Source organism: Dermochelys coriacea, chromosome 10 (genome assembly GCF_009764565.3).
Source record: "Dermochelys coriacea isolate rDerCor1 chromosome 10, rDerCor1.pri.v4, whole genome shotgun sequence".
Classification (NCBI taxonomy): Eukaryota; Metazoa; Chordata; order Testudines; family Dermochelyidae; genus Dermochelys; species Dermochelys coriacea.
In genome coordinates this window covers 19,756,503-19,810,337 of record NC_050077.1, presented here as the reverse complement: position 1 = coordinate 19,810,337, position 53,835 = coordinate 19,756,503, and the positions used below count along the sequence as shown (strand labels likewise).

General features: G+C 43.5%; 1 protein-coding gene across 4 annotated transcripts; it reads right to left on the bottom strand.

Annotated features, from left to right (window-relative positions):
• Positions 1-5,373: 5,373 nt before the first annotated feature.
• LOC119862008 (ATP-binding cassette sub-family C member 6-like) lies at positions 5,374-52,959 on the bottom strand. Of its 4 annotated transcripts, XM_038417822.2 has the most exons (31): positions 52,775-52,959; positions 46,353-46,529; positions 45,538-45,663; positions 44,870-45,007; positions 43,056-43,181; positions 40,829-40,890; positions 39,732-39,863; positions 38,742-38,954; positions 35,465-35,642; positions 34,782-34,943; positions 30,811-30,903; positions 30,084-30,287; positions 29,350-29,496; positions 27,408-27,495; positions 26,725-26,794; positions 25,305-25,431; positions 24,583-24,759; positions 24,003-24,170; positions 22,612-22,795; positions 22,126-22,189; positions 20,949-21,060; positions 19,572-19,779; positions 17,936-18,246; positions 16,273-16,472; positions 12,717-12,843; positions 11,619-11,720; positions 10,729-10,875; positions 8,031-8,189; positions 7,595-7,761; positions 6,829-7,023; positions 5,374-6,260 (listed from the first exon to the last, which is right to left on the bottom strand). In XM_038417822.2, the coding sequence occupies exons 1-31, from the start codon at positions 52,826-52,828 to the stop codon at positions 6,152-6,154; spliced, it is 4,527 nt and encodes a 1,508-aa protein (XP_038273750.1). In that variant the 5' UTR covers positions 52,829-52,959; the 3' UTR covers positions 5,374-6,151. The 4 variants fall into 4 exon arrangements, with proteins under 4 accessions (XP_038273750.1, XP_043349189.1, XP_043349188.1 ...); XM_043493254.1 differs by lacking the exon at positions 30,084-30,287 and having other exon boundaries at positions 52,775-52,909; XM_043493253.1 differs by lacking the exon at positions 43,056-43,181 and having other exon boundaries at positions 52,775-52,909.
• Between the last annotated feature and the right edge of the window lie 876 nt (positions 52,960-53,835).

Genomic DNA, 53,835 nt, shown 5'->3' with positions numbered 1-53,835 from the left:
GTCATTCCAGTCAGAAAAACTCATATTTCAGAAATAAGCTGAACAGGTTGAATTCTAGTTGCAGATCAATACTTGGACAGCTCTGCTAAACTTAATGCAGCCATTTAGCACAGGATTTAAATGGTCGTATAGCTGAGATTGGAATTAATCTCATTCTCTCCGAGTAGTAACCTATAGCCAGTAGAAACCCACAGCCAGCTGAAAGATCAACCTCTATATTTTAAACCCCCTACCTAACAGCCCCTAAAAACTCAATTCCCATGGAGGCAGGATGAAAATATCTGCACACAAATCAGGCCACCACCAATAGTCTCAGCATCTTGAAAAAGGACATTGATTGTCCTCACCTGCTGGAGCATCTATATTGCCACAGCTCTGATTGGAGGCCTGGACCAAGAAGGCACCACAAGAATTCATTAGTTTCTGTACATCAGAGGAGATCGGATTTATAGTCTCTGCAGAAGGTGAAGTCTGTCTTGCTGTTTTTATAATGACCAAGGACTTCAGGAAAATAACTTGAGGTAAAGTTTAAAAAAACAAAGCAGCAACCCTAAATGCATTCTTCATACCTCAATCTAATGCTTTTGTGCACAGGCTACATAGCTATCCAATGGCTATCCAGGGTCCTTCCTTACCCTGAAGGATGAAGGAAGTGTCAGCTAGCTATGCCACTGCCAATTGTTCTTCCCTGACCCCCTTACACACTTCATTAACCAGACCAAGAGCACAGTGGGCTAAGAGGGGGCAAAGGCCAAGCTATTACCTGCTGCTGAATTTTTCTTTGTGAACACATTGCTCTCGCTGTGTTTGGAGTGCACGTCTATAGCAGAGAACAGCATATTAGATACAGAGACAACCTTCGTTACCCTATTGTTAGTCCCTCATGCACTTGGCTGCTGTTGACCAAAAGTTTTGTACGTGTACAGTGGGTGCTCGCAATGCTACAAATCCCTGTTTTCTTTTTATTTTTTTGGTTTCTATAATGTAACTTGCTGGCACAATTTTTGTCCCCTCTTCAAGTCATTTGTCTCCCCGAAATGTCTGGCTGAATTTTTCTTGCAAGATTAATTTAATACTGGATGCGGTGGATAAAGGCTTTGATGTGGACCATGGGTATCAGAGTTAAATAGGAGGGAAGCTGCTCTGTTCAACTGATCTCAATGGCCCCAGTCCAGCAAAGCATTTACACTCCTGCTTAACTTTAAACCTGTCGACTTGGAGCCTGTGAGTAGTTCCACTGAACTTAAACACGTGCTCTGGAGCTTTGTATCCAAATCTTTGAAAACCTATTTCAGCAGCACAAAGATTTGGGGACAAATATCTGAGGAAACAACTGGATGGCACAAAAGGGTGTCTGAATTCCGTGCAGTTGACATGGACAGATGTGGGATCTTTCAAAAGACATCTTAAAACAGGTGTGATGTCTACTTTTGCATGACTGTATGTATGATTTTTTGGAAGAATATGCTTTCAGCCTAGCACCCTCATTTTAAAAACAAACAAAATAACTTTCCCTGCCCTGGTTTTGAGCTGATGTTCTGACAGGCTGCCCTCATTTATGCCAAATCTGGTTGTATGCTTATTTAGTGCCCAGTCTGGTTTCCAACTGGCAATCAATAGGCATTTTTACTTTGAGGTAATAGTTTGTAAGGTACTTTAGGATCCTGTGCGGGTAAAAGGCATTGTATATTAATGTAAAAGCCTATTGTTACTGTAAAAACCCTGTTCTCCATGCTGTGCTTTTATTTTCCTCTTTGACTGTTTTCGTTTGAACAGGTGAGTGCTATAGAAGATGGGACATTCTCTTGGTCTTTGTTGGATTTTCCGTGTCTCAGAAGGTACTTACGTGCTGTCACTTAAGGAGATCTGTCTCCATTTAGTTACAGGCAAAGAACAGCTCCTAGCAATCATGGAAGTTATGCACCTACATATAAATGATTTTCAGCCTAGCCAATGGTCAGGCAGAAGTCAGACTTCCTTGGTAAGATTAAGAATAATAACTAGGACCCGACTAAATTCACAGTCCATTTTGGTCAATTTAATGGTCATAGGATTTTTAAAATCGTACATTTCATTATTTTGGATATTTAAATCTGAAATTTCATGGGTGTTGTAATTGTAGGGGTCCTGACCCAAAAAGGAGTTGTGGGGGATCACAAGATTATTGTAGAGTTTGGGGGTTGTGGTACTGCTATCCTTCTGTGCTGCTGCTGGCAGGGCCCTAGCTTCAGAGCTGGGCCCCCGGAAAACAGCCACTGCTCTCCAGCCACCCAGCTCTGAAGGCAGTGCAGAAGTAAGGGTGGCAATACTGTGACCCTCCCCCGCAAAATAACCTTGCGACCCCTCCCCCCCACTGCAACTTCCTTTTGGGTCAGGACCCCCAATTTGAGAAACGCTAGTCTCCCCCATGAAATCTGTATAGTACAGTAACTCCTTGCTTAACATTGTAGTTATGTTTCAGAGTAGCAGCCGTGTTAGTCTGTATTCGCAAAAAGAAAAGGAGTACTTGTGGCACCTTAGAGCATAAGCTTTCGTGAGCTACAGCTCACTTCATCGGATGCATTTGTATGTAGTTATGTATGTAGATGTAGTTATGTACCTGAAAAATGCGACTTAAGCGAAATGATGTTAAGTGAATCCAATTTCCCCATAAGAATTAACCCCCCCCATTTACATTAAGTTCCAGGGAAATTTTTTTCACCAGACACGCACACTTTTTTAAACAAACCATGTAATACTGTACACAGCAATGATAACTGTCAAGCTTTGTTGAGGTGGTGGAGTCAGAGGGTGGGATATTTCCTGGAGAATGCCTTGCTGCTAAATGATGAACTAGCAATTGGCTGAGCCCTCAAGGGTTAACACATCGTTGTTAATGTAGCCTCACACTCTACAATGCAGCACTAATGGAGGGGGGGAGTCAGCATGGCAGACACACACACCCTGTGTGTGTGAGAGAGATGCGCATTGCTCCTTTAAGTATGCTGACCCCACTCTTAAGTACATTGTCTTTTTAAGTAGATCAGTGATCTCCCTCTGTCCTGAGCCCTGTCCTGTGTTCCTCCCTGCTCTATGGAGATGGGGTAAGTAGAGTGCAGGAGTAGTGGGGAGGGGGCCACCCTGACATTAGGCCCTCCCCACCCACACACAGCAAGCAGGAGGCTCCTGGGAGCAGCTCTAAGGCAGAGGGCAGGAGCAGCACATGGCAGGGGCGGGAGGGACAGCTGAACTGCTGGCAATTGATAGCCTGCTGGGGAGCTGATAGGGGGGCTGCTGGTGTTCCAAGCCCCCCCAGCTAGCTCCACCGGCTGCTCTTTCTGCAAGCAGTGGACAAAGCAGGCGGCTGCCAAATGTTAGAAGGGAGCCTTCTGCAACTTCAGACGAGCATGTTCCCTAATTGATCAGCAATGAAACAATGTTAACCGGGACAATCTGATGTGAGGAGTTACTGTATAGGATTAAAGCACACACAAGACCAGATTTTATGGGGGGAGACCAGATTCCACCGTCCGTGACGCGTTTTTCATGGCCGTGAATTTGGTAGGGTCCTTATAACTGACCGCAGCCTCTGTTCCAAACCACTCTGCCTCGCTTGCAGTAGCATTGGAGAAGAGAAAGGGCTCTGATTCAGGAGACAAGTAAAAGAATAATAAACTGAGTGCAGGCTGAAGGGACCTGGGCTGCTGCTAAGTCAAGTCAAATTAAATCTTCCTTGAATATCAGCTGTTTTCTTAGGAGTAGTAATAATATAATAGCAAGCTCTTAGTGCCTTTTACATATCAGTGGATCTCAAAATGCTTTACAAAGGTCAGTATTTTACAGATGAGGAAACTGAAGTACAGGGAGGTGAAAGAGATGTGCTCAGTCACCCAGCAGGCCAGGGGCAGAGCCAGGAATATAAACCAGGTTTCCTGAATTCTAATCCAGTATTTTAGCAAGTAGGCAAACCTGCCTCCAATTTAACTGGGTTTGGCTAGCTTGCTACAAAACCCTAAAACACAAAGTGGAATTCCCCCCCCCCTCCCCAACTGTAGAAATATTTTGTTGTTTAATGGGAAATGTTGCTTGGAAATTGTTAGTATTTGTGTTGAGTGGCATGTATTTTATGAAAGAATTTGAACCTATGGTTTTGACAAATTATTGGGCTGGATGATTTCTTGATGCCACTCCTCTGCCCATGGGGGGGGGGGGGGAAGGGACTAAATTTCAGTTGAAATGCAATGTCATAACTTTGCGCTGTATCAGTCTTACAAATAAAAACAATTTGACAAAGCCACCAAAGTTAATTTCCTTAGGATTATACTTTTTGTTACAAGACTATCTCTTTACTAGAATCTACATATTCATGAATATACTTCCCTGAATTTCCTATTTCAAAATACTCCTTATTGCTGTATTTTTGATTGAAGGGATTATACCCATTTCATTCTTGCTAGAAATGAGAATAATATATCATCTTGATTTCTTCACTGGGATTAAAGAAAATGACTCTGAAAAGCTACTTTGTAATCAGAGGAAATGTAACAATTCAGCCGTATCTCCAGAGCAATAAATATTCAGTACAATAATTCAAGCTGAAATGGTAAATTGAGGTTGTGCTCACAAAGTATAGTGATAGTCACGCTGCAAGGATCTGAAAGAGCTTTATTAACTTGTAAGGAAGATTAGTCTAAAATGTCATTGTTTGTTAAATGTTAAGCAAAAATAAGCAATACATGGAATCCAGATTTTTGTGCTCCTGTTAATTAGGCTGTTCTGGGGTTCATCACAGGAATACACTCTACTTAACCTTTTCATTTCTTTTAAATAAACGTTCCATTTGCTAATTTCTGGGTCACTGAAGCTGTTCTAGTTAGTGCACAGCACAGAAATCTGTTCTGAAGCTGGAAAACAAAACTGAAAAAAGAATAACTCTCTCTCTCAGGTATTTGCCTGAGACATCTTTCTTAGGAAAAGGACATGAACATCACCCAACAACCCTGTCCTCTTAAACTTTCCTTCCTGCTTTTTCACCCAACCTTCAAGCCATAATCAAATTTCAGTAGTACATAAACTGCTTTATACACTGTTTAACTTTTGTGTGCAATAGGTTTAAGTTCCTTATTTATGCCTGGGGGGGCGGGGGGTGTTCACATTATCAGTAGGGTCATAAAATCAGGCACTTGTATTTATTTAAAAAATGGTGTTTCATCACCATGATCAATCCTTCTCCAAAGTCCCTTCTTTTTCAACCTTTCTTTTCCTAGACTTTTGAGACCTAGTGGTATTTTGTCCTGCTGCATACAGACCAATTTAGAATATCTGTTCTGCTTTCAAAAGCCTGGTCGCCGCTGTGATTCACTGGGCTACAAACCTGCACAGATCAAAAAATTGTGAAAGATTAGTTTTTATTTCATATGGGAGATAGTTAGGTGAGCAGCTGAATCCACATTACAGACATTTTTAAAATGATTAACATTCATTAAAATGTGCATGGAATTGAAAACTCGTGTAGTCATTTGTTACCAATAAAAATGCTATTTGTCCATTAGAACATTACCTGTCTAGTATGATTTCTTTGGCATTCCTAGAAATAGCCACAGCACTCCCATAAATGTTGCAATGTGTATTTTACCATTATTTATATTCTAAACAGAGCCGATTGGAAAGCTCAGTTATTTTGCCATAAATGTGTAAGATGTGAGTCCATATTTTTTATGCCTACTCTAGAATTCTAATGGGCTCATCTGATTAATTGGCTTAGTTTTCAAAATGAAATATCAAACACTCAATTATGTCCAATTAATTTGGAGCCGCATAAAACATTATACAGTGTTCGTCGCTCCCTCAGGAGAGTGATGACAGACTTGGTAACTAACATTCAGTTGCAACCATAATTTAATATACTCCAATGACTGAACGTGAAAACAGGACTCTTTCTTCATAGCCACCATATCAGCTATAGCCTGTGCTATACACAGGCATACGGGTATTATTTTTCAAATATACCAAGGCAGTTTCCCTTCACATATCCAGTGTAATTTGGGGCTCAGTTTCAAATAAGATTTGGTTACGTATCAGGCATATTCTAGCCAAACTGATGTAGCTGAATTAAGAACAGATCTGTTCTCTCAAATGGTGCTGGTAGTATGGTGTCTTCCTTGGGTGACAATCAGACAAGGCCTGATTCTTCAACCAGTCTGTAGAACAGTCCCTTCTGAGCTATTAATTTCTCTGGAGAATCAAATTCAGCAACCTGACCATTTTCCAAGACACAAATCCTGTGAATATTAAAAACAATGTAAGCACTAGGATACACAACAGTCACACTGAACTCAATATCTAAGCTACCATTATTCGAGCATGCCTCAGTTCCGCCCCTATACCCCCCCAGGGTTGTTTCTTGGAACCATTTGCAGGATAGTGGGCTTCTGAAGAGAGCTACTACTGATGGGATACTCCCTTGGAGAGACTAGGAATGGAGTAAATCTGGTCTTTGGTTTCACTCCAAACCACAGAGTTGTAACCGAGCAGGGAGAGGAGCTCCAGTGAGGAGACATTCAGCAGTTATGATTTATCTGTGAGTGGGCAAAAAAGGACTATGTAGAGCATGAAATGGACACAGATCTCACTTTCCTTCTGATTAACCCATGGCTAATGGCAAGAAGGCCCATCCTAAGCAGAGCCTTGAATGAGGTAAACAAAAAAGACAGAAATGAGACCTAAGTGGCTCCAAGGAAATGTCTCTCTCTAAAATGCTATGGGGTCTGTCCAGTTTAAAAAGCCTGCCTCTGTCTTTCTCTATCCTTGTGAAAATGAATGTGAACAAATATGCCAGTGAAAGGTTACCTGTCATAATCTAGAATGGTGTTTATACGGTGAGCTATTGTTAACACAGTCCACTCTTTGAACTGAGTCCTTATGGTCGATTGAATCTGAAGATCAGTTTCCAGATCCACCGCTGCAGTGGCCTCATCTAGCACCAGGATTTGGGCTTTCCGCAGGAGTGCCCTGGCCAGACAAATGAGCTGCTTCTGACCAACACTGAAAGCAAGAAGGACAGGTGGTGAACTAACAGGCTGTTTCTTTTCCTCAGGTTTAATCATAGAAGATTAGGGTTGGAAAAGACTTCAGGAGGTCATCTAGTGCAAGCCCCTGCGCAAAGCAATGATGAGTCTGAAAACAGCATAGCAGCTGATGGCTGCCTTTCTCCAGTGAGGCAGGCGCTGGGAATGTTAGCAGTGCAACTGATCTGGTTCTGGGGAGAAGACCGAGGGGCCACATATGCAACACTTGGTGCTGGTAGCACTACAGATAGCAGCATGAAGCAAGCCAAAGAAATGAGGGGATTATTTGTATTGCAGTAGCATCCAGGAGCCTACAGTGCTAGGTGTTGTACAAACACAGAACAGACTACCCCCCACCCCCAAGAGAATGTACAATCTAAGCAATTCCACAGTGCTAAAGGATTATACTGCTACAGCAAGTTTGCTCTGTGTTGACTATTGCTTTGTTTTACTAAATTAGATTTTTCTGTTTACATTTATTTACTTAATTTAGGAACTTTTACTAATTTGTGCACCCTCAGACACAATGTGCACTGCATTTATGGTACCTCAGGTTTTCCCCTCGCTCAGAGCACTCATGGTTCAATTGATCAGGCAGATCCAATACAAAGTTCTTGAGCTGAATCTGTTCCAAAACTGTCCAAATGGCTTCATCCGAGTGCTGGTTTAAAGGATCGAGGTTCATTCGTAGAGAACCAGCAAACAAAACTGGATCCTGAGTACAGACAGCACAAAAGATTCCTGAAATGATTGTTACAAAACAACATAGCTCCTTACCTTCCTTCCACTGCAGGAATCCTAGGGCAAAATGCTACAGCCAGTGTTATGTGGAAGATCACACAATGTGGTTACAGTGGTTACTTTTACCTTTTAAAAGCAATGAATTTACCTCTCTGTGACCTGCTTAAGCCTTCCTGCGGGTCATGGACATTAATGGAAATACCCTGTAGAATTGATAAATGCCTTTAGAAATTAACTTCATACCTGGGGGATAATAGTTATTTTGGCTCTAAGATCCTGGAGGCCTATTTGGGCAATGTTCACTCCATCAATTAAGATCTTGCCTTCTGCAGCTTCCATTAATCTCAAAAGACCCATGGCAAGAGTTGATTTCCCAGCTCCTGTTCTTCCAGCTATACCAATCTAAAAAAAAAATACAATGAAAGTTAGAATCATAGAATATCAGGGTTGGGAGGGACCTCAGGAGGTCATCTAGTCCAACCCCCTGCTCAAAGCAGGACCAATCCCCAACTAAATCATCCCAGCCAGGGCTTTGTCAAGCCTGACCTTTAAAACTTCTAAAGAAGGAGATTCCACCACCTCCCTAGGTAACGCATTCCAGCGCTTCACCACCCTCCTAGTGAAAAAGGTTTTCCTAATATCCAACCTAAACCTCCCCCACTGCAACTTGAGACCATTACTCCTCGTTCTGTCATCTGTTACCACTGAAAACAGTCTAGATCCATCCTCTTTGGAACCCCATTTCAGGTAGTTGAAAGCAGCTATCAAATCCCTGCTCACTCTTCTCTTCCGCAGACTAAACAATCCCTGTTCCCTCAGCCTCTCCTCATAAGTCATGTGTTCCAGTCCTCTAATCATTTTTGTTGCCCTCCGCTGGACGTTTTCCAATTTTTCCACATCCTTGTAGTGTGGGGCCCAAAACTGGACACAGTACTCCAGATGAGGCCTCACCAATGTTGAATAGAGGGGAACCATCACGTCCCTCGATCTGCTAGCAATGCCCCTATTTATACATCCCAAAATGCCGTTGGCCTTCTTGGCAACAACAGCACATTGTTGACTCTCATCCAGCTTCTCATCCACTGTAACCCCTAGGTCCTTTTCTGCAGAACTGCTGCCTAGCCATTTGGTCCCTAGTCTATAGCGGTGCATGGGATTCTTCCGTCCTAAGTGCAGGACTCTGCACTAGTCCTTGTTGAACCTCATCAGATTTCTTTTGGCCCAATCCTCTAATTTGTCTAGGGTTCTCTGTATCCTATCCCTACCCTCCAGCGTAACTACCTCTCCTCCCAGTTTAGTGTCATCTGCAAACTTGCTGAGGCTGCAATCCACATCATCCTCCAGATCCTTAATGAAGATATTGAACAAAACCGGCCCGAGAACCGACCCTTGGGGCACTCCATTTGATACTGGCTGTCAACTAGTCATGGAGCCATTGATCGCTACCCGTTGAGCCTGACAATCTAGCCAGCTTTCTATCCACCTTATAGTCCATTCATCCAGCCCATACTTCTTTAACTTGCTGGCAAGAATACTGTGGGAGACCGTGTCAAAATATTTGCTAAAGTCAAGGAACAACACGTCCACGGCTTTCCCCTCATCCACAGAGCCAGTTATCTCGTCATAGAAGGCAATTTAGATTAGTCAGGTGACTTGCCCTTGGTGAATCCATGCTGACTGTTCCTGATCACTTTCCTCTCCTCTAAGTGCTTCAGAATTGATTCCTTGAGGACTGGCTCCATGATTTTTCCAGGGACTGAGGTGAGGCTGACTGGCCTGCAGTTCCCAGGATCCTCCTCCTTCCCTTTTTTAAAGATGGGCACTACATTAGCCTTTTTCCAGTCGTCTGGGACCTCCTGTGATTGCCATGAGTTTTCAAAGATAATGGCCAAGGTTTAGGATGTATGTTTTACACCATTTGGCTCATAGCCATAGTTAAATTTTAGGACCATGGAATTGCCAGGTAACAAACCACTGGTTAAATTTGTCCAGCCTTTAACCATATCAGTCAGAGAAAAACATCTCATTAAGCACTTATTCCTTCAGTTCCATGCCCTGGATACAATGGTGGTGCTGACATATGGACTTTTCCTTTGTATTTTTCAACTACAAGCTATTCTCCCTTCATCTGCTGCTCTCCTTGCGCCTCTTTGAAAGCCATCCAATATCTTTCATCGGATTACAAAGTAAAGGCACTATTCCTTTGCTTAATGGTGGAGAAGACAAGTGGATCTGTGACTAACAGCCTATCCTATGTAGATCCTAGGTGTAATATCTGCCAGTCTTTCCTGTTCCAGGCCAGGAATTTAATTCCTTTTCAATGCAGCCTCATGGAATAGCTGTTGAGGACTGGCATGAATTGGCATCACTTTTGGTTACAGTTTGGTGGTACACATGAGCAGCCATGTGGATTCCAGCATAAATGCAACACACAGTCATTAGGACCAGGACACATGTGACTTGAAGGAATCTGACCATTTCTCCAAGAACCTTTGGCCTCACATTGTCAAAATATTCACCTAACATTCTTACAGTTGAGTAGCAACCCATAGGGAACTTTCCAATTGTTTTTTATTGGAGAGGGAAATCATTAAAAACCTTAGATGGAAAAAAACCAGAATAGCTGCCAAATATAAAGGAGCTTTGATGTTATACTAGATTAAAATAAACATCAAATTCCTTTAGAGCTGCTCTGCCAACTTCGTATAAAATAACAGGATCTGACTCACTAGAATTCCTAACACACAGCATCAAAACTGAAAACTAAGCCTATATTAAGAAGGGGTTCCCCAGTGCGCTAGGAGACTCTGAAGGCCAAACGTCCTGTGTGTTCAAGCCTTAAACTCTTTGAGACAGGGACTGTTTTCAGTTTTGTAGCAGCTGCCTATTGTAAAGCACTGTGCACACTTGCAGCTCCAGAGAAATAAATGGCCTTGCTTACCTTCTCTTGCCCATTTATTTTTATATTGATGTTTTTCAGTGCGAACGCTAAATTTGGCCTGTATTGCACACTATAGTTTCTAAATTCAATTGCTGCTTCAGTTGGCCAAGCCTGACTTGCAGAATTACTGCCCAGAGTCCAGGGAGCCTGTGTAAAAGAGAAACAAACAGCACCTTTGTAAGCTGTTTTAAGTCTTCAAGTAATATGGCTATAACCAAAATGGAAAACTTCTCAAAGCATGCGTGCAAAAATTCTTTCTGGATCTCTTTAAAAACTTCTTTAGAGGCAGCATTTATTCTTCATAAAAATTGTTGAAGTTAAAATTAGTTTTTTTATGCAAAAATCCAGATTACTTTATTAACTGAAGTTTGGGTATAAGCATTTTATATGCACATCAGATTAATTACATTATCAGAAAACCATACTGACTGTTCTAACTATACTCAGATTAATGGATCCTCACAAATGTCCCTTTGTGAAAATCGGCTCTGACACACTCAGTTCAATCTATGTTGATATGATAACCATGAAGAGATAGTACCTGTTCATTTTTAATGATTGTTGAGATTCTCAGTCAACCCTTATAACATCAGATCTGAGATGCCACAATTAGTCCCTATTCTAAGCATGGAGAAAACCCTACAGTGCATTCCATAGATGTGATAACAGTTAACAAATTATACTTTTTTTAAAATGCCAACTACAGCTTCACTGGTTTAAGGAAATAAATTGAGCAGAGGTTATTAAGAACACCTAGTTATTTTAAAGTAACCTAACCGGGTCTCTGGGAATTAAAATGGGGAGGTGTTGATCCTTCAAACAGAAAAATTGCTGATCTGGTTTGTGACAAATTCCAATTCAAAGGGTGGGAACAATGGTTGGTTAGTTACCTCTTTTGGAGTTTTTGAATACTCTCTCACTCTCTCCACGGAAACAATATTGTTTTCTATTTCTGTCCAGGAGCGCACCATCCAGTTCAAAACGCCCGTTATCTACAAAAGGAAAGAGGACTGGCTAGAAATGAAATACAGACTTTGACCCTGTTCTTACAAAGTCCTTGGCACTTTGTAGGATCAGGGCCAGTGTTTGCACAGGGGACCTCCCTGGATAAGCTATTAAGAGATTGTCTGTCTGCAAATTTGTTTTGCAAGTCAAAATAAAATAAATCCTGATGACACCAGGCCTTTCTGGAAAAGGGAACATGAAATTTTGCCAGGCCACGTTGGAGGAGCTTTGCCAGCTCACCCTGAGGCTACCTCAGTGCCAATTTACCAAGAATTAGATGTTACTGCCTGTCTTATGTCTTCCAGCTCTTAAAAGTAAGATGAAAACAGTTCAAGATAATCTGCAACTAGTCACATGAACATGAAAATAGACACTGAAAAAAACCATTTGGTGTTTAAACTCCAGTGACTTTACAGCGAATTTAAGCTTAAATTCAAATGAACAAGATGGATGTTGCAAGTATTTGAGACTCGTTCTCTGTAAGGTCCTATATTCTATAAATAATAGTGACAGGGTTCTGAGACTAAAAAAATAAGGGAGTCTATAAAAACTAGCTTAATGTCTGGAAAGGAATAGAAATATTTCCAAGCTTTTTTTTCCAAAAGTCAATGGAAGCATCTTGTTTAAAATAATAAATTCCCTTCCAGTATTTGCAACTCAAATTGTACTTGAGAGTTTGCTATTGCTTAAGAAATCTTAAGAATAGGAGGCTGGCTAATCTATTCTCATTGTCCAAGCTGAGAAATGTCCAACATAAACAGTACAACTAGTGGAAAGGAAATTAGGGTCTTAAAAATTCTTCCAGTTTTAATTCTCTAGAGCCTGTTGCTAGCAATCTATGTGCTAATCAAATGACTAAGGGCTGCGGGATTGGATCCTTACAGAGCTATTTGTGATAGAGGTAAGGATTTTAAAAAATGATTTGTAACCTGACAGTCCCTTCTGATGAAATAGCAAAATCATGCACTGCTGCTTTGAATTACCTGAAGAGCACACGAAATGGAAAAGCCAACAGTCCCTGGACTAAGATGTGTTTTGCTAATCACAGCAAACAGGGCTGCAAACAACACGATACCATTACCTAGAAACTCTAGGTTTGTAGCAAGCCACCTGCAAGCAAAGAGGAGAGGATTTAGCCCACCTCCATTCTCTTTACATTCTCGTTTCCTCTCAATTTCATATACCACCTGCAACTATTTTTGTAAAATGTTTGTGGAGCCTTCTCAGGAAAGGGTGTTAAATAAGATCATTATGATCATGGGGTTGGCTTTTTCCATAACCACTAGCAAGCCTCTGGAATTGACAGCAGTGCTGGTCTGTAAATGGCCCATGCGCTGTGCCACAGCTTTTCCACTATAGCCTGAGTCTATCATTTCCACCAGGTGAGCAGCTTTGGTTCAGAGCCTGGAATTGTTGCTCTGAGCCTGGCACCAGCATTGAATGGCTCATCCCTTGGCATTAGTTCTGATGTAAGCTGGGTCTGAAGTCCCCCCCCCCCCCGACATCTAATGATGCACTGGGGGGAGGGGGAGACTTCAAGATCAGAGCTTGTTTGCATAGACATGCCTGCTCTATCTTAGTGCCCAGCATGATGGAGCTGCTTTGCCAAAGTGATCAATTTTGACTGGTTTGGGTTACAAATCACTCTAGTATTCAAATGCAGGGATAACGAAATGTTATCCATATTGCATGAGTAAAGGGCAGCAGAACTGTGCTTAGCATGCCCTGATTGAGGGGATCACCCTAAATTGATGCCAAATTCCAGTGATGAGTGGATGAGGACAAGTGTTCCTAATTGGTAGCGTGGACACTGTCTAAAGAGTCCTAGACACTTTTTGACCTTCCCCTCTGCAGTGTTTAATGACAGAGCTGCTTAGACTCAATTAAGAGGCCTTGTTTCCAAGTGGTGATTCCTAAAGCTTGTCCTCACTGCTGAGCAAGTGTAAGGCTAAGCCCTGGATCTTGTGTGGGAACAGGTAAAGGCAACACAGAAACTGTCCTGGCAGTGAGGTTCCCTGCTACCTGCTGAAATCACTGAGAGCTGGGTGAAGTGGTGGAACCTCAGAATGTGACATTGCAGAAGCTCAGCAGCACAGAGATGGCAGACAGTGGGAGTGATGGCAGAGAGACAGAGGTAGCAGTGAGAGGCGACTAGCTGCAGCAGAGAGTAGTGAACCCCACTCCCGCATGAATGCACCTCTGAATTCTGGGTCTTTGCTAACCAAGGACCATCAACTGTGAGTGGGGCGCCAGGGAGGGAAATGGGAGTGGTGTATTAAGGGACATTTCTTCATTGGATTTTGTGACATTATCTGATTAAAATATGACCATGCAAAATCACGGTTGCTACCACTGTTATATAATTGCAACGAATCTTATACCAAATATGACACGTGGCCAGATAGGGTTAAGCAGCTTGCAGGATAAATGACCCAAAGTCAACCATTAGAGCCATGTTAAAAAAGTATGTGAAAGGTAATTAGGGCCACTCCGTGCTAGATAAGCTAGAACTTTGAAATGCAAACCTGTATTGTTAGAGAATTGGAGGTGATACTAAATGTGTGTGTGTGTGTGTGTGTGTACTTAAATCTTGTAGGATGTTAGCCATGTAAACAGACAGTTCCTGGCTGTCACTATAGCTATTGATTTAGAGATCAAAAGGACATATTAACATTTAAATGAACTGTAAACACAGTAACATCACTGTATTCATCTCTCTTTGAAAAGTATATCAAATCATCTGTTAATCAGTGAAGCTAATTATTGGCAATGTTTAAGAAACAGGTCTACTTCAAAATCCCCATGATTGCCTATTATTGGCTGAAGGACTCTGACCTGTCAAAGAGAGCCTGAAACGGTATAAAGATGCCTTGGGTCCCAGTCCTTTGGATCTCAGATCTGCTTGATGCTTCATGCAGGGGAAGTTTAAGCCCAAAATTGAGATCTCCAATCCTAATCTGGAATCACCCTGAATATGAATATTGGACTATAACCTATGGAATATTTCTGAAAGAACTCTTTGTAACTACAAAGCTCACCATGAATTTGATCTCAAGAATGGTACTCTCATTTGTATGTATACTGATCTTTTAACCATACTCTTTTTTTTCTTTTTTAATAAATTTTAGTTTAGTTAATAAGAATTGGCTGTAAGCGTGTATTTGGGTAAGACCTGAAATATTCATTAACCTGGGAGGTAACGTGTCCGATCATTTGGGATTGGTAGAACTTTTTTATATGATTTAAGATTTTCAGTAATCTAAATAAAATACGATGAGGTACCTGGGTGGAGGCCTAAGGCTGTGGTGTTGGCTTCTGGGTAACCAGCGAGGTATCATAAAAGATGTTTCTGTGCTGGCTTGATGAATCTAAGCATTGGAAATCCACCAGCTTTAAGGATTGTCTGCCCCATTCTTTGCCGTTCATCCTAATTGAGTGACCTCAGTTGGTTCCGCTGGGACTCCGGTCACAGACTTTCACACCACAAGGGGAGAAACTGAGGCAAAGGATGCTGCCCAACATACTTTGGGGGGAGTGTTTGCATATGGTCACATGCTTTTGTATTGAGGTTGTGGTGTTTTCCCAAATTAATGTCGGACTCTCTTTTCCCTTTTAATCAAAGTTTGTATTTTATTGTACACAGACTCAATGCTGGTGTGACAGGGCGACGACTCATGGCTGTGGCGCCTCCTGCTGGTTGTCCAAGGAATTAGCTTTTTTCAGCCAAGAGCGCCCTCTGTCCGTATCTCGCCTGCCGCTGGCCCCGTGCCCCTCCCGGACCCCGGTGCCCTTCTAGATTAGGGTTCTGCCCCCTAGCAGTACCCCCTCAGTCTGGGTCTCCCCTCCCCAGGAAACCCCCCAACCCCCATCCCTCCCTTGCCTCAGTGGTTACTGTAAGTTATCATCTAGCCCCCGCTCCCTGGGTCAGACTGCAGACTGTACCACTCATCATCGGCAAGGGGGGTCGGACCAGCTGCCTCTGTCTAGGTCTGGGCTGCTTCTCTGCAGCTTTAGTACCCTTTCGTGGGCCTTTCCCACAGCTTGCAGCCTGGGGCTTTGCTAGGCTGGAGCTCCCCAGCTCCTTCTGCCCTTCCCCAGCACTAGGTACCCTCCTTAGCTTCCCAGGCAGCCAGGCCCTCCTCTCTCCATGTAGCTAGAGAGTCTCCCTCAGCTCCTGGCTAATAGCCCTCTTATAGGGCCAGCTATGGCTACTTCCCCAAATCAGCTTAGCTTTCCTCCAGCTACAGCCCTCTCTTACGGCTGTTTTAAGCCCTTTGAGGCATGGTGGGATGATCACCCCGCCACAGCTGGTGAGAAGGGAAGTACTGCCACTTAGAGACACCAAGGGGGAGTGGTGTTTAGCTTGCCCAGATTACTGAGTGGGACTCAAGCTGGTTCTGTTCTCTTTTTGTTAAGAGAAACCCTGAGATACTGAACCCAGCCCTTGTTGCTGTCGACTCCATCTGGCAGACGGGGTGCACTAATCTCTAGTTTCATGAGAATAACATAATTGTGTCCCCTACCTTTGCAGCTCCATACCTGTCAGCGATGACCCCAGGGAAGTATGTTCTCTGGTTCTCATCCACTCTGGAATCATTCTGTAAAATAAACCTCGGTTGCTCCTTGTAAGCACGAATCACGCTGCTCCCTTGGAATGTCTCTGAAATGTGGGAATAGATGGGCGAGCGACTCGCAGATTCCAGGCGTCTCAGCTGGCAGGAGGTGGCAACGTAGAAGTTCTGAGTCAGAGGGAAATGGAAAGGATATGTGATTACCAGTATGTTTCCCCTACTAGGCTAATTCATGAGGGGAACTGATCATGTTCAGAAAATTAGAAATGATGCAAAAATACAGCAGTGCACGTTAACCTGATGTTATAAAACCTAATGTGCGGGCAGCATGTGTTTATTGGGTGAGATAATGTGCCTTTAAGAGGCATGGCGTAGAACTTGTAGCCTGGGTGAATGGGGTATAAGGAGGCCTTTGTGTCCTTGGGGGCACTGTCTAAGTTCAGGCAGCCTCTCCAGGTTGCCCTATGGGCTGCAGCATTACCTGGAATCTCCACAGTGCTGCATGCTGCAATCCTATCCCTGGCATGCCCCCATGCCAAGATTTGTGAAAGAGTCCTCGGAGAGTAGCTGTAGGGCTGTGCTCGACATACCTGCATCAGGGGAATCTCTGGGTCCTAAAAGCCCTGGTTCTGGCTGTTTTAAGCAGGAGCAGGGGGTCAGGATCTCACCCATCATTTCTATACTTCCTCCATTTTAAAATCTTTCCTGACCTCTCAAACTTTGCCTCTAGTTCAAGACTGTAGATTGGTTCTCCTAAGCTGTAGGTTGCTATTCACCCAGTACAACAGGCTATGCCCGAGAGCAGGGTGTCTTGCTGTAGACTGAGTGTACCAGGTCAAGCAGATCTCTCCAGAAAGAATAGAATCTGTTGAAGTGCTGCATGGCACTGTGACAGGCCAGATTATTTCCTGCCCATTTCATTATGTCCTGTGTAACTGGTACACCGATAGCAGAATTCCATGGCGTGAATGGAACTGCAGAGTGGTACTGACTGCTTCAATCCCATCCTTCCCTGCTCAGGTGGGATTTCATGATGAATCCCTTGTTGTTTACCTGCCTTAGTCATTAAAGTAGCAAAGCAGACTGATCTCAATTTTCTGTAACAAGTAAAAGTACTCAAGACTTCTGATATTCCCCCGACAAACCCCCTCCTCTGCCCCCAGTCCTCCCTGGCAAAGTTATTTGACATTTCAGAGAACCAGACTGGGAGAATAAATGGGTGCATTGAAAAGCATCTGCCTCTCTGGCACACGTTTTATGTTAAAGGTGGCACAGAAAGACTGAAGAAGAGGAAAAACACTTTGGGCCTTAGTCTGATCTCCTTTACACTGATGTCAATCAGGAATCTCCACAGACATTCCACCTAAAACCATCATGATATCTCAGGCCTTCTAGTAAGGCTTTGGAGACAGATACTGAGAGCCTGGATTCTGTGGGAAGACTCTCTTTCTAAGATTAGTCACTGGTGGTTTTGGTTCTGGCATGAAATCAGAGGTGAAAAAACACTGACTGAAAATTTAAGCCCCTCAGAACAGTCTGGGTCTAGTTCAGGTTAGTCTAAACAATGGGAGCAGGTTCCTGTAGGAAAGGGCGTAGGTGGTTTAGATCAGCCATGTATCTCAAAATCCTACCTGGAACATGGCATACAGCACTGTCAGTGGCATTATTGCCACCACCGCTATTGGCGTGGCCACTATAACAACTATGTAGATCTCCAGTAAACTGAACAAGAATCCCAACAGGGACTTCAGTTTCTCGGGGATAACGGAATCAATGGCATCGGTTTCTTTGAAGAATCGGTTCAGCAAGTTTCCGATGGGCGTCTGCTCAAAGAACATCATCGGGGATCTGGCAACGTTCTCCAGTAACTGCTGAAAGAGCTTGTGTGATGCAATCACTCCTCCTAGCAGGACGGCTGCAGTCGATCCGAATTTGCCAATGGCTGCAATGGAAGGGAAGGGAAGTCATGCAACCTAGTCTCTGATTTCTCAGCTGAAAGCACGTTAAAGGGAGTTTTTCTTGAATGTGACTTTGGTGCTGGTGAAAGGTGCTGGTCTATTTTTACTGCTATTTTTTATTTATATTGAGTTGGTGTCTCGGAGCCCCATTCATGAACCAGGAGCTCATTGTGATTGGCAGTGTATAAACACAGAACAAACAGACAATCCCTGCACCAAGGGGTTTACAGTCTAACAGTCACTCCAGAGCCCAAGGGCTTGTATCTGCAGAATAGCCATAGAATGGGCATCAGCATGTGTAAATTTGATTGAACAGTTAGTTCTGTCTCTTACCAAACAGCCCTGAAGATAGAAGCCCTATGTTCTCCAGTGAATGTGCACATAACTGGGATTATGCTGAATTAAATTAACTCTCATGAGTTGGGTAGACTCCCATGTATCCAGTTAGATTCACTATTACAGCAGGAACAGTGCTATAGTTAAGTTGCCTAAAGCTTCTATTCTAATCCCGTTTTAACTAGTTCAAAACTTTCATCATTTGGGCTTACATTTTTCAGATTTTGTTTTTGCCCTAAACTGATTTTTTTTTTTTGTTGAGAGTTTCAGCAAAACATTTTAGCTATTTTTGATTAGGAGAAGAATTAAACAATGTACACATTTCAAATAATACAAATTTTTGCAGCCTTTTTCTAACAGCTTTTTAGATCTAAAAGGCCTAGGGCTGTAAAAAGATTAAATCTGGCCCTCATTGAGAAATGAGATTTGAATTTGGCTAAATTATGATTTGAGTGAAGAGAGGATAGGAAGGGGGTAAGAGGAAGAGAGGGGAGGGGAGATAAAGGGGGAGTAGTGAATGAAATTGGGAGAGATGGAAAAGTGAAACTGACATCATAGTCTCCCCCAACATGTGGATTTTTCATTGGTACCAGATCATTCAGTTCTGACAAAGAGAGGTAGTCTGGCTAAAGATGGGGGAACCACCCATCATGCTCAGTTGCAATGCACACTAGAGAGAAGAACTCAGTGCACACACAAGCAAGCCAGAGTTTTATGCGGTGACACTGGGAATATTGTTCAAATACCGTAACCAAAAAAAAACCCACCAAAAAAATCAGTTCACACTATGCAAATGTGTGTCAGAACTTGTTTTTTTAGGTCCTGTGCCAAGTCTTTTCATTTGTTGCCAAAAGCCCAGCAGACTAGCACCTCTAGGACATGCCGAAGTTTGTATGATGGGAAAATTTCCTGGAAATGGGAAAGAGGGAGGCAAATGATATGCAGAAGAATTAGGTGACCGGGTCAAGCAAACCTTGAAGGACTCCAAGAACACCGAAGACTCCAACTCGCAGCTCTGTGTGCTGCTGCGTTCTGTTATGAACAGGGTCATCTGCCCACATGCTGAGCCAGTAACCACGACAAAATGAGGCAGCTTGCTGACACACGAACAAGAGCACAATGTACAAACAGATCAGAGGCCCTGTGGTCCTCAGGTAGTCTAGATAAATGGAACTATTGACCTGGAGTGAAGCAATCAAAAAAGGAGGAGGGAAGGAAGAGTCAGGCTTATTAAGCAGTCTGTTCCTGAGCGAAGAAATGCTGTATGGTGTATGTTCTCTGTTACGCATCACATGCCATGACAGCCTCATTAATCTTTGTCCTATCAATGCAGGATGAATAATTTGAAGCCATGTTGACCAAGCTCAAGGCTTTAACCAGTGATTGCAAACAATGTACAAATGCTTATTGGGTTGAAAGTATCATTATTTGCAGTAATGAATGTTGCTATCTCTTTGAGCCATACTATGATCCACTTTATTCCCATTGGTGAGTGATTACTTGACAAGACCCATTAACTACTCATGTGGGTAACTGATCACCTGCAGGAGTTCAGGGATTGCTATCTGGCCCTTAAGGTGAAAGCAACATCTTTTGAATGTGCTTCCCTCAGACACGACTCTCCTTAAACACAACTCCATCCCCCTTTGGGACTAAGACCTCCCATTTGCATCTGTTCTCTGTAACTGGGTTTAAACCTTTGACCCTGACTATTCTTTTCCCTCCCACATCTCCTCATCACCCCTCCACGGCCCGCATATACTGTGCTCTGGACTCCACTTCTGCTGAAATCTTCATCCATGCCTACATTCTCTCACCTGGGTTTTAACCTCTACAAGACGCATCTCTACCTTCACCCGCAGCCATGGAAGAGCAACATCATCACTTCTAACCATACATTTCAGGACATGGTTCAACTGCCCTCCATGAACCTTATCCGACCTTATGAGTCTCCTGTCACTTGCCTCACTGCTTCCCCCCGGTTGACTCAAAAGACTTTCCCTCTGTAACACAAGCCACTTGAAACCGCCTTGTATCTCTCCACACGTCATCATGGAAAGACTTTCCTCCTCATCTCTACAATTTTCTCTCCCTCTCTTGCTGTTTTATTCTAATTTTCTAGATACACTTTAGCTCTATAAAGCATTTTTGGGGATACGGTTTGTATGAAAGATGCTACACAAAATAAGGTTGAACAGGACAAGACCTTCAACTGGTGCAAACTGGTGTCACTCTGACTTGCATGGTGTTATGCTGATTTACACCAGATAAGGATCTTAGTATAAGTTCCTGTTACAGTGACAGGTTTATTGTACATTTCATTACTCTAACAAGGAATTGCTGCAGTTACCCTGCTGGTTTGAACTTTCTCCCCTTCTGTTAATCTTCCCGCATCTTTTGGGGCTGTCGCAGCTGTGCAGTCTTGATTTATGGCTTTGGCTCCATCTCTCATAATAGAAGATCTGTTGATTTATAAAAGCAAAACAAACATTATTTTTTATCCAAGACCATGAAGTTTTTAAGCCTGACTTAGAGGGCTGTGATTTCTGTGGTTCACGGAATTACTCAGAGCATTCCTTGCATTACAGGGCACACCTCCAGCAAGGTGAATCCGGAACAGATTGGTGATGAACAAAACTTCTTAGCATCCAACTGCGGATTGGATTATATGTTTGGCCTCTGTTTCCCAGAGGACAGATGTTCACATTCCCCAAACTCGCAGCTATTGTGGAGTCTCAGCAGAGAGGCCAAGGATTAAATGGGTACAGAGACTGAAATACACTCTCATGCAGGGAGGTGGTACATTGGCATACAGAGAAGCTTGCAGTGCTGCTGCCAGTGCTTTTACTGTTCTGAGGATAATCCACAAGACTTCAGCTTTTAATGCTGTCAATCCAGCACCATCCAAAAGCAATGAAAATTTAGTTAACTATGTGATACACCACATAAGTGAGGACTAGTGACCTTGATGAATCAAATATTTAAGCAAACTTTACTAATAAGTATCGGGTAGCCGTGTTAGTCTGTAAGTCTATCTTCAACCTATCCTGGAAAATGATCCCTCGCTCTATCTTTACTAATAACAGTTCACTTGTTAATGGAGTCTGAACCTGCCTCCTATGGGAGCTGTTTGTCAGTTACTGTGATTGACAACCCACTATGGCTTCAGTCAAAAATGTGTACTCCTTGTTTACCTTGCCATCTCTTACCTCCCTTTAACAACTACTAATTGATCTGTGGTTTTAATAAAAGAAGAGTGGGACTCTATCAACCTCATGGTATGGAAGTGCCTAGCATCTGAACTCTGGGGAGGAAACTTACAGCTCTTTGGGAAGTATAGAGAAAATATTATTAAAAGTGCTCAGGTGGTGGTGCCTGTTCACAGCCATTCATTCCATCCATGTGCACATCTTATTCATTTACAGCCTGGTCCAAACTCCACTGAACTCAGTAGAAATCTTTCCATTGACTTGAAAGGGCTTTGGAGCAGGCGCTTGCTTTGGTGCCTGAGGCACGTCTACACTCACCTGCAGAGCTTTCCTGAGGACACAGCATTTCTGGAAGCGATGATGTCCTTGGTGCTTCCCGCGGCTGTGGAATAAATATTCTTGTAATACCTTACATCCTCCTTTTGTTCTGTTTAGCCTCTGAGAGAACGAGGGGTCATTGGAAAGAACTCCCGATAAACGTAAGTGCAAAGCTGCAGTGACGGCACAGGCATTGAATAAATGTGTGTTAATAGCATTATCCTTGCCTAATAAGATGGTGGCATTCATGCATTGTTCATAATTAGCCCCATTTAGTGGGATGCATCACAGTATGGGATCTCATAGGAAAATGCCTGAGATTTCATGAATAGGAAAAAGCTAATGTTTATTGATTGACTCTTCCTGATCTGCTCTTTCATTTGCTCTTTCCCTGTGTGAACAGTAGTGGATCTCCACTCAGACAACTTTCATTAATCAGAAAACACATGAATCATGAAACTGAAAAGAGTTATTCAGTTGGCGTACCTTGTAAATCACAGCCCTCTTTCTCTTCTGCATTGTTATATGAAAGGAGAAAATCTGCAAAAGACCCGTTTCTCTGTAAAAGTTCTTGGTAGGAGCCAGTTTCGGAAATCTCTCCATCCATCATCAGAACAATATTGTCCACTTGGGGCAAAATGTTGATTGCACGAGTCACCAGAACACGAGTCTACTTTAAATAAATAAATAAGTTATAATTGCTCTAGCCTTCTGCTGCCCTGCGCAGCCTCTCTTGTCTACTGAAGGGACTGCACAGGTGAGCGCCTCTGGCAGTGGGATTGATCTAGTCAGTTTCACCATCGATATTACCACCAAGGCTGAACCTCTCAACTTGGATGGCATTCCTCGGATTCTGTGTCAGATTTATTATCACTGACTTGAATGTCTTAGAGCCAAATTCATCTATTCTGCAACTCCATTAACTTCAGTGAAGTTACACCTGGTACGATATTTCCACACAACTGTATGTGGGAAGAAAGTCATTAAAGATTTTTTTCAAAATAAGACTCAAACATGTCTCTATTTCTAATATATAATCAAACTCTTTGCGAGTGCTGATTAAGTCTAAAGTCAGTTCTATGTGTGTCTTTCTGAATTTCAATCTCATAATTACACTGACAGGCTGATAGATCTAATTGTGAATACAAATTTGACATTTGTAAGCACTGATTGCTTGTTTTAATATATCTTTTTACTGAACTCTTACACTAACTGGACTAATAATCAGCACTTCCAGAATCCATTCTAATTACACATTGATGTTGGACTTTAATCTTGGTTTTGTCAGAATGCTCTTCTCCATATTTGTCCAATTAAAAAAGAGTGCCAACTAACAAAGCGCAGGCACTTAGAATTTACATACTAATGAAACAAAATCCATGCCACAGCATAAATTGCAAAACTACCATACAGCCAACCAGTTCTCCACTCTACTGCACTGAGAGGTGATATTCAGATTGTTTCTGACACGAATAAGGACTGCGAAGAGCATCTTTCAGAAAGCAGAAAAAGAAGAGAAACACTTAGACTAGATATTAGGACAAAGTCCTTTAATGCACGAGCAATCGGGCTGTGGGAGTGGTCAAGGTGCCATCGCTGTAGATATCCAACAAGGGCATAGAGCAGACAGATATGATCTATTTTTAGAGTAGCAGCCGTGTTAGTCTGTATTCCCAAAAAGAAAACGAATACTTGTGGCACCTTAGAGACTAACGCATTTATTTGAGCATAAGCTACCTCGAAAATACTCCTTTTCTTTTTGCAGATATGATCTAGTGATTATTCCTACTAAATGCAGGCATTGAAAGAGGCTGGATGACCAAAACCATTTTCTTCATTTATTTTTGATGGTGGGGGATATTAATTTGTCTACATACCCTGTCCTTCAGTATGCCACTGGGTCCAATGACGTGTTCAAAAATATGCTGTCCAACCTGGGCATCCACGGCTGAAAGGGGGTCATCCAGTAGGTAAACCGCTGCCTTCTTGTACACTGCCCGAGCTAGACTCATTCTTTGTTTCTGCCCTCCAGATATGTTTATCCCCTGTTGAAATACAATGATGTATTTCATATGCTCCGGTATGTGTTTTGACCCTTTTCACTATCTTACACTGAGACTTAACGAGTTTAATGGCACTTTCTATATTTCCTGTATGAAGTGCTTTCATTACTAAAGGCAGAATCAGTCAGCCCTGTGTGATCAATAACTGCAGCCATGCAGGAGGGGATCCTATAACAGCTTGGAGTTATTGATTTTGGCCTACGTTTTCAACCATTTCTCCTAGTTTGGGGTGCCTCAATTTTCAGGTGGCCAGTCTGACACCTTTAAATTAGAGCCTGTTTTTTCAGCAAGTGCTGAGCACCTGCCCTCTCCCTTTAAGGAGTTTCAAGCTGGGCACCCACAGTCACCAGGCACGCATGGAAAGCTTGGCGGGAGATAGTAACTGGTCAAATACCTTCTCTCCTATTTCACTTTTACTTCCTGCAGGGAAGCTCTCCAGATCTGGCTGCAATGCACAAGCATCAATCACGCTGTTATACCAGCTTTCATCCATCTCTTCTCCAAAGATGATATTCTCTTCCACGGAAGCATTTTGTATCCAATCTTGCTGGGGGACATAAGCTACTGTGCCCTATAAAATGGAAATGGTGAAATCACTAATGCATTTCTCTCAGAAGCAAAAAAATATATATGTTCTATAGAGCAGAAATACGGTGTTTTACGATCACCTCCCTAGATTTACCTTATTGCCATTGTGTAATGCAAAAATATGAGAGCCCAAGGACTAACAATAAGTGGCTCTTACAGAGTGCTATTTCCCCATAGATCTCAAAGCACTTTGCAAAGTAAGGGAAGTGCCATTAGCCCCATTTTACAGATGGGAAAACTGAGACACAGAAAGGTGAAATGACTCACCCAAGCTGTCACAGAAAGTCAGTGCCAGAGCAGAGAATAGAACTTAGCCCCCCTAGTCCCAGGTCATTGCCTAAGTCACTGGAGCAAATTGGGAGGCAAACCTGCAGCCAGCCCAGGGTTCCTTGCTCAAGCCCCTCCTCCCTCCAATGTTTGGCAGAAGATGGATTTTCACCAAATATCTATGACTCCATGTGCAACCTTGTCAGCATGGTAACTGCTCATATGTGCTAACTGGAAGCAAACACTCAGGGAGAGCTTTACCTTAATAGCCACGTAGCCATCCAATTTCTGCAGCTCACCAAGTAACGCGTATAGCAGGGAAGACTTTCCTGCTCCCACCTGGCCAACCACAGCGAGTAGGCAGCCTTGGGGCACAGTTAGATTTATCCTGCAAAGAGACCGCCCCGCATGTCCCCAGGTTAGTACCTTTTTAGATGCAGCATTTGCAAGGGAAACTAGCCACATTTTTGCTATTGTCTCTTAAAGAGAGAAGAAAAAAGTTGCTTCCCTTTCCTTCCGTCAGTTGTCAGGCCCCTGTTAAATGGGACAATCAAACTACCTCCTTCTGCCACACTAACTTTCCACCCTTTCTACTGACAGCTCAAAACTCCCTCTGTCAAAGCTGTCTCTGGCCAGGACGCCACTGTCCAATTCTGCTCACTGTTGCTTTTTATCATCTAGAGATGGGCTCTTCTAAACAAAACCTCAGTTCTAACCCCTGTCTGAGGCTATTTGAAAACTATTTATGATTGGTCTAAGCCAAAGTTATCACTGTCGTCGTCCTGTTCCCATTACGCCTCTGGCATTTAGGGCAGTGAGGAAGCTCCTCTACTCCTGTCTGCCTCTAGCAAGTCTGTCATTGGTTCCCCCAGCTGTGCCCCAGGTTTTTCAGCTTGGCCAAAGTACTGGATCTTAATATCCTTGCACTTTGGCATGCTCAAAATCAGGATTCAGATCCAAATTTGTGACTTGAGCCCATCTCAGCTACTATCAGCTTCTTACTCCCCCTCTTCCACTGTATATGCTTAACTCTTTGTTATTGCATTTTATAATATTATCCATTTCTGGAACTGCTGTGCAGTGTGAGGTCAGTGTAAGCTGATATGGAATGGCATAAAATGGATTTCACTGTAAAGGAAAGACACATGACTATTCCAGTTTTCAAAGGAAGCTGTCTTATTAAAGAGACAAGGTGGGTGAGGAAATATCTTTTATTGGACCAACTTCTGTTGGTGAGAGAGAAACTTCTGAGCCACACGAAGTTCTTCTTCGGATCTGGGAAAGGTACTCAGAGTGTCGCAGCTAAATGCCAGGTGGAACAGATTGTTTAGCATGCCGTCTTAAGTATGAAGCTCATATTTGGACAAGTGGGTGTTTGGGCAGATAATTGCCAGTTTGACACATCCATGTGCCTAGTTGAGAATCCAGCTATAGAGTTGAGACATCCTACTAGTATGTCCACATTTGGACTGGACACAGGTATAATAAATGTCCTGCACGATTTGATTTTGCAATTTAATTTGAACTATGTTTAGAAAAACAAAATGTAGGAAATTTAGATCAGAAATCCCCCCCACTTTCCTGTATTGGCCTCGCTGGATTCACTCTGCAGGGCTGTTGATCAGCACTGATGGTGATTACTGCATCGCTGGAAATATTTATTTGAAATAAAAGCCTGTACCTTTTAATACAAGGAGAGCTTCCTCTGCACCAACTGAATGTTCCATTCCTTACAGTGATACCATCCTGTACTAACATATAAAGAGACATGAAAGACATATATGCGTATTTAGAGATGGGTACATAAATGTACCTGTTTCTATTTGAAGATGAAAAAAATCAATGTTCTCAATAGCTTAAAAAGATAAATGCAGTTTAATTATCACCAAACTGAGTGCACACAGTAGACTACATATACACTAGCAACTAGAGCGGGATCACCAAACCAACAGATAAGCTATCCTGATGCACACTAGCCGAGGATGTGACATGCAGGCCCCTCACCAATTCCTTGAGTTATTCAGTGACTCTTAAGGGCTGCATTCTAGGAAGTTAATTATTATAATTAAGACTATTTTAATGTTAACACTATCAAATCTTCTCTTGACCTTCCTCTTAAAAGCTGAACTGACAGCAGTGGATTATTTCTTTTTGGGTGAAGAAAAATACACATGGAGGATAAAAATTGTGTCTGTCAAATGATCAATATACAGGAGAGAGAACCGAATGAAACTAGTTGCCCTAATGGTAATGCAGCCACATTTTACATGGCACACTCTCCCTGTGCTGTGTGTAATTAATGCTAGTGGAAGCTGAGTGCTATGTGCTCCCCACCAAGTGCAATCACCCTAGGTCAATGCTTACAGTGGTCCGAGGTAACTGTGCTTATGTTGTTTGGATCCAGCTCTTCAAGACTAAGAAAGGCAGCTAAACGGCTTAAGGAAACCTTGGCCTGAAATTAAAAACACACAAACCAGCCAATGGATGTAAAATAGTAAATGGTTATGAAGTAGGGTGGCCACCCGCTACTGCCCTGAAGGGCTTGAAATCAGCCCTGGGAGAGGGAAGAGGCTGCAAGAGGGCTGCTGCTAGGAAAAGCAGCAAGCCTCGGCTGATTAGGGAACCAGCCGCAGATGCGGCTACTCCCCAATCAGGACCCAGCTGGCCCTTATAAGAGGGCAGTGGGCCAGGAGCAAACAAAGTCAGTCTCTCTCTCTCTATCGATGTGGAGAGGGATGGGCCTGGCTGCTAGGAGCTAAATCAAGACTGGAGCAGGGCTGGGGGAAGGCCAGAAAAGCTGGGGAGCTTCGGCCTGGAAACCCCCCCAGGCTGCAGGCCTTGTTAAAGGCCAAAGAAAGGTACTGCGGTTGCAGAGGGCAGCCCAAGGGTAGGCAGAGGCAGCAGGTCCAAACCCCCCTTGCCGGTAACAGCACCCCCACAGATCTGGGTCTCCCCTCTCCAGGGTACCCCCACCCTCTATTCCTACCTCACCTCAGTCTCTGGCCACTGCCAGTCATCAACTAGCCCCCTTTCCCTGGGGCAGATGGCAGTGTAAATGCCACCCCAGCCTGAAAGGGTCACCGGGGTCCAGGAGGGACTCTGGCCCAGCGGGACACCAGCCTGCAGAGGGCGCTCCGGAGGCTGGAAACGTTAATTCCCTGGACGACCAGCAGGAGCCGCTGCAGGGGTAAGGCGCCGCCCCGCTATAGGTTACAATTCAAGTGAATGCCCAGCTCAGGTCATTTCCATGGCAACAGTATTGTCTGGGTGATTAATTTTCCACAGATAAACTGCAAACTGACAGATGAGCGTTCTTGGTGCTTTAGGCAGCAATGGGTGTTGGTGCCCTTCCCCCATACCAATTGCCTTTGTTCCCATCCAGCTCCGCAATACTCTGTCCTTCCATGTCCTTTCTTCTTCTGGAAGGGAGCCCCTCTTTCTGTTTGGAGGTCTGCAGTTGGCCATCTTTTCCCAAATATGCCCCAGAATCCTTTTTCACTGGCTCTAACGCTCCTTCAATGAGTGCAATGACAGTCGTCTTGGGGGCAGGAGGGAGGCCCAGCTTCCCCACTTCTGCTAGAAGCAGCAGACGTTCCCCCTCGTCTCCCTGGCTTGGGTGAGCTGTGCTCGCTCACAGCTCCCACTCCTCTCAGGGGCTAGTGCTGAGAACCCTCCCCCATCTGTCTCAGTCTGCTTTAATCACCCACTCAGGATAATGGAGCCTGGGGCACATCCGAGATCAAGTGGTGCCTTCTGCATAGGAATGAGCAGAAATAAGAAAACATTTCTGAAGCAGGAGTTTGGAGCCCACCCTCTTCCCAGCTGGAGAAGAGTGGATTGGAATCTGCCCATTGCTGAGTCTGGCCATCACAAGGCTATTTCATCCGACACTTAAATGTGGCATCCTGGGAGATATGGTCCCGTCTTGCTATATGGGATAGGTGACAGCCTAGTTGGCAGCCTATCCCTAAGACTGCCCCTGATCTTAATGTTGTTCCATGTGAATGAATATAAATCCAAATCAGTTACATTACATTACATTATGACAGCCCAAACACCGTGAAAAAACTGCTCTTGCTAACCCCTTCAATACACTATGGAACACTGACTGCACAGCACTACCCAGAAAGCTCCATGCATCTGGATGGCTGCATGCCCTCATGCTCCACTCCCCAATTCCCATGGCTTTCCCAACAGGACCTAAGGTAGGAGGAGTGTGCTGCTCCTTAAGAAATGCCCACCTCGGAACAGTGATGTGCAAAAGAAAGCAACAACCAAGCAAATGAGACTGTAGCCTTCAACTAACCTGTATAGCAGCATTTATGGAATATGGCAGGAAAGAGTGAGCAGTGTTGAGAATGTTGATCAGCGTCAAAGAAACGAAGGCTTTCTGAGCATCTAGGACGTGCTGCTCGTCTACCAGGGTGTAGACCGCAAACATGACAAATACAATCTGCAAGGGAGCAAAGGGAAAGCAAACAAGTATTCACAGACAGGCAAAATAGTGCTCAGATGGTGCACTGTTTTCCCAGGACTCATTTTTGTAAAACCCCAGTGGCATCAGCCACACCCATTTATGTTGTCCTGTGAGTTCTAGAAGCAAAGTTTTTATAATCTGGTGAAGGCAATCTGATTATGTGCCACTTATTGTGCTTTTGAGACTATTGCAGCACTGCAAATACAGTGAGATAGTGACATGAACATTCCCCTCCAGAGAGAAGGCTATCACAGATAGTGTATGTTGCTGGGCTGGGACAGCAGCAAATGCAACAGTGCATTATAAAAAATTATTGAGGCCCTGATCCTGCAGTCAGCGCCATGTGGGTGGAGCCCTGGACTTCCACAGAGCCCCAGGCCCTCATGGGCCATGTGTGGGTGTAGGGATCTGCCTGCAGGGAAGCCACTGCAGAATCAGGCGAATAGACGATACATTTCTCTGGCAGGCATCTGTCTATTGGATTTGTCTATCAAGCGCCATGCACAGCTATGGTGCTGAGGGAATAACAGGCTGTGTGCTGTGAAGGAGAGTGAACTGCTCACCAGGAATGTAGATGAGTGGAAGGAAGACAGAGACAGCGAGAACAGGATCTGAGAACTTTTTAAAGCTTGAAGCTCTTGCTTTCGGATACAGAGTACTTTCTCCATAAAGGCTTTCTCCCAGCCATAGAGTTTGATGATCTTAATGTCACTGAGGATGGCATTGGTGAGTCTCGCTCGGTTATCTTTATGGTTCATATGGTCCTCCTAAAATAAAGGCCCATTGAGGCTGTCATTAGGAATGCTGAAAAGTCACTGTTCCATCTTTGACAGGTTTCAGAGTAGCAGCCGTGTTAGTCTGTATTCGCAAAAAGAAAAGGAGTACTTGTGGCACCTTAGAGACTAACAAATTTATTTGAGCATAAGCTTTCGTGAGCTACAGCTCACTTCATCGGATGCATTTGGTGGAAAATACAGTGGGGAGATTTATATACACATACAGAGAACATGAAACAATGGGTTTTATCATACAAACACTGTAAGGAGAGTGATCACTTAAGATGAGCCATCACCAGCAGCGGGGCGGGGGGGGGGGGGGGGATAGCCTTTCATGGTGACAAGCAAGGTAGGCTATTTCCAGCAGTTAACAAGAACATCTGACACTCCTCAGATATTCTTGGGAGCCCTTACTTGGGTGTGAATGATGGGATTTAATCTGTGATGCTAGACCTTGAATCCCAGAAATTCACATGCCAAGGACATTTTGCATTTTTAGGAGGCAAAAAAGTACCTGAAAGTGACTTCTTTTCTTGGTGATCACAAAATTCAGAGGCAAAAGAATTAAAAATACAGCAATTGCAGTCAAGGCAGATGGTCCCAGGAGCTGCCAGGAGAGAAGAGGTGAGATTGCAGTAGAAACCCAAGAAACGTTGGTGAAATATTTGTAGAGATGCTAGTTTTCCTAGTCACCTTGTTCTTTGCCTGTTTTCCCACTGGAGGCTTGTGTCTAGCACCCCTTTGGGTAATCCTAGAACTTTCCTCCTCCTCCTCTGCCTTCAGGAGTATTTTGATTAAGACACTGTGATCTTCTGCCTCCACCTTCCAGGAGAATTTTGGAGTGATCATGGTCCTTACTCAACTGTTCTGATGCAAAATACCTGAGTGCTGAATTCACAGAGGCAAATCCTCCTCTCACATACCCCGCGGTAAACCCATTGAAGCCAATGATATGGCTGGAGATTTGGCCCAGTGATTTTATTTTCATAGACTGTCTCATAGGTGGTCATGTTTTTTTATTTTGCTGAATTATGTTTATTTCCCCTGAAGGAAGAGAGTCATGTCTGTGAGAGATCCAGGAACATGCTTGAGAACCAACACTTCATTGCTAATTCCTCTAGCACAGGGGTGGGCAAACTATCACCCACAGGCCGGATCCAGCCCGCGTGCCTTTTTAAGCTGGCCCCTGAGTCACACCAAGCGGCTGCAGCCCTGCTCTGACCGGGGCCCGGAGCCACACCATGTAGATAGGCCCTGCTCTGGCCAGGGCGCTGGGTCAGGGGCCGAGCCCACACCACGCGGCTCGGCCCTACTTCATGGGGCGCTGAATCGAGGCCACACCCCTGAGCCTCTCCCCATGCCCCAACCCCCTGCCACAGCCCTGATCCCCCTCCTGCTCTCTAAACCCCTCGATCCCAGCCTGGAGCACCCTCCTGCACCCCAAACCTCTCATCCCCGGCTCCACCCCAGAGCCCACACCCCCAGCCAGAACCTGAACCTCTTCCCGCACCCCTGCCTCAGCCCTGATCCCCCTCCTGCTCTCCGAACCCCTCGGTCCCAGCCCAGAGCACCCTCCTGCACCCCAAACTCCTCATCCCCAGCCCCACTCTAGAGCCCGCACCCCAACCCCAATTTTATGAGCATTCATGGCCCTCCATACAATTTCTATTCCCCGATGTGGCCCTCGGCCCAAAACATTTGCCCACCCCTGCTCTAGCAGCTTTTGGATGCCTTAATGGAGACATCTAGTGGCTGGCTTAGGAAAGTCACACGGGCCAATGCTGCATGGTCTGGCTGGATTGAAATCAGCTAGCAAAGTGCAACAGCAATGTTTTATTGCACTAGCTTTGGACCACTGGAAATATAGTTGCAAATTTGACTTGAATGGTAAATTATAAATGTTTGGCTCTCTTAGTGTAGTGTTTAATGGATCTCTGCTCCCTTTACAAATCACCTCAGTGTGCTGGAGAGGCCAGCACTAGAATAATCCCAGTGATGCAGGCTCAGGGCAGAGGTATGGTAGTAGAATTGGCCCAATGCCAGTTTGCATTACTCCTGGCTCTATCTGATTATACCGGTCTTTCATGTTCATGTGAGCACTAATTTCTCCCAAATGAAGAGATGGACCAACATCTCCATATCAGTTACCTGCAAGTAACCCCCAAATATCTCCGCATCCCCTGAAACTAGACAACTAGCAACACCATCTCCAGAAAGATGGTGATGCTCAACATGACATCCAGCAGTTGCTAATTCACTTTCCGGTGCTGTAATGCCCTTCCAGGTGCTAACAAGAGCATGGGCCATCCTAGTCAGCAAAAGGGGGGAGGGGGTAATGCAAGCCTTTCAGGACCCCCATCTTCAAAGCTGCCTGACTTTAAAAACATGATCATCCCACCCCACAGGGTGCATGATTTCATCTGGCAAAGAACCAAATAGGCTGAAACAAACGCTCGTGATTCAAAACTGGGGGCTTTATTCTGTAGAAATATAATACACTCCTCATTAAATGTAGGGAGGCAAAAGTCACTAACATTATCTAACTCATCTCAGTCTTGCACTAATTCAGGATCATTTATATCCTAACATTGGCACGTAGTAAATCTAGTTTACCCAGTAAGTCTACAATGAACATTTCTCATAACAGTATCAAAGATCTCTCTCATCAAATTGCCTCACTGTCTCACTGACTTCATGAGAATCAGCCTTTAGGATAAAGTGTAGGAAAGTTCACATTGCAGGTCATACTCATTGCTATGTTTTAAGGCTGTGCCAAATAAATGAACACCAGAACCCTGAAAGTCAGAGAGCTGAAAACAGTTATAGTATTTGTGACAGTGCTCCCCATAAGGCTTTATGGAAATATGCTTATGAATATATATGACATAACTGGAATATGTTCTATGCTACATATGCCATGTAACATATCTATGTAAAGGTTATGATCTACTGAATCTATTAATCCTATTTGTATGCATGTATCATTTTTGAATTCAAAGTTATGAATATTGGCAGTGTACTGGCTTGATTTCTAAATAACCCTAGCAGAGCATTTGGTCAGGTCCTGGAGAAAGGAATTGGCAAAGTTAAGTGCCCAATCAAGAAGCGCTTAAGGAACAATGCATCTTGGAATGCTCCAATCCGCATAAAACCTCTTCCTGAAGACATTCAAGATACCATGTGGCTTCTGCCTGTAAAAACTGTGAATCATGCCTGGACATGTGACTTGCCCAGGTGACTCAGAACTCCATCTTGGAGCTGGACTTTGCATAGGAGAGAGAAGGGGGTCTCCACCCACAAGAGAAAGTCTATTTAAGCCCCTGGGAGATTCCTACATTTGAGGGGAGAGCCTCTTCACCCCCAAGAAAGAAACTGGAACAAAGGACAATAACTCCAGCGGGTGTAAGTGATTGCTGGACCCAGACTAGAAGGAGATCAGTCTGTAAAAGGAAGCTACTGGAACTGATGAGGTTTTGTCTGTATTCAATTTTACTAGACATAGACTTGCGGGTTTTATTTTATTTTGCTTGGTAATTCACTTTGTTCTGTCTGTTACTACTTGGAACCACTTAAATCCTACTTTCTGTATTTAATAAAATCACTTTTTACTTATTAATTAACCCAGAGTATGTATTAATACTTGGGGGGGGGCAACAGCTGTACATATCTCTCTATCAGTGTTATAGAGGGCGAACAATTTATGAGTTTACCATGTGTAAGCTTTATACGGGGTAAAACTGATTTATTCAGGGTTTGGGCCCCATTGGGAGTTGGGCATCTGAGTGTCAAGGACAGGAACACTTCTGTAAGCTGCTTTCAGTTAAACCTATAGCTGTTGGGGGACGTGGTTCAGACCTGGGCTGCGTTTACACAGGCTATTGGGTCTGGCTCAAACCAGGCAGAGCACTGAAGTCCTAAGCTGACAGGGCTGGAAAGCAGGAGCAGAATTAGTCTTGGCACATCAGGTGGCAGCTCCCAGGGGGTTTCTGTGATCCAACCCATCACAGGATTGATTGTGAAAGGATCAACGTATTTTTCTTTCACCACCAGAAGGAGAGCCGATGCTAAAAGACCCCCTTTTTCCATGAGCTGGTTGTAAGAACAGTCACACTCACTGTCTTTATCTAGGAGATCAGACTGAACACTGGAATCACAAAAATTAAGCCAGGAACTGTGTGTTGTGTGGGTGGAAGGATAAATCAAAGCAAGGCATCTAGTGAAGAATAACAAACAACAATGAAAAGACACATTTAAATGTGTGGGGAAACTCATTTATCCTTCTATTGAGAGTGTGTGTGTGTGTGTGTGTGTGTGTGTGTGCGCGCGCGCACGCGCTTTAAACCACAGAGCTCAAAGATGGATGGGAAAGGAGACAGATGGAAATTTCAGATTGTTCTTGGCAGCAAACTTCACATCTGACTCTTGACAACTTCTCTTTACCCTTGATCTCAAGAACAGGAATAGATAGATGTGACCATCTCTTACCTGCCACAGGAAGACGAAGCAGATGATGATCCGAATGGGAGCAAGCCAGGTCCCATTAAAATAGATAATGAGATCCATTAACCTTTGCACATCGACACATACCAGATTGACAATTTCTCCTACAGTTGCTGCTCTCCTTGCTGCATTGGACATGACCAAGACCTGGGGGTGGGATGGGGTGGGGGTGGGAGAAGCAAGAGCCCAAACAGTCAAAATCAGCTTCTGTTCAGAAAATAAATAACCAACATTCATGCTGAGGTCAAAGGGAAGAAGGATCAGCCTCATAAAGAGGCAAGTCCTAGTCACTGTAATATCAAGAACGAAAACATCATTCAGGGTTATGTGACTTTACCCTGCAGATGAGTCTATTCACTACCCAACAAGAAATGAAATGTCTAGCTTGCTTGGTAAAGCACAGCTTCCATCTCCTGCTCTTCAGTTCATTTTTTAGATGCAAGAGCTACTCCATGAACCTCACAACAGCAAATAGGACAATGCTTTCCCCAGATCTCATGGAGATTTATGCAGCTGCCCTTCACATGCAGTGTAACCAAGGAATTATTTGCTAAAAATAGCTCTTAACTATTATTCATATTTGGGGTAGCAGTTATTAAATACCATCTCTTATAAAACATTAGTGGTTGATAAAAAAAAACAACTCCCAAAGGGAAAAGTTGGCTTACCTTCCTATACACTAAGCCTGTGACTGCAGTCTTCAGCCTCATTCCCAATACAAGACACACGTACATGTAACGTTGTTCAAACAGAGTCTGGAGGCAAGCTAATAGGAACAGTAATGTTGCATAGAAATAACCTTTCCAGTTTGGGGCTTCTCGGTCCATGATGAACTCCAGGAAAAGGCTGCAAGAGAACTTTGAGCAGATGGATGCAAACTGAGATGACAAAATACATGGCCCTTATAGCAGGCAGTATTTTTAGAAAGGCCTAAACAGTGGGGATATTTTGTCTTGTCTTTAGCAAGGCTACAAGCTTTGTAATTCTCACTGGCTGATATTTGTCAGTAAATCAATAGAAGGCTGGACAAACAGCTCAGCATCCTAGGTATGTAAAATGGCAGCACCCAACCTAATTTTTGTTTTATTTTACTGCAGCTCAGAACATTCAACTGCTCCTTCTCATGCTGGAGCAGAGATGTCCTAACTTAACACTTTCCTAGCACAGTGTAAAACGATCTAGTACATTTAGGGCTATTGATTAATCACAGTTAACTCACACTATTAACTCAAAAAAAGTAATTGAAATTAAAAAAATTAATTGCAATTAATCAGTTTTAATCGCACTGTTAAACAATAGAATCCCAGTTGAAATGTATTAAATATTTTTGGATGTTTTTCTACATTTTCAAATATATTCACTTCAATTACAACACAGAATACAAAGTGTACAGTGCTCACTTTATATTATTTTTTATTACAAATATTTGCACTGTAAAAATGATAAACAAAAGAAACTGTATTTTTAATTCACCTTATACAAGTACTGTAGTGCAATCTCTTTATCATGAAAGTGCAACTTACAAATGTAGATTTTTTTTTTACATAACTGCACTCAAAAACAAAACAGTGTAAAACTTTAGAGCCTACAAGTTCACCCAGTCCTACTTCTTGTTCAGTCAACCGCTAAAACAAACAAGTTTGTTTACATTTATGGGAAATACTGCTGCCTGCTTCTTATTTATGTCACCTGAAAGTGAGAACAGGCGTTTGCATGACACTTTTATAGCCAGCACTGCAAGGTATTTATGTGCCATATATGCTAAACATTCATATGTCCCTTCATGCTTCGGCCACCATTCTAGAGGACGTGCTCCCATGCTGATGAGGCTTGTTTAAAAAAAAAAATCGATGTGAGATTTCTATAGTTACAGTACTTGATCAAAGGTTTAAGAATCTGAAGTGCCTTCCAAAATCTGAGAGGGACGAGGTGTGGAGCGTGCTTTCAGAAGCCTTAAAAGAACAACACTCCGACGCAGAAACTACAGAACCCGAACCGCAAAAAAAGAAAATCAATCTTCTGCTGGTGGCATCTGACTCCGATGATGAAAATGAACATGTGTCGGTCTGCTATGAATTGTTATTGAGCAGAACCTGTCATCAGCATGGACGCAAGCGCTCTGGAATGGTGGTTGAAGCATGAAGGGACATATGAATCTTTAACGCATCTGGCACGTAAATATCTTGTGATGCCGGCTACAATAGTGCTATGCGAACGCCTCTTCTCGCTTTCAGGTGGCAGTGTAAACAAGAAGCAGGCAGCATTATCTCTGGCAAATGTAAACAAACTTGTTTGTCTGAGTGATTGACTGAGCAAGAAGTAGGACTAAGTGGACTTGTAGGCTCTAAAGTTTTATATTGTTTTATTTTTGAATGCAGGTTTTTTGTACATAATTCTACATTTGTAAATTCATGATAGAGATTGCACTTTCATGATAGAGATTGCACTACAGAACTTGTAATGGAAGAACTGAAAAATACAATTTCTTTTGTTTTTTACAGTGCAAATGTTTGTAGTAAGAAATACATATAAATTGAGCACTGTACATTTTGTATTGTGTTGTAATTGAAATCAATATATTTGAAAATGTAGAAAACATCCAAAATATTTAAATAAATGTTGTTCTATTATTGTTTAACAGCGTGATTAATCGCACGATTAATCACAATAAATTTTTTTTAATCGCTTTACAGCCCTAACTGCATTTCTTTTTTTGTTGCATAAGTTGATTGGAAATAACAGAGAAATCAGTGGCCAAATTCATTGCTGGTATAAATGATATATATAAATGCCACTCTACTGCAGTCAATGGTGTTTCAAGCTCTTATTCCACCTCTGAATTGGGTTTGACTCATCTGAAGTGATACTATAAATGCATTTTGGTGCTGAACCAATACTGTTCATACAGCAGAAAAATACTTATCTGAAGTTTTTTTTTTTTTTTAAACAATTGTAGGGGAGCATTATTTTACTATTTATAATTTATCATCGGATACAGAGCACAAAGTCATTCAGTTCTACAGTTACAAGTGTGTTGCCTGCTCTCACAGTTTCATATGGAGTCTCATGATATCCAATGTGTTCCTTAAAGCCCCAGCTCCTGGAGTCATACAATTAAGAGCCTCGGCTATCATTTTAAAAACAAGGAGTAAGTTTGTAGTCCTCTGGTTTTCAAGAGAGAAGCTTGAAAACATGACCTGAGTGCATTGCACCCTAAAAGTTCAAATCCCACAAGCCAAGTAAAAAGAACCCCAAAGATATTGGACATGATTTTTATGACAATTTCCTGAAATTTAGGAGCCTGACTCATGATTTTTAAAGACTTGGATTTGGCAATGCTGCAACAGTTTGAATCTTGTTCCTATCAGTGTTGACTAAAAGTCACGGCCATCTGATGGCTGTTTGGCAGCCTGTTAGAAATGACTTTTGTGATGTGCATGTACTATACTGAGACCATTATACTGGCTCTAACTGCCACCTTTGGTAACAAAGAGGCCAACCATTTTCAGGACTTAGAGGTTTAAGTCTCTCTCTATGTGACAGAGATTGGAGTACCCTGGCAGAAAAGTCCAAGGAACCTTGTGTTATGTGGCCAGTACCACATTTGCTTAGCGAATAAACAGAGGATTTAACGATCCAAGGATGCCAAATCTGAGCCCTTTCATCAGCACAAAAAATTAACGTAAGGGAAAAGTAGCCAATGTATGGGTATGAACATTTGGGGGCGGGGGAAGGATAGCTCAGTGGTTTGAGCATTGGCCTGCTAAACCCAGGGATGAGAGTTCAATCCTTGAGGGGGCCATTTAGGGATCTGGGGCAAAAATTGGGGATTGGTCCTGCTTTGAGCAGGGGGTTGGACTAGATGACCTCCTGAGGTCCCTTCCAATCCTGATATTCTATGTACAGCATTTCCTTCTAGACAATCATTCCTGAATGTGCATGTACCTCAGTATCTTTGGGACAGAAAACAGGAAGACATCACAGATGACTAAACTGAGGGTACCAAGAAGGAAATAGGTTCCAAACATGTTCCAAAATGCTTTCAACAGTGGCTCACTCTGACTCTGTTCTGGCTGCAGTAGAACCTGGGTCTCTTCTGTCTCGACCAAACCAGCTCCACTTTGTTGATCCTTCTTGTATTTGATGGATTCTGTGTTTCTAAAGGAACAAACACAAAGAAAATTGGCTGCAATCCAGAGAAGGCCTGAAGTATTTGACTTGGGCTGTCAACAGCACTTTAAATACCCCACACTTGGAATTGGGGCTTGCCAAGTGGCCTGAATAGTGAGTTACTTATTTGTACTGTGGCAGCACTTAACAGCTCCAGTCATGGAACAGGACCCCTATAAAAATACAGAATAAAAAGACAGTCCCTGCCCCAAAGCAGTTCTGGTCTGGATATTTGGACATTAAAGGATGTCCCCCAATAGCTTTCAACATAGTTAAGGTCTAAATAGATTTAGGATCTAAATGATAAATGGCCAAAAGATAACCGGGCAGCGGAAAGAGCCCAAGGGAAGGGAAACTCCACAAAGTTCTCTTTGCCGAGTGTTCCATCCACAGGGGCAGCCTTCCCCCTTCCACTAGTTGAAGGAGTTGAGGATTCAATGGCAGTGACTCCACTGGCCATTCTCTGGTGCAAATAGGGAGCACAATCTCTGAAGCTGTAGAAACAGCTGCAGTGCAAATTCCTTGGCACCCTACCGCAGTCAGTCCCCCGTCCCGGTGGTCTCCAGCACACAATCCTTCACATGGGCTGATTCCTGACATCCAGGATTTGGCCCTATCAGCATAAACCTCATAATCTAGTCTTTAATGAGAACAAGATGGTGTCAAATGGGGCTCTGATGTGGTGTGTTAGCACATGGGATGCTGAACATGCTAGCTCTGGACTAGCTAGAGGAGAAGCTCCCACCCCCTAGAACAGGTACTTACTGCTTGGCTCTGTTACAGTACTTTTTCCATTCTCTTTCAAGCTGGGAAACAATTTCCTCAGAGGAGTTTTCTTTCATCAGTGACCATAAATCGTCTGCTTGTAATGGCTGCTGATAGCCTTTCCAGACTAACCTGTAAAGTAAACGGTTAACACACAAGCACAGAGGGATGTGTGTCCAAAAAAAATGTTCAGTTGATTGGCCTTAAATTAGTCCTACATATTGAGCCTAATTCTCAGTTACTCCGTTCTTGAGCTCGGGACAGGGACAGAAAGGTGGGGACAAAGGTGGCTTTAAGCCCACTTTGCAACCTCCATATTCTTGGGGCCATTCAGGGGCCTTGTCTCCCCTCCAGCATAAATTAGATCAGCCCTGAGGTTGTTCAAACTTGCATTCTGCTTCCCATGACTCCTGTGAAACAGAGACAGGGCCTTGGCATAACTGAGAGTGGTCCCATTGTATGCGTGTACCTGGCACTATCCTTCCATTCTGCCTGGTTGCTGGCTGCCTCACCCCCTAAACAGGCCAAGTGTTAACATACAAGAATATCTGAAGTATTCTCAAAAATTTCAGGAACCACTCTGCTCATGAAAACTAAGCAGCAGGATGGTGCAACTGCATGATCTCTAGCCACCCTGCTGCCCCGTAGAGATTGGAAGAGGCTCTCCTGGCAGAAAGCTGGGATGTTAGCAGGGTTGCAGTGATCATTTTGAAGACTGGCTGGATTTTAAGAAGTCACAAAGGACATTTAAAAAAATACAAAGTTACCTGGGGAAATTCTACACTCAAGTCCCCTTCAAATCCAGGTGTGAAACAGGCTTCTATTGTGCTAGCGTAACTCAGAGCACAGTTTGAGCCACGGGGAGTAGAATATAGGTGTCTGAGGAAAGAATTAGACTTGTTGCAAGGAGCTTTGAGCTTGTCAGCTTTGCCACTGTCCCTTACACTTCAGCCCAGATCCTAAAAAGTATAGAGGTGACTATTTCCCATTTAATTGAAAAGGAGCTAGGTGCCTAAATACCTGGACCCTTCTGCCTTAGGCTGATGGAGCTTATCTGATAGTTTAGAGTAAACGTTGCTTGCTACTTGTTTTCTTACCCAGAGAACCACCAGAAAGTGATTTTGGAAACAAAAGAGGCACCAAGTTCTGGACATGGATTCTGTTAGAGGAAAAACAGACAAGTTTCATATGTAGAAATAGCCACATACTGCATAAACACAATACAGTACCCTGCTTTTGCCCCACCAAAAAACGATGTGCAACTTGCTTGTGTTAAGGTACTAAGACCACGACTGCTGTAAGCAGCAGATCTTTACTAATTCAAATCTGAAAAAGGCCTGAGCTGGGAGCAAGCGGTACTCTTTTCTTCATACTATGACCCACAAACACTAATTTCATGCATGACTTGGGCTCTGACTTGTTTACGAAAGATCAAGTATAACTGCCATGATTGTAGTGAAGGGAGATGCAATGCTGGCTGCACTGGGAAGGCATGTAGCAAATGTCAGCACGGTATGGTAACAGCACTGAAAATAGAGGTGTGTGATAGGGATAGGTCACTGGTTTTTCAGAAGGTACATATGAAGCATCAGTATGCCAGGTTCAGCCCAGGCAGAGACATGGTCCTGTGGCACTGGTTTTATATTCTGTCTGGTCATTTGCACTGTAAACCCTTTTCTCCAATTTGTCCTGTGCAGGGCAAAGTGGAAGCATGTTAAAAAAATACACTTGATTCTCAAAAAGAAAAGGAGTACTTGTGGCACCTTAGAGACTAATAAACTTATTTGAGCATAAGTTTTCGTGCGCAGCTCACGAAAGCTTATGCTCAAATAAATTTGTTAGTCTCTAAGGTACCACAAGTACTCCTTTTCTTTTTGCAGATACAGACCAACACGGCTGCTACTCTGAAACTTGATTCTCAGGATCAATTACTTCAGGGAGTGACTTTCCGTATTCTCCCTTTGGAGAGATCCACTTACATCTCTCCCTGTCATCTCAGATCTTCCTGAGCAAGGCAGTGAAAATAACTTGGAATGCGCCTCAATTTGCCATCAAGATCTAATTTTGCATTTTAGTGAGAGCTGTTGTTTCTAGATAATTGCCTCTATTCCAATACATTAATCTCATATGTGGGACTATATATAGTATTGGTTAAAGCCACTTTGTTTTAGCTGTCAGACCCAAAATGGAATCCTTCGTCATTCTCTGTGTGTATAGTACAGAACATATGATGCTAGTAGGAATAACACTTGAGGCCCATTTCTACTAATGCAGGCTGACATGCAACCTTCGTACATCAGATAATTTGTTTTACATTGCCTCACTGGCCAGTTTTTCCGTTGTTTGTAATATTTTATTACAGAACTACTGAGGAATTTCATGACAGGTTTCAGAGTAGCAGCCATGTTAGTCTGTATTCACAAAAAGAAAAGGAGTACACCTGACACCTTAGAGACTAACAAATTTATTTGAGCATAAGCTTTCATGAGCTACATCCAATGAAGTGAGCTGTAGCTCACGAAAGTTTCTGCTCAAAAGATTTATTAGTCTCTAAGGTGCCACAAGCACTCCTTTTCTTTTTGAGGAATTTCATGCAAGTATCAGGGCCCAGATACAGGGAAGAAGTATAAAACCACAATCCTCACCTCAATGAGTTCACAATGTGAATGCAATAGGTGGGAAAAACAGACAAAAGAAGAGTTGATGAATCAATAAGAGCATTTAGCAAAAATTTTAGATGTATCTTTTCAACCATGTCCCCTGCCTTAGACTGCCTCTGTTTTTCGGTACCAAACTGAGGTAGCTCGGGACTGCATCTCAGAGCTGCAGAGCACCTGTAATTCCAGTTGAAGTCAATGGGAACTAGAGGTGCTCAATAAGCTCCAAGGGCTGCAAGTTCAAGCTGGATAAATTTAGACTAGATATAAGGTGCAAGTTTGTAACGGAGAGGTTAATTAACCAGTGGGACAAATTACCAAGGGTGGTGGTGGATGCTCCATCACTGGAAATTTTAAAATTAAGGTTGGATGTTTTTCTAAAAGACACATTCTTGTTCAAACAGGCATTAATTCAGGGAGGTCCTATGCTCAGTGCAATACAGGAGGGTAAACTAGATGATCATAGGTCCCTTCTGGCCTTCTAATCTATGAAACCTCTGAAAATCAAGCTGGGAATCCAGAAACCCTGGCATGCCAAATTACTAGTTAAAAATTAGTCTGTATGTAAGCTGCCACGTTTTCATCTCAGACATTCATCTGAACTGCCCATTTCCAGTGGGTTTTAGACAAGGGACTGATGAGCTTTTAAGAAATCAAATATACTTACAGAGTCATTGACAGCTTTTGAGAAGAAGGGAGGCCAATCAGTAAAGAAGAACAGTATGACCTCTACTAGCAGCAGGATAAAATAAAGGTAAGAGGTGACATGACGGAAGGGGTCCTCTGGGAAGCCCTACAAAAAAGAGAATTGCTGAGGTTGAGGTAAAATACTTCATGTGAAATCACTAAAGAAAGGTGGATTCACACACTGTATAAGCCATAAACTCTGAGTGTTGCTGTGGATGTGTGCCATGTGTATTTCTTGCACCAGTTTCTTAGAGTATGCTATATTATAGTTAAATTACTGCTATTGATACAGAAAACTCATGCAATTGGAAAATCACAACACATGCACTAATAAACCACTGAGGGGAGCTGGAGTATAGCTGTAGTTTAGACTAGAGTAAAGGTTTCATCTTGGGGTTTTCCAAGGAGCCTAAAAGAGCTAGATGCTGGAATCCCATTGTAATTCAGGGGGATTTGGGTGCTGAACTCCCTTAGCCCGCTTTGAAGATGGCAGTGTCAGGCTTTGACCAGGCAGATTCCAGTAAATGTTTACGGCTGCTTAATTAAACTAAGGCAAGGGTTGAGTCCTGTGAGGATATAAATTCCCCATTCACCTAAAGCTTTGGGTAGACTTCAAAATGGAAAAAGGCTATTTCCTGGTTTTATTCTAAATAGTATGTCCTGGAGCTGGTTGGGGAACCTCCCTTTGGGCCTCATAATCAGTTCTGTGTCTGAGACAGGCAAGCAGTGTGGAAGAATGACATGAGTGGGAAATTATATCATGGCAATAAAAAGAAGATGGGAGGTCAAATGCCTAGAGTGTGGGACTAATTAACTTTAATTAATTCAATCACTATTAATTCAATTCAATAGTGAGTTCCCACCATCCTCGTCTTGTGGGAGTGTATCATTCTTCTCTCTGTCAATGAAATATAGGTGCTGATTTGAACCTTTGATCATTCCCTGTTGTTACAAAAAGATTCACCTGCTGGGTTTATCACTTAGGAGAATGACCAGTACTGATAAGTATCAGATCCATAAATCTACCCCAGTGAATTTTAACATATAAATGCTCATCCTAATGAAACCAAAACAGCTGGTATAAAAGATCTATAGCAGAAGTGGCTCTCTGAAATCAAGTTGATATGCCTTGTCTATACAAACACGTTATACCTCTTTATTGGTACCAGTATAGTTAATACAATCTCTCTAGTATGGACAACTCTCTAGTATGGACACCGTCATACTGGTATAAATGTGTTTATACAGGTATAGCTATTCCCACATGGGAAAGGGAATAAGCTTTAACAGTATAAGGCGCTGTGGGGCCTGGAGATTAAAGTGCTCTTTTCACCCATAGAACAGATGCAGCCTGGGTAGCGGCAGTGCTTGTTTCTTTCAAATTGCCTGGCCAATGCTCCTGAACTCTAATTCAGTGTGGCGACTTGGAGAGAGCAATTCAGTCTATTGCCCTCTTTCGTTCTTGGCCTCATGGCCAAGAGTGCAAACAAGAGGGCCAAATGGAGCCATGCTGTTGTTAAGGCTATGGCTACACTGCGCTTTTGTTGGTAAAACTTTTGTCGGTCAGGGGTGTTAAAAAAACACATACTCTGACCAACAAAAGTTTTACCAATGAAAAGCGCAGGTGTGGATGGTGCTTTGTTGGTGGGAGATGTTCTCTTGCCCACGAAGTTACTGCCTCTCACTGGAGATGGTTTTATTTTGCTGGCAGGAGACCTCTCTTCTGCTGGCAAAGAGTGGCGACACGGGAGACATTACCAGAGGCACATGCAAAAACTAGAAAGTTCTGCTTACCCCTTCCAGGACCTGTTGAATTTTAGAACTGACAGTCACAGTAGCAGCCAGGAATGACAGCAGCCAAAAAATCAACAAGATGCCTGAAGACTGAACACCTTTCAGCCTCTCAAACTGAGTGAGAAACACTGCAGGGATCTGGGAAGAAGAGAGAAACAATGAACAGTTTCAAGTTAATGGTCAATAGAGTTTATTGTCCGCTGGTGTCAGATCAGTTTAATGTTAATGGGCTGAACTATTGTTCCCATTATGGTGACATTTAATTCTACCACATGTAGGCTGTGGGAAATGGAATCCTCTCTCCTGTTTGCATGGGGCCACTCTGCAATCACTACCGCAACCTCAGGGATGCCGTAGCCTCTACTGCATCAGCTCCCACGTGGTGTTTTGGGTCAGTGGAGCCATACAGGTGCAGACTAAGTGACCACACCACTATGGCAACCCAGGCCTGCCACCACTTCATGTAGCACCACAGGTGAAGCCTCATAGAGCACAGCTCCACAGTGCACAGGGTTTTGCAGACAACACCAGCTCACCTATAGAACCCCATCAGTCCCGCTGTCTATTGGGTCTTCTGCACCCACCGATGGTGAGGGGGAAGAGAGCCAAGACCAACTTTGCCCCATAATAGTTAAATTGAAAGTTATGTTTAAAAAAAAAGGAATTACCATTGTAATCCCCAGAACTGCTGGGCTAATGAAGAACACTGGAGCTCGCAGAGTTCCTTGATTTGTTTCCCAAAGGGTGTAGAATAGGTTCGAAAAACACAGTAATATCAATATGAATCCAAGTACCTGGGACAAGGGAACAAACATGTTGGACTGTAAAGGGACAAGTATGATAACAGTAGTCTGTGTACTCTAAGGTATTTGAGTGGTTAAAGGGGCGTTTGGGACACACTGTGATTGGAAGCAGTTTGGGAAGTAGGGGCAGGCTAAGATGGAGAGTGCTACAAGGATTGTTGTTCCGTTTTAGGCCAGATCCTGAAATCCTTACTCACTCACTCCTTGGCTCAGTGATCTTACCTGATTAAGGAGAGAGTAAAAACTAGGTAAGGCTCTCCAGTTCTGGCACTTATATGGGAGATCCACAATCAGACAAAAGCAATGTAACCTACACAGTCATACTAGGCACCAAGCAGGAGAAGGACTGGGGGATTCAAAGGAGATTATCAAGACAGTTTGAATCATTTAGAAAAATAAAATTCTTCATGCCAGTCACAGTAAACTTAGCATCAAAAACTCAGTGTCTAATACTAGACAGTGCGACCCTAGCGGAACAAGCACCAGACTGGGGCTCAGGAGATCTGACTCTGCACTGGCCTACTTAATGACCTGGGTCAAATCCCTTTACCTCTCTGTGCCTCAGTTTCTCCATCTGTAAAATGGGAATAATGATATTGACCTCCTTTGCAAAGTGTTTTGAGATCTACAGATGAAAAGTGCTATATTGCACAGCTAGGTATTATTTTTATGATCATTACCATTTTAGCTTTGAAGAGGTGCGACATTCTGATATATCCTCTGCTGTGGTGCTCAAGAAACAGGTAATAGAATGGAAAACAGATCCAAAGATAGGCACAGGGAATCCAACTAATGACTGTATTCTGAAAGCACTGGGTAAAGCTTGGGCTACCTGTATACCACGTCTGATTCCAGTCCTGCAAGAACACACACAGAGAAATGGTTTAGCACAGCCATAGCCTGCTATCGACCGTACCCCTATCTTGGACTGTATGGAAAGACAGAGAGAAGGGACCAGATCTTCAGCTAGAGTAAATCACTGTAGCTTGGTTGAGGACTACACTGATTTACACCAGCTGAGGAGCTGTTTTTAAACATTTACAATTTAAAAGGAGTTTGAACAACAGAGATTCAAGGGGGTTGGGGGAATGACATGGTTAAAGAGATGGGAGAGAGAGGTGGATTTAGCACTAGCATTTTGGATAAACTGGAGGTGGGAGAGGAGGGAAGGCTAGAAAGGAGAGACTGGTAAAACTGGGACTTTTCAGCTTGGAAAAGAGACCACTAAGGGGGCAGATGATAGAGATCTATAAAATCATGACTGGTGTGGAGAAAGTAAAGAAGGAAGTGCTATTTACTTCTTCTCATAACATGAGAACTAGGGGTCACCAAAAGAAATAAATAGGCAGCAGGTTTAAAACAAATAAAAGGAAGTATTTTCTTCACACAATGCACAGTTAACCTGTGGAACTATTTGCCAGGGGATGTTGTGAAGTTCAAATAGAGTTCAAAAAAGAACTATATAAGTTCATGGAGGATGGCCATTAGCCAGGATGGACAGGGATGGTGTCCTTAGCCTCTGTTTGCCAGAAGCTGGGAATGGATGATGGGATGGATCACTTGTTGATTACCTGTTCCGTTCATTCCCTTTGGGGCACCTGGCATTGGCCATTGTCGGAAAACAGGATACTGGGCTAGATGGACCTTTGGTCTGACCCAGTATGGCCATTCTTATGTTTTTGAGAAAGCTCCAGAAAGCAGAGTAAGAAATAAGCAGGGAATGGCCAGGGATTTTAGCAGCTGAGATAATAAAGAAAGGACAAGCTGTGGCAAAACTAGAGAGGATTAAGGATGAAACTGGATGTGGAGGAGAAAGAGAGGTTAGAATCAAAGATTACTTCAAGGTTGTGAACCAGGGAGACAGGAAGGCTAATGGAGGGTTGTCAGTTAAGGAGAGGGATTAAGAGGAGAGTTAAAGTCTGTTAAATTCAGTCTATAAACTGTGTTCTACTTCCTTTCCCCCCACCCCGTGAAATCTTTAATGTATCATCTCATGGAATGTATTTTTAAAATGCCATGATCAGCTAGTTAGATGTAGGGTGTTAGCGTAATGAAATTGACATTACAATGATTTTTTTTTATATTTGAAAAATTTTAAGTAAGTATGTGGATTACAGAAATTACACAATAATAGCAAGGTCCCTTCCCACGGGGATCTACAGGGAGAAATAACTACCAGATACACTGGGGACAAGTCTGATCATGTGGTATCTGAAAGGGGTATTCAGCAGGTAACTGCTATGCTAGTCAGATGTTTACACTGGATAATGCTTTGGTCTTTACTTTCATGGGCCCTGGTGTTTGTACAGAAACTTGGCCTGAAGGTGGGAGGAAGACTTTACACAGAGAAATAAAACCAAAACTTTTAAATCTCAGTGACTGAACGGAGGCTCCCAAATCTGTATTTAGGCACCTGAATAAAAGTGGCCTGATTTTCAAAGTGCTGAACATCTGCAATTTAGGGTTGCCAATATAGATTCATAGATACTAAGGTCAGAAGGGACCATTATGATCATCTAGTCTGATCTCCTGCACGCAGGCCACAGAATCTCACCCACCCACTCCTGCAAAAAACCTCTCACCTATGTCTGAGCTACTGAAGTCCTCAAATCGTGGTTTAAAGACTTCAAAGGGCAGAGAATCCTCCAGCAAATGTCCCATGCCCCATGCTACAGAGGAAGGCGAAAAACCTCCAGGGCCTCTTCCAATCTGCCCTGCAGGAAAATTCCTTCCCGACCCCAAATATGGCGATCAGCTAAACCCTGAGCATATGGGCAAGATTCACCAGCCAGACACTACAGAAAATTCTTTCCTGGGTAACTCAGATCCCACCCCATCTAACATCCCATCACAGGCCATTGGGCCTATTTACCCTGAATATTTAAAGATCAATTAATTGCCAAAATCATGTTATCCCATCATACCATCTCCTCCATACACTTATTGAGTCAAGCCAGACAGATCTTTTGCCCCCACTGCTTCCCTTGGAAGGCTATTCCAAAACTTCACTCCTCTTCGTCTAATTTCAAGTCTAAACTTTCCAATGACCAGTTTATATCCATTTGTTCTTGTGTCCACATTGGTACTGAGCTTAAATAATTCCTCTCCCTCTCCGGTATTTATCCCTCTGATATATTTATAGAGAGCAATCATATCTCTCCTCAACCTTCTTTTAGTTACGCGAAACAAACCAAGCTCCTTGAGTCTCCTTTCATAAGACAGGTTTTCCGTTCCTCGGATCATCCTAGTAGCCCTTCTCTGTACCTGTTCCAGTTTGAATTCATCCTTCTTAAACATGGGAAACCAGAACTGCACACAGTATTCCAGGTGCGATCTCACCAGTGCCTTGTATAACGGTACTAAAACCTCCTTATCTCTATTGGAAATACCTTGCCTAATGCATCCCAAGACCGCATTAGGTTTTTCACGGCTATATTACATTGGCGGCTCATAGTCATCCTTTGATCAACCAATACTCCAAGGTCCTCCTCCTCCTGTATTCCTGGAGGTTTCATCATATGACATAATCTTTAATTAAAGATTAATTTTTAATTCCTGGAGATTCCAGGAGGCTTGGCAATCCTACTGCAGCTCTCATTGATATCTGAGAGATTTGTGGGTGTTCAGCACTTCTGAGAATTGGGCCCCTTTTACTAAGATATCTAAAGATGCATTTAGAAGCCTAATTTTAGGCAGCCATGTTTGAAAATCTTGGCCTACATTGCTTGAAGCCTTCCTTGTAGTTATCACCAGGGTAGAACAGATAGGACTGGGTGGATATTTTTAGTTCTTCTAGAGCTTTTAGGGGGTAATGAATAGGAGGAGAGAGTTATGGCAGATTCCAGGCTGGTACTCAAGTGACTGAAGGATTTAATGTTGAAGCTTTTGCTGCCAGATATGTCTCTGGGATTGACAATCCAGCAGTCGCCAGCATTGCTCATAGTCAGTGGATTGGTTTCAGGTTGCTGTGTCTATGATTCCCTAAGTCCCTGAATGGTCTTGGATCTTGATCCTGTGTTGTGATGTGCCAGATGTATGGCCATGCCTGTGCAGAGCCCACTGACTTCACTGGGATTCCATGTGAACCCACCAATTTGCACAATTGGGGCATTGGCTATTAAGAACAGCCACCTGCACTGGTTGGACCTGTGCTTGGGTTGATTTCAAAAGACTTGTGCTAGGATCATTTTCACAGGATTAGAGAGACAGGTGTGGATATAGATGGGAAATCACATACATTTGTTTTAGCTTCATGTAAGTGAAGTCTGTTATCTTTCCTTTAGCAGCTTGTTAGGGTGGTATCAGTGCTTTCATCAGTTAGGGGGCTACTGGCACCTGATGTGGACCTTCCTATTCAGTATGCTGATAGAAGGCAAGGCTGAGAAGAAAGCAATCACTTGATGAGGAGAGAAAGTGGATGATGGTTTGCTAATTACTATGAAGCTTTATCAGTTTTGAGCAAGGAGACTGTAAAGTGTGTCCCTTTAGGTTTCTATTCCCCATAGCCCTTTTAAAAGTATTTATCTTATGAATACATAACATTACAGGTGTATACTGAAGTAAAGTTAATATAAGGAGGGCTAAAGACATTTTAATATCCTTCTTTCATAAATATAAAGGGAAGGGTAAACACCTTTAAATCCCTCCTGGCCAAAGGAAAAACCCTTTCACCTGTATTGTAAGCTTGTAAGAAGCTAAGATAACCTCGCTGGCACCCAACCAAAATGACCAATGAGGAGACAAGATACTTTCAAAGCTGGAGTGGGGGGAAACAAAGGGTTCTCTCTGTCCGAGTGATTCTTTTGCCGGGACCAGCGCAGGAATGCAGGTCAGAACTCCTATAAAGAGTTAGTAAGCAATCTAGTTAGATACGCGTTAGATTCTGTTTTGTTTAAATGGCTGATAAAATAAGTTGTGCTGAAGGGAATATATATTCCTGGTTTTTGTGTCTTTTTGTAATTTAAGATTTTGCCTAGAGAGACTCTGTGTTTTGAATCTGATTACCCTGTAAGGTATTTACCATCTTGATTTTACAGAGGTGATTCTTTTACTTTTTCTTTAATTAAAATTCTCTTTTAAGAACCTGATTGCTTTTTCATTGTTCTTAAGATTCAAGGGTTTGGGTCTGTGTTCACCTATGCAAATTGGTGAGGATTTTTATCAAGCCTTCCCCAGGAAAGGGGGTGTAGTGCTTGGGGGGGGGATATTTTGGCGGGGAGACGTTTCCAAGTGGGCACTTCCCCTGTTCTTTGTGTAACACTTTGGTGGTGGCAGCATTTAATCTAAGCTGGTACGAATAAGCTTAGGGGGGTCTTTCATGCAGATCCCCACATCTGTACCCTAGAGTTCAGAGTGGGGAAGGAACCTTGATACCTTCTATCATGGACTCCTTGGACCAAGTTCTACTCTAGTTAAGCCCCACTGATGAATGCTTAGTGTAATTCCGAAAATAATTTGGCCCATTATATATTGAGGGTGAAATCCTCCCCCAACTTCAAACTCCCATTGAAGTCAATGGGAAAGGGTTTCATCCTTAATGTTTTGATACTGTTTTTTGTAATATTAATGTGTTTATTTCCAACCACCATTATTTCTTACTCAGACACAGTGTCAGTTGGAGAAGCTTCTTTCCCATATAAAAATTATTGCGGTACCTGTGGCTCTAGCTAACAGTAATTTTAGTGTCTTGGGCCGCTACACAGTTAAATTGATGTAAACTGCCTTGCATCGACCTAGCTGTGGAAGTGTCTTCACTTACATTTGGCTCCCACCCATGCAAGTGCCTCTCTACACCGACTTAATAACATTACCTCCCTGAGTGGTGCAGTCATGATCCATGTAATTAGGTCAATGAAGTGTCAGTGTTGACATTGCATTAGTTACATCGACTGCTACCGGCTTTCAGGAGCTGTCCCATAATGCCCAAGGCTGACACTACAAGTGGGGTGCTGGAACAATTGTTTTAGTGGGGGTGCTGAGAGTCATTGAACCAACCTGTAAGCCTGTTATATAATAGAAATCAATTCAAGCCCATGACAGCAGCCCCAGCACCCCTGGTTCCAGCACCTATGAATATAAATGATCCTGGTGTCAGCTCACTGCTGACCTAAGAAGCCAAGCGTGTGCACACTCAAGCGATTTAATAATTGCAGGGGCTGTATGCTGACTAAATTAGGTTGACAATTTTGTGGAGTAGACATGGCCTTATACAGTAGAAGGGTTGCAAATATTTTTGCCACCGCTAATAGGTAGAGACAATGTATGATGCAACCAGCAGAGCACTTTATGAAAGATTTTGACTGCATTCCACCTATTGTTCTTGTAGCTTATATTTTCAAATGTTAAAGTCCCAAATGGTGTATTAGCTTTGGGCTGTGTCCAAAGATAAGGGTTTCAGCTTCCACCAGGCCAAAGTTTCTTGAAGCAAGGAAGGTCAGTGAAGCGGACAGGTGCTGTCTATGAATGGGGGGAGCTCTATAACACTGCTGGGCAGGTGTGGGCTTTTTTTTTTTTTCTTTCCCCCCACTCTCTGCTCTAGTTCTCTTCGTTGAATCTCTCCTACACACTCCAGCAGTTGGTTCCCCCCCCAGGTAACTGTACTTTGCTTTCCTCCCACCCCCTGCAGCAAGGGGCAATGGACCGTTTGTCTGCAATGATTGAGAGGAGAAATGGCCGGAGAGCGGGCAAAGGTCTGCACTCCGCAGGTGGCGATAAACAGTGCCCTGGCCTATAACTCTGCAAACAGGGAAACCCGAGAGAGAAGCCAGAGGGCCCCGAGTAGCTGGGAAGTTGCTGCACTTATTGCATGGCTAGGAAGAGGGAATGGTCCCCTTCTCCGGGCACTAGGCAGCGTTTCGTGCCCCCCCCCCCGACGCCAGGGACGGGCTATGTACGAGCACTGCAAGCGGGGTACCAGACGCAGCGGCTGCTACCGCCTGTGGAGCCTGCTCTAAGCTCCGACTCGTGCCCAGCGGCAGCGCGGGGCAGGGAGCAGCTGGTGCGATGCCCCGCTGCAGAGCGAGCAGCTGCCGCCCAGGCTGCGCTGGGGGGAGGGATTTTGGGAAAACGCCCCCGCAGCCGGGGACGCGGGGAGCTCACTCACCCCGGGGCCCGCGAAGCCCTCTCGGGAGCCGCACAGCCAGCCGCCCCCGGCCATGGCGCCTGCCCCAAAGCGCGGCGGGGGCTGCGGCTGGCCTGGCCCCCTGCGCTGGCTCCCGCCGCCCGCCTCCGCCCCCGCCCCGCGCGTGGCTTCCTGGCCCGGGTGGTTAATGTGTGACGAGAGCCCGGGCCTGCCTGCCTAGCAAATGGCCTTCGGGGTTGGGCCTGGACGGGCCGGGGGAGAGTTTGGAGTGGAGGCCGCGTCCCGATGGGAAAGTCCCCCAGAGACTATAAAGGCCTCGGTCCCAAAGGGCAGGTACAAGCGCGCCCAGCTCCAGATTTAGCGGGGTTGGGGTCAGACTCCGCTCCCTGCTCCCTTACACCCACCTCTGTATCTCCCTGACCGCTAGGGAGCGACAGACCCCCGAACTGCCTAGGATTGGCCCCCAGGTCAGATTTCCAAGGGGATCCTCGCAGCCCCAGAGCAAGTTGCATCAATTTCACTAATTAACACAAATGACCCCTTTTAGGTCAGGGCCCAGGGTGTGGAAAAACCACACCTCTGCATGACTTTGCATGACTAACCCCTGTGTAGATACAACTATGTCAATAAAAGAAAAGGCATACTTGTGGCACCTTAGAGACTAACAAATTTATTAGAGCATAAGCTTTCCTGAGCTACAGCTCACTTCATCGGATGCATCTAGCAACAGGTTAACATCATTCAGCGACCTGGTGTTTCTCCACCAAAACTCCCTTCTGTTGCTGTTGGCTCTGTCTATGAAACAAGGCTCTGCAGGTATAATCTCTGCAGTGTAGACATACCCTTAATTAACTCAGGAAGGAATCAAACTAAATTGCTATAAAGCACTGTTAATCTGAAATCCATGGAGGTTGCGCTGATTAAACTACTACACTTAGTAGAATGTCAACTACTACAATATGGTACAGCTGTGCACTGTAGCAGTTCAGTGTAGACATTGCTATGCTGATGGTTTTTGAATGTTATAATTCTTAACATCTGATATGTGTCCATTTATTCTTTTACGTATAGAGACTATCTGG

Coding starts and splice junctions, on each gene's coding strand:
- LOC119862008 (XM_038417822.2), bottom strand. CDS start 52,828: ATGGCCGGGGGCGGCTGGCTGTGCGGCTCCCGAGAGGGCTTCGCGGGC. Junction 30,288..30,810: donor AGAAAAGAAGTCACTTTCAG/GTACTTTTTTGC, acceptor CCTTTATTTTAG/GAGGACCATATGAACCATAA. Junction 12,844..16,272: donor CCTGGGGTCATCGCTGACAG/GTATGGAGCTGC, acceptor CTTTGCTTGCAG/GTGGCTTGCTACAAACCTAG.